We start from the raw sequence: 72,089 nt of genomic DNA, 5'->3' as shown, positions 1-72,089 counted from the left end.
CCTTCCCTGATAACAACCAAGATGAAGGAAGGAAGGAGATGAAAGACAAAAAGTTCCCGAGAGCCTCTGAGGCATCTGAGGGTTTTGAGAATCCCGGGTGAGAGGAAGGAAGAAGAGCTTCAGCATTAAATGCCACTTACCTTTGCAGCATTTGCCAGTGTGAAAGCCTCATCAAGGCTGAAGCACTGAACGGAGATTTTGGTTAATCATGGGGGTTGGCAGGGCTGTCATTGGAACTTGAAACTCAGCTGGTTATGAAGGGAAACAAATTAACTCTCCTAAGACAGAGACCCGGCTTCAAATTTATTCAATGCCCGAGTAGACCAAGCGAGGTGCAAGCCGGTGACATTCTGTCTTCCTTCTAAGCAGTTTCCAGAGAGGCCAAGGTGAGCACCTCTTCTGGGGTCTGTTTGTTGCCCTCTCTTCAGCCCCCTCCATGAGTTATCTTTGCTTTTTCTTGTATTTACAATCACATTGTATTATTGTTTTTTGTTTTCAAAACATTTGTTTTAAAGTTTCTTTGATGGCTATTATAGCATTCATTTGAAGGGGTTTTAAACTAATTAATTTTTTGAGTTAAGATATGGCTACACAGCCCACAGTCTGCCTCAAGTTCAAAATCTACCTCAGACCCCTGCATGCTAGGATCACAGGGCTGTTGTAAGCATGTCTGGGTTTAGGGAAATTTGTTTCTGCTGAACTTCACAAAAATGTACCTTTCAGTAGAATGGCAGATCAAACAGACACAGGGCTTTCTTGGAGCTACTTTTTCTCTTCTTCCCAAGATAATTTTTCTTAAATATGTTTCCAGATATTATATGCTCAACATCTTAATTAAACATACTAGTGGTGTATAAATTTTTGATATCATTGCATATTTGTTAGCAAAGCTCTGGGTTCAGTCCTCAGAATCAGAAAAAAAAAATGACAAATTTCTTGTAACTCTCAGCAAGGACCAACATGTTCAACCTTTATCATACCCAGTACATTCTCACAAGCCAGATGGAAGAAGGGGTGGACTGGGCTCTGTTGAGCACTCTCCTGCAAACATTGCTGATGTAATAATCCCATGTCATTCGGGTTTCCTTCTGGATACAACTGCAGAGGATAATGCACATGCAGAGGGTGTTGGCTTATTTATTTTTGTCTCAATTCTCACTTTGAATGTTTATCTGTATTTGAATCTGAATATTTAGGTAGTAACATTAACCATGAATGACACAACTTGCTCAACAATTCCCAGTGTTATGGGGTTGGACTTGCTCAATAATTCATAATATCATGGGGATTAGGTAGTAATTTTGGTTGCTCATAAGCAAGAGGAGGATTTCAAAATGATAAAACAAACAAACAAACAAACAAACAAACCAAAAAATTGCTGACCAATTCTTCCGAAGACCAATGCCAAAACACAAAAATATTTTTTGTCTATTTCCAAGGCCAAATCAATTCTGCATGTTTCATTGTGTACTTATCCTGAACAGCTTCAGTACAATTACATATGCTGATAAATAATATCAGCATATAGGTAGTGAAAGGAGTGGTCCAATGTTCCAGGAACATCCCAGGCCACACATACCTATTCTCTCTCCTGGATTCCAATTGGCTAGCTGATGCTTACAAGTGGGCATCAAGCGGCAGTTCTGAGGGAGGCAGTCTTTTCATCTTTCTGTGTCTGCCTCACATGACACTTCTGAAGGTTCTCTTGCTAATAGTCTTCAACAATCTGTTTAACCAACTTGACCTCTGAAAAGCAGTTGATAACCTTGATCATTTGTTTCTTTTCTTCTATTATTAAATTTTGTAGATTCATTTTATTATTTTATATCATTATATATTACTATATATTTTATGTTATTTTATATATATTATATGTTTAGCTTGTGTGTACCACATGCATGCCTGTTACCCTGGAAACCACACGAGGGCATTGGATCTTCTGGAAGTTGAATTGCAGACAGTTGTGAACCACCTTGTGGGTGCTGGGAATTGAAACTAAATCTTCTGCAAGAACAACAAGTGATCCCAATTGCTGGACAAATTCCTTGGCCCACCTTTTTTCATAAATAAATTGTATATCTATCTATCTTCTATCAATCAATCTATCTATCTATCTATCTATCTATCTATCTATCTATCTATCTATCTATCTACACACTATATATTATAGTCAATGTAAGCAGGCATCTAGAGGGAAGGATCCTTAGACATGATGTCTTAAATGAGGTTACTATTGCTGTGATAAATCACATGACTGGCTGGAGAGATGGCTCAGTGGTTAAGAACATGTACATCATCTCCAGAAGATCCAAGTTCAATTCCCAGTACTGTATCAGGTGGCTAACAACTGCCTATAACTCTAGCTCCAAGCCGAAGTCTCTGTGGGTACTTGCATTTATGTGTACACATAATTAAAAGATAAATATTCTTCTAAAAAGTAAGGCATGGTGGTATATACTTTTAATCCCAGCACTCAGGAGGCAAAGGCAGGTGGATCTTTGTGAGTTCAAGGCCTATCTGGTGTGGTGGTATTGTGTTCCCCAAAATATTGTGTACCTTAATAAACTTATCTGGGGTCAGAGAACAGAAAAGCCACAAGATACTTAGGCTAGAAAATGTTAGTACACACCTTTAATTCTAGCATTCCAGAGACAGAAATCCCTCTGGATCTCTGTGAGTTCAAGGCCGCATTGGAAACAGCCAGGCATGGTGACTCATGCCTTTAATCCCAGAAAGCAGCCTTTAATCCCAGGGAGTGGTGGTAGAAAGCAGAAAGGTTTATAAGGCGTGAGGACCAGAAACTAGAAGCATTTGCCTGGTTAAGCATTTGGCTGGTTAAGCTTTTAGCTGGTTAAGCTTCAGGCTTTCAAGCAACAGTTCAGCTGAGAGCGATTAGGATGAGGACACAGAGGCCTCCAGTCTGAGGAAACAAGACCAGCTGAAGATCCAGCGAGGTGAGATAGCTGTGGCTTGTTCTGATTCTCTGACCTTCCAGCGATCACCCAATAACTGGCCTCAGGTTGGATTTTATTAATAAGACTCTCTAAGATTCCTGCTACAATCTGGTCTACACTGTGAGTTCTAGGAAAGTTAGGACTACATAAAGAAACTCTGTCTCAAAAAATCAAACCTAAGCAAACAAAGAAAAAATACCCATGACCAGAAATAAACTATAGAGAACAGGATTTATTTCAGTTACACATCCACATCACAGTCCATCATTGAAGGAAGTCAGGGCAAGAGTTCAAGTCAGGAATCTAGAAACTGAAGCAAAAGCATGGGCCATGGGAAACTGCTACTTACTACCTTGCTCCTCATGACTTTCTCAGCCTGCTTTCTTACAGGATCTAGGACCACCATCCCAGGGGTGCCACCACCCATAGTGATCTGGGCCCTCAAACTTTAGTCATCAATCAAGAAAATGCCCCCACTGACCAATATGATGGGGGGTATTTCCTTAAATGAGGTTCCCTCTTACAAAATGACTTGAGCTTGTGTTAAGTTGACACAAAACTAGCCAGCGTGCCTACAAATATTCCTTGGACAACTGAAGAAAAACAGTAGCTTTCTAAGCTTGGGAGATGGAGGCTTGAGAAATGTTGCTTTTGCTTTATTGGAAATTAGTACCATAGAGATGAGAATATCGTGGAACCTTTAGAAGCCTAAAGGGTACATCAGTGGGAACAAAACTGAAGACAGTTGTTATGCCTCTACCAGAATCCATTAGTCACTTATGGTTCAGTAGTAAGGGCTAGGGTCCCACAGCCTGGCCTCCATCCACATCTGGCTATTAAAGAGCTTCCATAGACCTACAGCTGTAAGTTCATGATTACGTTGGTTATGTCCTATGTCGAGGATAGAATTTTATCGTCCTTCTCATCTTTTGGACCTTACATTATTTCCATTCCCTCTTCCACACATTTCTCTGGGCCTTAGATGAGTAGTATAAATCACCCCTTCAAGGCTGAACCCTCATCTATCACTTACTCTCAGTATCTTTGGCAGCCATGAGTTTCTTCATTCACTGTAGTTCACTGCAAATAGCTTTTTGATCAGGGTTGAGAGTTACTTTTGTGTAAGGCTGTAGGCATAGATACTTACAGGACAGTTGGACATTCTGTCTATTTGACTAACCATCAGTAGTAGTACTTTCCCTCATAGAGTCCATTACCTCCTTGAGGCATGGATTTATTTATTTATTTATTTATTTATTTATTTATTTATTTATTTATTTATTTATTTATTTATGCTTTGTTTTGTTTTTAAACCAGACTTCACTTTAACCATTGTTTTTTTGTTTTTATTTTTTTTTAAGTTTCTGGTGGCTCCTGTTATTTCTTGGTTGTGATAACAAAACTCTAAATTCTATGTCCATCTTTACATAGCTCTAGGTCTTCATATCATCTGTTCTTTGAAAAATGTTTACATTATTTTGTGCGTGTAGTGTGGGGAGGATGGGGGTCATAGGACAAGTATTGTTAGAAGACAATTTGAGGGAGTTTGATTTCTCCTTCTGTCATGTGGGTACCAGGGATTGGACTCATGAGGTCACATATTGGATTTAGGGTGATTTATAATTCTGGAGAATGATTTCTTATCTTGAAGTATGTATGTTAACTATATTTAAATGAAGCCTCATTGCAGGTATCAAGGATTTGGACCAGGATTTGTTTTAGACACAGTTCACCCCTCTGCACTTTTTAGGTTGTGAGTGTTCTCCCAAGTCTGCTATGAACCCTCTGTATATCCCCAAAAGACAAAATTATTTTAACATGTTTTTAACTGTCTTTGTAGTTATCCCTAGATTAACTGGGGTCAGAGGTTGGATGTTTACATCCCTACTTATGACATGGTGCCTGGAATATAGAAGAAAACTGATAAAAATTATTAAAAAATAAATTTCAGCCAGGATGTCGAAACACTGGGGAGGCTAATATAAGGATATATGGACAAATATTCTGTTAAAGTTAACTATGATTTTACCTAGCTATCTTATGAGCCTAGATTAACATTAATGAAAAAAATCATTCCTTTGCATATAAACTCCCCCAAATCAATATGCAAATATATTGCCAAACTAATCTTTATGGAAGAAAGTAGAGCATGAACTGATCTCTGCTAGTAAAAGAGGATGGTAAGTTATTAGCTGTTAGCCATGAAGCAAGAGAAAGAAAATGAAAAATGTAACTGAGAGAGTGGGCAGGAAAGAGATTGGCAGACCAGAGAGTGAGTAAGAAGAGAGGCACTGGGAAATGAAATCCCATATTTGCATATGGATAAAGATCTTTTTAACTGTACATTCTAGTTGCTGTCCAGTCACCCTGCCTATTTAAAGTAAAAAGTTTTGCAAAATCCTTTTCATACTTGGTGCTTTGGGAAATGAAATGTGAGCTAAGCCATGCACATCTGTGACATAATTATGTAGCAAGTTGATAGCAGCCTTTGTGAACAACATAAAAGGGAATCCAGGATGCACTCAATTTGAGCAGGCATCCAGAATGAAGGAACCACGAGACTCTCAGACCCACAAATACTCCCTGGAGTATGGGAGGAAAAAAATCCTATAACATTGTAAATATATGAAATAGAGTCTTGAGACATCTTACTTTTGCGTTAATGGGAATTTAGATAATGGAGATTAACCACTAAAGACTTAAGAGATGGTTGAATTGCGCGCGCGCGCGCGCGCGCGCGCGCGCGCACACACACACACACACACACACACACACACACACACACACAAACACACACACTCACACACACACTCCAACAACACGTTTTTATCTTTGTTTTTTAAACAGCCTAAGATGTATTCAGGGAAAAGTGCAATGAATGCTTTGTCATTATAGGCATACAATCATGACTAAAAAATAATTGATAGGGACATGGTGTGGGGGTGTGGTAAAACGATATTCTGGGTATATGACCAAAAAGTGAGATGGCAGAGCCTGCCACTAGGGTATCCATATATCAGCTGCTCTTTGGGGAGTGTTGACCTTATTAAAGGGAACCCAAACAATTCCTTTAGAGGATACATGAAGAAAATAATCAGATGGCTTCACACGTTCTTATTTTTGCCTTTTTCCTCCTCCCTCTTTTCAGTATGAAACACAAGACAATTAAACACAGAAAACACAGAATAACTCATCTGACTGCTGCTCACAACTGCCTCATCTGTAAGTTTCTCCCTAATCAGTCTATGACTGAGTTAGTCCTGGAATGGTCTGCCACTTTTTTTTTTCTTTTGGCTGAGTTTTATACTCTACCGATAGACACTTCTGGCTGGGTGTTTTCCCAACTCAAAGATGTTTACTTTCTTCTCAGTGCTAGAGATTGAACATAGGTTCTCACACTTGCTAGTTAAGTATGTGACTTGAGCCACACTCAACCTAAGTTTATACTGTTGGATTTTGCATATTATAATCTACACTGCAGTTATTCTAAGGTTCTAGGGCTCAGTACAATGCAAAATTACTTTTTAATTTGTGGAGATTTCATTGTTTAGAGGGGTCAACTCTGAAATTAGGTAATTTGTGGGGGAATGGCTTCAAAACTGAGGATGTGCTAGCCTTCTGTGTATTTAAATAAGGTCTGAGTCCATCTTCTGTGTGACCGTAGGTTTTTTCTGTTTATGGTGCATCTGTTCGTAGTGTCCCCCTGGTTCACCTTCTGGAACCTTCAGTGGGTTTGAGTCCTACATGCAAAAATGCCTGGGAGCTATTCCTTCCATCCTGAACAGCATTCTATATTAGCTTTCTCTTAGAGAGATTCACAGTGTTCTACAAATTCTGCCTGGCATTCAAAACAGACTTAAAATAAAGCTCCAGATGGAGACACCTACAGAAATGTACAGAGGGAACAACTAAAGAAAACAAGTAAATGTCATCACCACCTTACATGTTGAAAGTTCTGTAAAATACCGCATTGGTGATTCCAAAGGATTGACATTGAATCTGTAGATTATTCTAGGTAGTATGGACTTTCCAACAATATTAAACTTTCAACCCATAAACATGGAATATCTTTTTACTTATTTGTGCATTTATTCACTGCTTTTTAACCAATTATATATTTTTCATTACATGATTTACCCCCAGTCTTTGGTTAAATTTATTCCCAAGTAATTAATTTTATTTTTTAGCTATTATAAATGGGATTTTTTGAATATATTTTTTAATACTTCATTATTAGTATATAGGATAGTTTATAGAAACATGCTGATTTTCTGTATAATAATTTTGTTGTGATTATTTAGTAGTTGAGAATGAAAATGAGAGAGATGGTTATAGGGAGGAAGGGAGAGAGAGAAAGAGAGAGAGAGACAGAGAGAGAGAGAGAGAGAGAGAGAGAGAGAGAGAGAGAGAGAGGAGTCTTCAGGGTTTCCAGTGTGTGGAAACATGTGCTCTATCACGATAATTTATTCCTCCCTTTATACTTTTCCCTCTTCCTCATTTCTTTCTCCTGCCTGAAAGTTCTAACTAGGACATCTAGCACTATATTGACTGTAACTGGCAAGAACAGCCAGCCTTTTTTCGATATTAGCAAAACAACTTTGAACTTTCCATCATTGAATATGTTAGCTGTGGACTTATCCCATTGGCTTTTGTTGATGGGGAGGCTACAGCACTTACAGACACAGCAGGAGTAAGAAGAGCAGCACCGATGAGTGTGGGAAGGAGAGTTTTGAACTTCTTGTGTTACTTCTCCCCTTAGCACAGGTACCATAGGAAATGCACCCTCCGCCTGGGAGCAGGGATGTCATAACCCTCAGGCTGACGCCATCTCAGTGAAACTCAGCATTGGGCAAGCCTCCAGGCTGATCCTAAAGGCAGAACCTCCGGACACATCTCGCCACCACGCTCAATACTGTAACCTACTCTAACACCAGTCATTGTACAAAACTAACCCAACCAACTAATGCTTGAGACTGGCACTCCCAGACACAGGAACTACACTGTCACCATGACCACAGACTTCATTAAGCCTATGATCCATGCCCAGGTCAGAAAGAGATGTGCCCGGGGCAGGGATGGCATGTTGGCTCAGGATGCTCTGTGCCCAGTGGAAGCAGTATGAGTCAGCAGTTCCCCAGTTCTCAGCAGGTCAGGAAGCAGAGAGATTATGCCGAGAAGAAGCCAGGGACAATGTACCCAAGAATGCACCTCAGTGGTCTACTCTCTCCAGCTGGGTTCCACCAGAGGAAGGTTGTGCTAGATCGTTTTCCATCAACTTGACACAACTAAAGTCATCTGAGAGGAGGGAACCTCAATGGAAAAAATGCCTCCGTAAGATCAAGATGCAGATGAGCCTGTTTTCTTAATTAGTGGTTGATGGGGAAGCCCCCAGCCCATGGTGGGTGGTGGGATCCCTGTGCTGCTGGTCCTGGGTTCTGCAAGAAAGTAGTATGAGCAAGTCATGAGGAGCAAACCATTAAGAAGTACTCCTTCACGGCCTCTGCATCAGCTCCTACCTCTGGATTCTTGCCCTGCATGAGTTCCTATCCTGACATCCTTCAATAATGAACAGTGGTGTGGATGTGTAAGCAGATTCTACAACTAGGCTATTGTGAATATGCAGCAATAAACATAGAAGTTCAGGTATGTCTGTGGAACACTAAACACACACACACACATGCACACACACACACACACACACACACACACACACACACACACACACACAGGAGTGGGGGATGGTATAACTATAAGACAGCTTTATTTTTAGGTTAAAAACTTTTAAAGATTGTTTAGAAGCAGATTGTCCTTTTAATCTGATATATATGTTTTACTTTTATATGTATGTATGCTTCACCTGTGTGTATATGTGTGTGTTCCTAGCACCCACAAAGCCAGAAGAGGGCACCAAATCTCCTGGAAATGGAGTTAAGGACAGTTGTGAGCTACCACAGGAGTGCTGGGGATTGAACCTGGGTCCTCTGCAAAAGCAAGGAGTACTCTTAGCTGCTGAGCCCTCTCTCCAATCCTCTCTGTCTTTAGTTTTTTGGAGACCTTCCATACTGACTTCCATAGTGGTTGTACTAGTTTGTGCCTCTGCCAGCTGTGTGTTAGGGTTCCTGTTTCCCGGCATCTTCACTAGTATTCTTTATTTGTTTTCTGATGGTGGCCATTTTGAACTGGATTAGGTGTAATCTTAGTTGATAAGGATATTGAATGTTTTTTTTTTCCAAATAGTTGTTGACTTCTTATATTTCTTCTGAGAACTTTCTGTTCAACAATTTTTGGTAACTTCTTTTAAAAATTAATTTATATTTTACATTTCAAATTAAAATATAATTATACCACTTCCCTTTCCTCCTTCCAGACTCTCCCAGTTCCCACTATAGCCTGTTTTTCCTTGATTATTGTTACACATGTATTCTTTCAAGCTGTGTAAACCAGTTTTCCCTTTCCATGTTCTAAATTTTTTCTACTTAAGGATACTCATCCTTTTCTGCTTTTCAATCAAGTTGTTTCCCACCTTGAACTAGAACTTACTCGGTTTTCAACTACTGTCTAACTTATACTCTACAGAGAGACAGACACTCCTGGTTTATGTACAACCAGTTGCCAGCCTTCGGAATATATGAAGCAAACCTCATGGGATGTTTGCCTGGACGTGAAGAGAAGCAGTGGAGGAGGAATAAATGGGCTGGAGTGGGGTGGGATGGGGGGGCTGGAGGGGAGGGGAGGTGGTGGGGATGAACTGGGAAATGGGGAAGAAGGGGAAACTTTGGTTGGTTGGGCTGTAAAAACAAAAAGAATAAACAGCAACAACAACAATATATGAAGCCTGACATAATTATCACCCACGATGTACCCAAGTACCCCTAAGTTATATCATCTGAGCCATAAATACTTTCCTATCTTTAGCTGAGAATGTGAGGCTTCAGAATAATAAGTCTACAATTCTCCACGTCTACAACAAACTCCCCAAGAGCAAAACCAGCCTAGGCTGGTATGCTGACCTTTTTTTCTATGGCAGCTTTCATGAAGGAATGCAAAGTATTTTATGATGATGAATTGTGGTAATTAGACTTGGCACTTTGGACAAATACTGTTGAGCTTATTTTTATGAAGGGATAAAATGTTGAGCCCTGAGCTTGGGTAATTCATCCAACACTTACAATAAACTGGCCTTAGGACCTTCTGTGGAGTCGGTCTTCTGACCTCTATTTTTCCTACATTTTTTTGAGAGTTAAAACCGCTTTCCCTTTTTTGAGACCTTTTTTTTCATTGGCAGATTGATAGTGCCGAGTTGGATGACCGGGAAGTCATAGATAGAAGTCTTGGCTCTCTGTTGCCTCCTAGGTGCAGCTGAGTGAGGGCTGTAAATAGCTTATGGGTCTGCCGGTCGGTCACTCAGCCTGCAGCCAGTTCCTCTACCCTGCAAGTGGCTTACAAAACATGTTTGCAGCTCATTTGTTCCTGTTCTCAAGGAGACAGCCCAATTTTTCTTCTCTCTCTTTTGGGTGAAGTACATTATAGCGGAGGCGCTACTTCAAAGGCAGCAGTTGGATCAGACGACGCTGAAAAAATCCCTAGTCACCTGTCATAAATCTAAAACTTGTGAGTACAGTCAATATTTTTCAAATGCTAAAGATAGAAAATGTGGAAAATTAAAAAAAAATTTCATAATGTAGTCCCTAAGGAAGAGTCTTGTTTTCTCTGAGATGTAGAATCCTTATCTTAACAAGGAGGACTCAAGGAGCGGGTCTATGGAAGCTATCCAGACCAAAGACTCAGATAAGCATTTCTGGGTTGCACATGTGGGTAGACACCTTTGTTATTTTCAGATCTGTTGGCATATGGAATCCTTCTAAGAGCTCAGTGCACCAAGGATTCTGTTCTTGTCTTGTTTTCGCCAGACTGTAGCTATTTCAACCTAATAACTCTAAAGAAAATCCCTCTTTACTTTTAAATAAAGACAACATTCCTCTCAACAAGAGCAAAGTATATAGGAGTTAAAGAAATCACTGCAGAAGTGATTTTTTTTTTTTAAATTCAGGATAACCAAATCAGCTTTGTATAAAAAGCAACTAGCAGCCTTGGTCAAAATACAGATTATTTTGTTCCAATATCTGATATTCCAATTTAGTGATTAAACCAATATCTGATATTGGATTAATCCATGTAGGTAGGTTTGGAACTTGTCACCTTGAAGAATGTGGAAATGGAATTATACTAGTAATGCGTATATATGCTTGGAAAATATAATTTTATTTATACATCATTTCACTGTTGGCTACTTATCAGTGTGTTCACTAAATCTCTTTAAATTTTTGCTGTATGTTAGAATTACAGTGGCATGACAGATGTTATATAACTACACATCACTGTGTGTTAGGGGTTCATGATCATATATTAGAGAAACACACAATTATGGGGCAAGAAGAGGAGCAACTTTTCACAGCTTTCCCCTGACCTCCACATGGACACTATGGCATGCACATACCCCTCACAATAAATACATGAATAGAGTTACAAAAAGTTAAAATAGGCAATCATAGTATGGGCTGTTAAAAGCAATATGTAAACATATACAGAGAACAATGGTATCTCTGGCAACAGCCTGGAGTATATTCATTCCTTCACCCTTCTATACATTTCACAGGTATTCTCCTGCTTTTTCAAGTACTAAATATTTGTTCAGCAAGCACTGGTCAAGGTCCTGGATATATCTCAGTGAACAACAACAACAAAAAAAACAGTTTAGGTTCTTTAATAAAAGGAAATGATAGACAAAAGTAAATAAATAAGATGCATATGATCATTATAAGAGGTGTAAAGGAATTTATCAGAGTGCTGTGCTATGAGAAAGAACAATAATGTATATGTTCAGCTGGAATTGCCAACTCAGCCCCAGTTTGTTGTCTCCAAACCCCACCCTTTCAGAGAACCACCAAAAAAACCCAGTTCCAAATTCTCAGTGATGGTAGGAAGCTCCAGAATTGGGCACAAACCCAGCTTGTAAAGGATGAGTCATTGTCCCACACCCACAGGGTATTTAAGCCCCATCCTTTAGAATGGCCATGTGATTTCTCTCCTATCCCCCGCCCCCCAGTCTCTGGGGGCTGGACAGTCACCTGGGAGTGCTTTGCTCAAAAATGCCTGGTCTTTTACCTTTTAGTTCAGCTTGATCTGGCTTATGTGTCAGTGGATAAACCTAATATTGGGGCACAGAAAACCTATTAGTAGAAACTACAGGATATCAGAGCATCAAGGAACATCTTTTCAAGAATATCCTTTTGGCCAATTTCCAGAGTCATCAAAGAGCTTTCTAAGAACAGAGAAGACTTGTACAAAGGTCCTGAGGTATGAAGAGTTTGACAAGTTCAAGCCATAGAAAGGGATATGGTATATGTAAATCAGAGTAAGAAAGAGTCAGAGAAGCAGTAGATAAGTATTTAAGTTTATGTTTTCAGTCTTAATCAGAGAAACCTCTCTTTCCAGTGAATAATGATGAATGCAGAGACTTGTGGCTACATAAGATACTTACTGATGCCAGTATCCCCAAGTATGAATGACTTGAATATTTGAATTCTCAGCCTCAACATGGATGAATGAATGAGTTCTCAGCCTCAAAAAAGACATTCATACCATGTGCTTTAAGGCTCTGGGAATACTGCCGAAGGGGTGATGGAGAGAATGTAAAAACCTGAAGATGGAGAGAAGGGCCACGAAATGCCACCTTTGTGAGTAAGACAAACACACTACAATCATGAACTGAGAGCAGCTCCAGGTGCTTGCTCTGGGGCTGGCTGAGACTGGACAGCTCAAGAGTTGGGCAAGAATAAGGAAGCAGCTCATAAGGGTCCTACCTCTCACTGAAGAACTGTTTGCTACTAATATATCTAGGGAGAAAGGGAGTCATTACCTTCCATTGCGTACCCACTCATGACCTCTCCAGACACCAATGGATAGTCCTGATTCGGTCTCAGAGATGGCGCTGGTCACAAGAAATGGGTCATAGAAGAAAATCAAGTCATGTGTCTGGAAAAGTGACTGGTAGAGATGCAAGAGAGATAAGCAAGAATAGGAGGGAGAAAATTATTGAAAGACATTGTATGGATATATAAAATTGCCAAAGAAAAAAATAATCAATAACTAAAAAAAATAGAAACAAAAATAGAAGTGAACAGGTGGATAATTCAGAAATGTAATAAAAGAAGTGAACTTGGTCTTCAACAGATGATGGTCTCCATCAGTTACTATTGGTATCTTTAGAAGTTCTTTGTCCTTTTCTCCTAAACCTGAAACTGCATGGTAGCCTGTGGTTTGCCTCATTTTGGCAGTGGCACACAAGAAGATTTACCTAACTCAACTACTCCTGGACAGTTCCCCCACATTCTGGAGACTCTGAGAAGGTTGTTTCCATATGCAAGTCAGGTAATTACCCATCTAAGTGCCGGATGTGTGAAGATGGACATGTCACTAGCCAGTTTTCCCTCAGGGTCTTTTTTTTTTTTTTTTTTACAAAGCAAAGCTCTCCCTTTGGTTTATAAACTCATGTGGAGTTGAAGGCAAAGAGTCTGGTGCTTCTGACTCATCTGCATTTAACTCATTACCATGTTATTCTTTTACAGTGGGTAGAAGTAAAGAAATCTCTTGGGACTTATTTATTTAAACAAAAACCCTATTTAACTTTAAAAGCCCCTTTTAACTTTTTTTTGTCTTAAAAGCAGGAAATTTTGATTTCATAAACACAAATAAATGAAAAAGCCTAAGCCCAGAGTTCAGTTGGCAGCATAATGGTTTGTGATGCTTGTATAAGTCTTAAATGAACCAAATAGACTTCACAGATCCACGACATAAGAAAACCAGCCTTGATCCCACAAGCAAATGGATATCACTTTTGTAAACTGGAGCACATCCCAGTGACACTGTTTGTCCTCTGTGTTTCCTCTCTGTGTCTCAATGCTAGGCTGTTATACTTTAGAGATTCCTGAAGTATCTGACCTGTAAAGGAAGACAGTCAAGTCACGATTTTAGTCACACTGACATGGGCTGAATAGACTTTGTAAAGGGTCATTTCATTGGTTAAAGCGTTTTGGGTTGCAAGAACTAAGCTTATAAAAAAATCTTTATTGGTTTATGTGACTCCAAACCTCACAGGTAGGTTGAAATGCAAGAATAAGAGACATCGAGGCTCAAACAAGAGTCTCAAATTTAGAGATGCTAACAGCATTGCTGAATGCCCTCCTGTGATGGCAAAATGGTTCAAGTAACTTCAGGCCAGATGCTGCCAGGTTCCAGTGAGGGACTACAAGGACATGCGCCATGGTAATCTCTCTGTAATTTGAGAATCTCCAGATCTCAGACCCGGCCAGGGGACATTCCTAAACCAAGCACTATACTGAAAGCTTGTATCCTCAGCCATGTTCTGCATAGGTGGATTCAGTGAGCCTTACTTCACTCATCAGAAAGGAGATAGAGAAGGGACAGTAGATAGGAAACTCAAGGCATTGTTTCTAGAAGAAGAGATTTATTACCCAAATATTTGTTGGGTAATAAGTTATCCAACAAAACGTAATGAAAACATCCATCCTTAAATAGTCATAAATAATTAAATAGTTATATAAATGTCCATATTGTACCCATTCATCTGATGTTTGAATATTGATGGAGAAAGTGGGACAACCATTTGGATTGAAGTCCCCACTTGGTCATAAATTATCAAGTCGATACAGCCAAGTTCTTTTTACTTCTCTGTGCCTCGGTATCCTTATTTCTAAAAGGAAGGGCTTGAACTCAATGTTCCCTCCAAGTTTTTCCCCCTCGGCTGGCTCTGAAATGGTAATGATCCCCAGCTTGCCAAAGGGGACTAGGAAGATTCTCCTGGCCTAGGATTTCATGGAAAAGAAAACGGAAGCGGGCCCAGGTGCAGGACAGAAGAGGGAGCCAGCAGCCCCTGGGCCATAAAGTGAAGGAAGCAAGCAGGATGCTCAGGGGAACGAGGTCAACTTCAGGACAGGACATCTTCATGAGCCAAGGAGCACCCTCCAGGCTCCTTGGGGCTTGGTGGAATGAGCGCACTGGAGCAGTGGCGAGAGTTGCCATAGAGAGGGACAAATAGACTGTTGTTTGGTCCAGTAACTCGAATTCTGCCAGAAGGTTTCTCACACTCAAAATAAATATTATATATGGCTTCCATCAGTGATGCTTAATCCAGAAAGAAAAACATATACAGTGTACTTTCTGAGGTGTTAGAAATATAATAATTTGGGGGCTTGAGAGATGGCATTGTGCTTAGGAGCACTCACTGCTCTTCCAGAGAATCTGACTTTGATTCCCAGTACCCATGTTAAGAGGCTCACAACTGATTGTGCCTCCAGTTTCAGGGGACCCGATACCCTCTTCTGGCTTTCTCAGACATCATCTTCTGACCTCCCTGAATATATACACCTCCACACGTGTAGCATACACTCAGACAGACACATTTACAAATACAAATAAAACATCACTACAAAAAAGAAAATACACTAATTTGACATGCCCATATTCTAATGTAGAATCCTTGAAATAATATGTATTTTTGGAATTGAAATTTTGTGTGGATGCTAAAAAGCAGGCATGTATCACATATGAGCATGCTGTGCATAATATGCATATATACATATATATATATATATAATTATTTCTCCAGTAAAATGTGCAATTGCTTATCTCATTGAGAGATAAAGATTTCACGTAGCAATATCTATGGGCCTTACATACCCCAGGTAACTGACATCACATCAGGTAAGGTAAGACAGGAGAGAGATCGAATCTGGAAGTCTTTGAACAAATAACTGCTTTCCTCTATTATGTCAAGATACACCGATTTCGGCACCCCATCTTTTCCCTCTGTGTGGCTTGATGGTGCTGAAAATGAGCAGGTTCTGTCCCTTCTGGCATACTGCCTGTGTTCCCATCTCACGTCTTAGCCTCCCACTGAATGGCTCCCATCAGTCTGTGAATGATTCTCCAGCATTTGGTGCACGAGCATTCTCCCTGGCTTTTTACTAATTTTTTTTTTAAAATTTTATTTTATTTTATTTTACAATACAATTCAGTTCTACATATCAGCCATGGATTCCTTTGTTCTCCCACCTCCCGCCCTCCTCCCCTTCCCCCCAGCCTATCCCTATTCCCACCTCATCCAGGGCAAAGCCTCCCCCGAGGACTGAGATCAACCTGGTAGACTCAGCCCAGGCAGGTCCAGTCCCCTCCACCCAGGCCGAGCCAAGCAACCCTGTATAAGCCCCAGGTTTCAAACAGCCAACTCATGCAATGAGCACAGGACCCGGTCCCACTGCCTGGATGCCTCCCAAACAGATCAAGCCAATCAACTGTCTCACCCATTCAGAGGTCCTGATCCAGTTGGTGACCCCTCAGCCATTGGTTCATAGTTCATGTGTTTCCATTCGTTTGGCCATTTGTCCCTGTGCTTTATCCAACCTTGATCTCAACAATTAACCCTCCTCTTTCTGGCTAATTGGACTCCCGGACCTCCACCCGGGGCCTAGTCATGGATCTCTTGGTAAATGAAGACCACATGAGAATAGGAAGAAGCAAAGTGCTAGAGAGGCCCACAGAAATCCACAAAAATACTCCCACAATAGACTGCTGGCAATGGTCGAGAGACAGCCCGAACTGACCTACTCTGGTGATGGGATGGCCAAACACCCTAATTGTCGTGCTAGAAACCCCATCCAATGACTGAGGGAACTGGATGCAGAGATCCGCTTTTTACTAATTTTACTCAAGCCATGTTAACTCTCTTTGCATGGTCTTTCTTTTCTTTCTTTTTTTTTTTTTTTTTACTAATTTTACTCAAGCCATGTTGACTCTCTTTGCATGGTCTTTCTTTTTTTTTTTTTTTGTTGGTCTATTGTTCATCTATCTTCTCTGTATTGGTGTTCATTTTCTCTTGCTGTGTCTATTTTCATTGGTGAGTTAATGGATTGCCTACTGAGTTTACTGGTGTTCTATTAATATAACAAAATACCTGATATTGTCAACTTAAAAAGAACTTATTTTGGTACACAATTTGAGAGATTTTTGGTGAATGGTTGGGGTTATTTGACCTGTTCCTGTTGATCTTTCCTCTATTGGCACTTAATATAGGAAATCTATGGTGGCTGGGAAGCAAGTGGGGGATTAAGGTCCCCAAACTCCCTTTAAAGGCATGTCCCCAATAACTACAGTTCCTTCCACTCTACCCCATATTTTACCAGCTCCAAATAGCACCACAAGCTGAGGACTAAATCTTCAATGTATGGGTCTTTTGGAGACACTCAAAATCCAAACTATGGCCTCTTTCTAGTTGTCTTCTCATATCCCCAGCTTGCATTTCTGACTCGTACAAATATGATCAGGATCTTCAGCTGTACTAATGAGTTTAAATCTAATTTATTATTTCTTCCCTCTTCCTGCCCTTCCACCCTCTTATCCACCACCCCAGATACAGAAACACACAGATACAGGCACAGACAGAAAAACAGATGGACAGAAAGACAGACAGCCACATAAGCACATGAGCACACAGTTACTTACTAATAAACATCTATCCAAGTACTCAAGAGAGACTCCTGCATTCAGGTCTACAATTATACTTAGTTTTATCTTTCCTATACACTTCTCTTCTTTATCATTTACTTTACCATTATCTTAATTTGTTACTGGTTTGTCTACCCTCACCACTCAGCAGCCTCCTAACTCCCTTCCCTGGACTCAATACCCTCTCTATCATCCATTCTTGCCATTGCTGTTCATGTCGCTCTCAAGATGTGATCAAGCCAGTGCTCAGCTGCAGTGTGTGATGCCCTGCTCCTCAGGACTGAGGTGATGCTATGCTTCAGGCTACCATGCTCCAAATTTCTCCTTCTCCTTCCCACTATGTAGGCCAGTCACAGGAGCCATTTATGGTTCTCCAAACTCAAGCCTCACTTTCCCTGTTCTTTTTACAGCTGTTATTCTCATTTTCTAAAATACTCATCCTCTCAAATAATTAATTCCCATGTATGATTCAAATTCTGCTTAGACAGCTGCTCCTCCAGGAAGCTTTTCTGATCATGCCCAGTTAATTAAGAACAAACCAAACCTCCTCAGTAAGTTCTAGCTCAATCTGCAGGAGCAGTACCTCCTCCACATACCCACACAACTGTGTTTATGATACTACTATTTCACAGTTTATAACATCCATTTTCTTTTACTAGATTATAGATTGGTGTGCAAAGGCCAGGAAGTTCATTTCCTCATTGCTGAGACCTGTCATTTTTCTCATTAAACTTGGGTTGAATAATGGAACAAATAAGCCTGTACATGTGCCTGCACACAAGTACACAGACCACTCACATATTAAGCCTTCGCTAAAACATTCAATATGGTTTTAAAATTTTTTTTCCTTTTAGAAATGTTTTTAAAGATTAATTTATTTATTATCTCTACAGTGTTCTGCCTGCATGTTGCCTGCATGCCAGAAGAGGGCACCAGATCTCATTATAGATAGTTGTGAGTCACCATGTGGTTGCTGAGAATTGAACTCAGCACGTCTGGAAGAGCAGTCAGTGCTCTTAACCTCAGAGCCATCTCTCCAGACGCATTCAATGTGTTTGGACTGGACGATTCATTCTAGAAAATGATGTTTTAATTTTTCATAATTCAAATGACTAGTTACTGTTCAGGATAGGTGGGTTATGCTGTTGTGACAATTCCTAATCTCAGATGTCATGTAGCCTCATCTTATTACATGGCCCCCAGCAGGGCAAACCTAGCTTGTGTCTAGAATTATGAAACATCTGTAATATTTGCCTATCAGCGGGGTTTTAGAAATGAAGAGTTTATACACACACACACACACACACACACACACACACACACACACACACACACAGGGATTCACATCAATGAGAAAAAGTACAGTTTAATCTTCCTCATATGTTGAGTTTCAAAAAAAATTCTGCATCAGTGTGACTTATTTTCCTGTGTCAGCATTGTGAAGCCTTAATTCTTTGAATCTTTTAATGATTTTATAAGATGATTGAATTAATACATTTGTTGGGTAAGATGTGCAGATGCAATGCATGCATACAGTGTGCTGTGACCAGGAGAGTAGGTGTCTCCATTCCCTACCGCAGCTTTGAAGTTGATCAATGTGTAGTAATTGTTCTCATTAAATGAGTATGGTGTGATATTTGAGCACATGAATAGCGAGCATTGATAAACCAGGGCAAAGAATAAGGTTCTCCATCTCCTCTTTATTTTGTGTTTGGATACTTGAGCCATTCTTTTCTAGTTATTCTTAAGATGCATAATAGATTTTCGGAAATATAGTCACCCCACTGAGTGTTGTTCCTATGTCCTGTGATTTTGGTACCTGCTATTCAGTCTCTGTATCCTTCCAATCAACTTCTGAGCCTTTCAATCTTAACTTCCAGTCCCCCACTCCACCCCACCCCCGCCACGCCCCGCAGCTAGCCCCTCCCCTATCTTCACAGGACTCCTTCCCACCTCTGCCTTCTCTCATTCCCGTACCATCCCCTCCTTTAGTCTGGATGGTGGCAAAGCTTGCTGCTGCTCTGTTTTTCTCCTTCCTGCACTTGATACATGGCACCTGGAAGAGTCCCACTGAGATTATTCTTTGGGTTATCACACATCTCAAAAAGCTCACAGAATTAAAGAAGAGACCTATAGCTTATCACCCAGTGCCTGCTACACAATGTTTCCCAACTCCGTTGTGACATTATTTTCTTACTATCTTCTCGTGAAAGCCTTTGGATCGTGCATTAGATGCTCCAGGAGCTTTTTCTTTCTTATCTCTGCTCATATAATGTGGACAACCACTATTTCTGAGGGTTGTTTAATGACCGAATGAAGCAATATTTGAAAAGCCCCTGTCACATAGACACGACACCCAGCCTGCCCTTAGTGTTATTGTGTTGTACTGGTAAGAACACAAATCACACGTTTCTGACACTTTTCTTTGCATTTCATATTGTCAGCAGCATCCACACAATATGCCCGTGTCGTCGTTCATTCCCTAGGACTTGTTGAGAAGAGAGAGTTTAATAACAGGTATACATACACACGCTGAGTACTGGGATGTTCAATGAATAGCCAGAGCTCGGTTACTTGCAATGAATGCCTCCAGTTCTTATCATTCATATGGTGACAGGCCCTTAGAGTCTTTAGTTTTGCTAAGTTTTACTGTGATAGTCAACTATGAAGCAGCTTCTCCGAGGGCCTATTAGCCAAAAGATGGAAGAACCTGCCTTAGGAGCTGCCAGGCTCTCCTCACGGGACTACTGCAGTCTACCTTTTCCTCACAAGAATTGTCAAGACCTTTGGTTACCACTTGGTGAGGCGGTCAGAATCAGTTTAAATCTGTCGCGTTTCTAAAACTAAGAATGGCCGAAGGTATCACACCACATTCTGGCACACTTGCTGAGGACAAGGGTCTCACATTTGCCTCTCTTTTATAAATGCACTCAGACTTAATAGCTTGTAATGGGCCTATAAAAACGATGTTAGGTTGTATAAAGAAATGAACTAGGAAGTTCTAAAAACCTGGCTCTGAGGCTTAGTTAGCATCTCAGTACATTGTAAATAATATCTGCCTCCTTTAATGACTGTTGCAAATAGCATATGTTTGCAATAAAGTTTGTATTTAAACTGAAAATTTCACTTCTGCAGATATTTTGCACATATGTAATGCAATATGCAATATTCCTGAAGACAAACTTTTAGCATATTTGTAGTATTAATTTACTGAAAATCTTCTCTTTAAAACATTTTAAAATTAGATTTTATTTGTTTTGTGTGCAGATGTGTGTGTGTGTGTGTGTGTGTGTGTGTGTGTGTGTGTGTGTGCATATGTGGGCCACAGGACTTTTGCATAGTTCAGAGAACAACTTGGAGGAATTGGGTCTTGGGGAGTGAACTCAGTTTGTCAGGCTTGATGGCAAGCACCTGTCCTCTCTGAGCCTTCTTGCTGGCCCAAAATATTATTTAAGAACCACATTAGGTCCCTTTCTAAGACACCACTCAGCTCCAACTGTTGCCTAAGTTAATTTTTTAAAATTTACTTTTTTTTCCTTCTTATTATTATTGGAGTTAGCCTTCCAAACATGGAGGGGGCCGTGTGGAAGTGCTGTGTTGCTTTTATTGAGGACTCTTTATTCACCCTAGATAGGGAAGGCATTGACAGACCAAAGAGATGGCCCTACTCAAATCTAGCTTTGTGACTCAGTGAGTTTAACTGGGATTTTTCAAGGATAATGGGTGGCTATGCCACCAGGAAGAGTTGACTGCTTTAGTTAACTGTTTTCACATCCTTTGGGAGGGCCAGAGCCTCGTGTGCCTGGTAAGTGGCTTTGGGAGCCCTCTCCTGCTTCCAAAAGGGAATGTTAGTGGGTCCGATTGTAAGAGCTTATCTATGGGTGATCACAACTGCTCTAACATGCAGGTTTGGGGAGGGGTGCTTGGGCACAGACCTCATTCAGTAACATGAAGACCTGAATTTGGATGGCCAGTACCTATGAAAAAGGCCAAGGGACGTGGGGCATGTCTCTAATTCCAGTGGGATAGGGGAGATAAAAGCCCAGGGGGCTGGCTGTCCAGCTAGTCTAGCCAAGCAATGAGCTCCAGGTTTGATGAGAGACTCAGTTTCAAAAAACAAAGTTGAGGCTGGGTGATGGTGGCTCACACCTTTGATCCTGCACTTGGGAGGCAGAGGCAGGTGGATCTCTGAGTTCAAGGCCAGCCTGGTCTACAAAGTGAGTTTCAGGACGGCCAAGGCTACACAGAGAAACCCTGTGTCAACCCCACCCCAACAAACAAACAAGGTTGAGAAAGACAAAGGAAAATCTGATATTAACCCCTGGCCTCCTTGAGCACACATGTGTATACACAGAAGCGTACACATGTACATAACACACACACACACACACACACACACACACACACACACACACACACACACAACAAAGCAGAAGAAAAGCAAAACAAAATGTGGCAAACACCCATGTTTTACATGGAAGACAGAGCTCCTCAAGAAGAAGAAAGAGAGTTTATAGGAAAGAGGGAATTCGACGTGTACTGCAGTTTTAGGGGAGAATGAGAGGAAAATTTGACTTTTCCACCTTAGAAACCAGAACTCTCTGGGCAATGTTAGCATCAGTCGAACAAGGCAAGGCCCAGATATCTTTGGAGGGAGTCACTGTTTAAGCCAGGCTGGTTGGCTCAATCACAGAGTCAAACAGCTGTGGTTCTTACAGCCCATTCAGATCAGGGCAAGACTCATTATCTAAGACTGCAGAGAAAACAGAACTAAAAATTAGAAGATCTGTCCCAAATCACATCCCTGAGCCAAAATGGAATGTGTTCTAGCTGACACCCGAATCCATGTTCCTTTTCCGGCCCGGACAGACAGAACTACCCCGAGAAGAGCCGATTTTAGTGACAAAGAGAAAGGATGTTTACTCTGGAGCGCAGTGCCTCTTCTTCTGCATGTACTCCTTTTGTGGAATGCCTTTCCGAGTGTGTTGTTAGTAATTTGAGCACTGAAGGTTCTCAGCAAAGTGGAGAAGAGTAGTAGAAGGAGACGACTTGCTTTGCAGAGGGGGCCCAGCGTATGCTTTCCAAATGGTATCTGGGGTCACAGTGAATGATACTGGAAGGTGTTGCTAACTCTTCATGGTGACGTGTGGCATGTCCAAGAGCATAGGAAACGCTGGTGTCTTCAGCCTCCAAACCTCTGCCTCCACCCTTACCACTCCCCTTCACTGTGCTGTGAAAACGGGCGTTCTAACTGCAGTCCTGTTACCCGTCACTTTTCAGCCTTAAGCTCTGGTTAGTGCCCTAAGCGGGGCCAAGGTTCTTGGCTCTCACTCAGAGCAGCATGTTACACACTGCCTTAAAGTTTGGATTTTCATGTTACCCCGAGGAAAGAGACTCAGAATGGAAAATATTGCTGAAGTTTCCCACCCTTGAGCAGCTGCCTAGGAAATCTCTAAAACGTGTCCTGAGCGCCCTCTTCTGGCTGTAGGGAAGCATAGCTTAAGGAACAGTCATCTATGGAGACTTAGCTGTTTGTTCTTTGACCGATCTGAATAGAAATGGAAATTATCCGGTGACTGAAAGAGACAAACAGTGAGGCCTAAGAAGAATTCTCACCTGTGGCTTTGCCATGCAGACATAAACCCTGCCTAATGGGTTCCATGAGAAAGTATTCTCGTGTTGGCCTGTCTTGTTTGGGGACATTTCGTCAGTGGGCTTGATCAACTAACCACAGACAGTTACTATGAGTGACCAGAACTCATTTAAGTTTATGTAGAGTTGACCAGGCTTCATAAATTGTAAAAACAAAACCCAGTGGAAGTTTAGGATGCAATGTCACATTTTAAAGAATTCATTTATTCCCTTGGTAGCTCACGGACCATTAGAGTACTTCAAGGAAGAATGCAGAGCTTATCGGCTGGGCTATGAGAACAGAGGTAGACAGACATCCAGGGAAAGTCCTCTTTTTCATTGTTAAACACTCTGCCATTCCTTAATCAGATTCATGGTTTGTGAAGATCAGAAAATCTGTCTGCTTATCTACTTGCCACTGGTTCAGAACTGCTACTTTTCAAAGGCTATGGGTACCACTGCTTGCTGGCTCTGGCACGCTTCATGAGATTGACATGGCTATATTCCTAGTTGACTTGGGGAGAAAAGGATTTATTTCATCTTATACTTCCACATCACCATCTATCATTGAAGGAAGTCAGGGCAGGAACCTGGAGGCAGGAACTGAAGCAGAAACCACGGAGGAATGCTGCTTACTGGATTGCTCTTCATGGTTTGTTCAGTCTGCTTTCTTGCATAACTCAAGACCATTTGCCCAGGGCTGGCACCACCCAAAGCAGACTGGGCTCTCCCATGTCAATCACTAATCAAGAACCTGTCCCATAATTACTTTACATGACTCTCCTAGCTTCTGTGAGACTTGTTTCCACATTGGCCAAACGATGACCATGACAGAATATCCTTGTAATTATGAAGATTACATTTGATGTATGCAAAATTCTTCAATTAGTGACTTTCACAAAAATGTATGCTCAATAAATGCTATCTGCTAATGTTATTCTGCAGCCAAAAGAGGGGGATCACTCACTTGTTCAAAGTTCTATTCAGTAAAGGAAACACAGAATTGCCTTTTGCAGTCAACATGTATAACAGACAGTAGAAGTATAGTGATTTAAAAATATATTCTGATCTTCTTAATTCTTCTCAGTATCCACACAACATATGAATGTAGATTTGCTTTGTAAAACAGGTTAAATTCTTTTTTAGGTTTTATTATTTTTTCATGTAACTATACCCTTTTTTCATGTAACTATACCCATAATATGATATATTATGTATATATATATATATATATATATATATATATATATATGTGTGTGTGTGTGTGTGTGTGTGTGTGTGTGTGTGTGTGTGTGTGTGTAGCTGGAGTTTTCTCCAGTCCTGCCCAGGCCTGCAGCCGCCCAGACCGAAATAAACACACAGATGCTTATATTAATTAAAACTATTTGGCCTAATGGCTCAGGCTTCTTGCTAGCTAGATCTTACACTTAAATTAACTCATTTCTATAAATCTATACCTTGCCACGTGGCTCGTGGCTTACCGGTATCTTTACATCTTGTTTCCTCTGTGTCTGGCTGGCGACTCCTGACACAGACTTCTTGTTCCCAGAATTCTCCTCTCCCTTTGTCCCACCTATACTTTCTGCCTGGCTACCGGCCAATCAGCACTTTATTTATTAACCAATCAGAGCAACACATTCACAGCATACAGAGCGATATCCACAGCGCGTGCGCGCACACACACACACACACACACACACACACACACACACACACACACACAAGGCCTGATAATTGCAGCAGGGAAATTACCCCACGTATAAAACAACCTATCTTTACCTATTTTGAAATATATAATTTATTATTGTTAACTGTAGACTCCCACTGTGCATGAGAACATCGCAACTTTGGTTGTGCCCAGCTTTATACCCACTGACTACCTTCTCCCAATCTTCCCTCTGCCTTCCCTGCCTCTGGTAAGCACTATTCTACTCTCTGAAGTAAATTCTTTATTTAAATGCCTTCAGATCAAGTCTCTAACAGACAGCTCGAAATGTCAGAACTGATTTGAATTTTATAGGTTAATGGGAAATTTTGAGGAAGGCATAATAAAAACCCCTATGATGGATATGGGAAGAAAGCTTCATTATTCAAACTGAAGGAAAAACATGAATTCAAAGTAGTCCAGCAATAATTAATACCGCAGCAGCTTCCCTCACTTCAGAAAGCCATTCTACATTTGCTTCCTTTCATCTTTCATCAATCCAGCGGTTGTGACTACAGAAGACTGTGCACTTGATTATGCCACATGTGAGATGAGCAAAAATTGAAAAGTAAGAGGGACTTCAGGCTTTTCATTTCAGAAAAGGATCCACTGTAAGCCAGAGAGTTGTCATATTTGAATGTCAGTTCACAGAATGTCGTCACTCAGGGGATTATGGGAGTGAGATGGAGGCTCTTACACAAAGCACAATTCCTTAGCCTGACCTGGATGGTTAGCCTCTACTAATCATGGCAGCCTGAGACCTATAGGCAAAAAAGTACCTTCTCCTCTATGCATCAGTGGAGCAGAACTACTGCTTCTCTGAGTGCCTTCTCTTCTGCTGAGTCTTTACAAGTGATGGTATCCCTCACCTTATAACTGCTCCCCTTTTCCTGACAGATTTTTCAGATCTCCCATTTATCACTTCTACCAAGAAGCATTCTGATCCTCTTCCTTTTCAGACTAGATTAGTTACCTTTACCAGTAGCTTCACAGCATCTCTCCAAGATTAACGAGTTCTGTGCTATTGCATGGTTTCTTTTATGCCTCTCTCATCATAGAAAGCTGCTTCATGGATGTTTTCTCCACCACCATACTCCACCTCTTGGACAGCGCCTGACCTACAATGGTTGTCATTAGTTGTTCTCAGTGATTAAGACTTCCTCTGTTTCACTGGAAATCATCCAAAGCTTCCAGTTCCAAGTTGATACAGCACCTTCCTGGTCAAGCCACTCTTTGGGCATTATCTAAAAAATGCCAAAGCTCTGAAGATTGTTAAGTCACTTAACAAAGCAGAACTCTTTCCTTTTTAGAATTTTCACTTAGGGAGAGAGTAGAAAGTAAGCTGCCATCCAAGAATGCCAAGGACTGCTGGTCACCACTAGAAGCTATGGAGATGCAAGGAAAGATGCTGCAGGTGTCAGAGGGAGCCTGGCTCCTCTGAGCCATGATTTTCGATTTCCGCCACACAGAATTGTGTTTGTGCTGTTTTAACCACAACTTTGTAGTAGTCTGTTACTATAGCTTTAGAACATGGCTATAATGCTCACAACCTAATCCTGTTCATCTTCCAAACCATCTCCTCTCACAGAGCAGTAAGTACTTTCTTCACCTTTGATCTTAATCTTGGTTCTCTTCTTTTGCTCACGCCGTGCAGCCAATCCATTAATTTATTTTATTGGCTTTACTTTTACCTTTGCCCCACTTCCACTGATGCCACAGTGGAGGAACGCATCACATCCAGCTCCTGGGTGATTTCCATAGTCTCTAGGAGAATCTTGCTTTTTGCCATTTACTTTCTATAGCAGTCAACCTCTCTCTCTCTCTCTCTCTCTCTCTCTCTCTCTCTCTCTCTCTCTCTCTCACACACACACACACACACACACACATACACACACACATATTGGGGGTTGAACCCAGGGCCTTACACATACTAGGTAGTCACTCTACCCCTGAGCCACTGAGTATATTCCCTGCCCAATATTATCTTATTAGTAAGTCAGACCACATCATTCCTCAATGGCTTCCCTGCCAATACAGAAAGAGTTCTTGAATTCAATGAGAATTTATTTCTAGGAGCTGAACTCCCACACTAGTTTTTAACCTTAGCTCACTCAGTCTTTATACTCCTGACTCCCTGGATACAACACCTTTTCTTGCTGAAGCTTGGTCACACCAGGTGGTTTCTATACAGTCCTTCATAAGATGTCCTGTACACCTTTACTCCAGACCAGGTTATGACCCTCTCCTTCAGCTCAAGGATTCTTATTCCTTATTCTGTATTCTCTTTCCTCAGAGATTAGTGAAAACTCCTATACTCTTTACTTATTTTGATTTTTATCCTTAGCACTCATGAACATTTACCTCTTCATACACAATAGCCATCTCTCAGTATCAATGGCAAATGGCCCCTGGACATTCTGTGGAAACAAATCTTTGGATGCTTAAGTCTTGAATATAAAATAGTGGTATTTGCATATAACCTATACCCATCTTCCCATATGCCATAAATCATCTCAACATTACTTATGCATTAAATGCTATGTGAATAGTTGCTGTGCCATATGGCATAAAGAATAATAGCAAGGATAAGTTTGCACATGTTTAATTCAGACTTAATTGATTTCCTTAATATTTTCTATTCATAGTCAGTCGAACCTGAAGATATACAGGGTCTCAATCTACAGAAGGACAACTGTGTTTTGCATGTATTTGGTGCCTCCTTGCCCTTAAATGAAAGCCCCATAAGATGGGCACATAATTTTCTTCACGTCTAGCACACATAGGGCATATATAAGAGTTCAGTAAATATTTGTTGAATCTGTGTATGAATGGGAGTACTAAGTCTTCTGAGTTTTTCATTGAAAACAAATGAAAAAAATATAGTTCCAAATAAATGTCTGAATTCTGCAATTAAAAAGCAAGTATACTCAATTCAGCAACTAATTTGCATCCCCCAATAATCTGAGTTGAACTTGTTTAGCAATTTAATTTCCTATTTACCTGAAATGAACAATAGATTCAAAAGTAGAAGAGCCAGAAGCAGGAACAGGATTTCTAGATATTTGAGGCTTCAGTGTTCACTCTTGTGGTAGTTTGAATGAAAATGGCCTCATAGGCTTATAAGGAGTGGCACTATTCGGGGATGTAGTTTGGTTGGAGTAGGTGTGGCCTCATTTGAGGAAGTGTGTCACTGGGGGTGAGCTTTGAGGTTTCAAGTGCTCAAACCAGGCCCAATGTCACTCTCTCTTCCTACTCCCCATGGATCCAGATATAGAACTCTCAGCTGCCTCTCCAGGACCATATCTGCCTGTATGCTGCCATGTTGACATGATAAGTCAGCTCCAGTGAAATGTTTTCCATTATATTAGTTGCTATGGTCATGGTGTCTCTTTACAGCAATAGAAATCCTGACTAAGACAACTACTAAGACATCAAATGAACATACAGTATAAGTAAACAGGAATGATTGAAGATCATGGGCTAGCTTGAGTAGAGCCATCCATGCTAATTTGTGGGAATCCCTGACAATATTCCTGTACTCTGTTTTAGCTTAGCTATCTGATTTACTTTTCTATATTGGAAAGTCAAATCCACTCAAATCCCTTCAGACAAAAGATGAAGAAGAAGAGGAGGAGGAGGAAGAGGAGGAGAAGGAGAAGGAGGAAGAGGAGGAGGAGGAGGAAGAAGAAGGAGGAAGAGGAGGAGGAGGAGGAGGAGGAGGAGGAGGAGGAGGAAGAAGAAGAAGAAGAAGAAGAAGAAGAAGAAGAATAAGAAGAATAAGAATAATAATAAGAAGAAGATTCTCAACATGTGGGTTGTGACCCCATTAGGGTTTACATATCAGATACTTACATTATGATCCCTAACAGTAGCAAAATAACAGTTATGAAGTAGCAACAAAATAATTTTATGGTTGGGGAATCACCACAACATGAAGAACTGTATTAAAGGGTAGCAGCATTAGGAAGGTTGGGAACGGCTCTAGATAAAATGATATTTCTTTGGTTAATGGTAAGTGTTGTGTTTTAAAAATGTCATGGCAGCAGCCTTGGTGGGTAGAGCCAAGGGGCATAGTGGAAGGTCACTCACACCATGTAGACAACGCTCACATGCAGAGTTTTATTAAAGGGGGGGAAGGGAGAAGGGAAGAGTGCGAAAGCAGATGGGGGCTGAGAAGAGAAAAAGGAGAGGAAGAGAAGACAGAAAGAGATGGGAAAGTGGGGAGAGAGGAGGTGCAGACTAGACCTCATGGGGATAGAGAGAGAGAAAGATGAGTGGAGCCCACCTCTTACAGGCTTAGTGCATGCACAAATGGGCTGTGTAGAATGACATTGTCAGGACCCTGAGCCAACCAAGGTGTTGCCTGTGCCGTGGCCAGGTCCCCCAGGGGCGGGACTGAATGCTAACACTCCTCCCTTTTGGTCATTATAAAAAGGGTGAGTTGTGGATGGCAAGCAGGGTGGGAATGAGGGGTGCCAAATTCTGAAGACTTCTTCCTGCTGACTTGGGATGAAGAGGGGAGGGGGAGGTTAGGAGTTGGGGTCACGCACAGCGGGAGGTGTGAGTGAAGGAGCATTCAGTTAGCTGCCATCATGGAGACCTCAGGCACCTGTTCCTTGAGGGAGCTGAGAAGGAAGATTGCTAGGAGAAAAAATAGATTTCCATCAGTGGCCCTGCAAATGGTGCTAATCATGGGGAAAGTGATAACTGCCAGAAAGAATGGAACACAGAAGTACCCTGGTTGTACAGAAGAGGCAAGGGTGAGTGAGTGAGGCATGAGAGCAGATATGCCCTTCATTGGGACATCCTGGAATACAAGGTTCCAGTTACTGGGTAGGTGCCCACTTGAGCCTGGAGAGGTGATACCAGTGGTGAAGTTGCGGGAGCTTGGGGCATGCCAAGTTGAGGGATGATGTGTTCTTCAGGAGTACCTGAGCCATCACATCTGCTGTGTCTCTGGAGGTGGGAAACACATCTATCCATCCCGAAAAGGGTCAACAAGTTAGGGGATAATGGAGTTTTTATGAGTTGGCATGTGGGTGAAGCTAACCTGCCAGTATCTGCCCAGTTAACATCCTCAGAGCTGGTACAGGGGCTGATGTATCTGGAGGACATCCTGCACTTGGAGTCTGGCAGGAGGGCTGGACCTGTGCAGGAACCTGCAAGTGTCTGTAAAACAACTGGAACAGATTCATATCTTGGTGTCATAGCAAAAGGCTGGGATGCTTCCATACCTTCTCTAATGTGGAGAGTGGGGGGAGAGCTGTTAATTGGTAAATCTAAAGGTCCCTGGCCATCAAAAATCATCAGATCTGAGAAGGATAAGTAAATGAGCAGAAGAGTCACCAAACAGCATCAGAGATCTGAGAAGGATAAATTTTACCTGCATTAGTGATTGAAAGTGACAGAGACATACTTGCTGGCTATCTAGACAGCCACCCCAGAGTCCTCCCTAGTCAATGAAGGCAGAGATCTCAGTTTTTGGCTGCCAGGCCTCAGAAGATCTAACAGTTGTGGGGTAAGAACTTGTGGGGAGGACCAGCCTACCTTGTCTGGGCAAAAATGAGGCAATGGATTCCCCAGAGTCCTGTTGTTCACGGTCTGAAGAAGGCCCTGGCAGCAGTCGAGGCAAAAGGCAGTTTTGCTCAGTGACTGGCATTGTCATTCTGGAGCAAGTTACGGGTAGAGGTTTTTCTGTGCCCATCCATCTTCTTTGGAGGAAATAAGGGTGCTGCCAGGAGCTGGTGTGTCTCTCTATCACAAAAAGCTTTTCAATTAAACATTTTAAATGCCATATTCTGCAGATCTCTGAGCATCTGAGGACTGTCTGTCTATTAGGTACGAATGACTATCAACTTGTGTTCCCTAACGGTCTTCAATGTTAGCAGCTTTCATAAGATGAAGAAAAGGGGCTTGTGAATTGGGGTGTGGCCCAATTCTGAGAAAAGGACCCTCTCAGGGGACCAGAAACTCCATTATAGTATATATATATATATATATATATATATATATATATATATATATATATATATATCTTGTTTATGAAATACCTGATTTAATCAAATCTATGCCATCATTTATTTACATTCTCTAGAAGCTTGGTGTTGAACACTTGGCAAAGACATGGGTGTAAATTTCTAAGTTAGCTTTTGTTAATCTGAATAGATCATTATAACTTTAAATTTCTATTAACATATAGAGTATATTATAAACCAGAGTTGAATCAAATATAGCTCTGCATTTCTATCATCATACATAAAGCCAATACCAATCCAAAATATTTGAGGCTTATTGCTTCCTTACTTTAGAAGGAGATAAAATGAACAGAGAGGTCATTAGGACTAAATGTATTTTTTTAACCTTAGTATTGGCTTGCTGTGATCATATAGTGGTTAGTACTCTGCATTGTGGCTGCAGCAACCTCAGTTCAAACCCGAGTCATGACACCAACGTTCTATTTTAAAAATGGAGTGGCAGCCTTGGCGGGTGGAGCCAAGGGGCATGGTGGAAAGTCACTCACACCATGCAGATGGTGCTCATGTGGAGAGTTTTATTAAGTGAGGGAAAGGAGAAGGGAAGAGAGAGAAAATGGGCAGAGGCTAAGGAGAGAAAGAGAAGAGGAAGAGAAGACAAGAGAAAGAGATGGGAAAGGAGGGAGAGAGAAGGTGCAGACTTGACTTCATAGGGATAGAAAGAGAGAGAGAAAGAGAAAGATGGGTGGAGCCCACCTCTTAAAGTGGGCTTAGTGCATGCACAAATGGGCTATGTAGGATGATGCTGGCAGGGCACTGAGTTGGCCAAGGTGTTGTCTGTGTATTGGCCAGTACCCCAAGGGGTGGGTCTGACTGTTAACAGTAAGCACACTTAATTTTTTTTGGTATTATTAATGAGACAAGATAAAATTTAAAAAGCTCAAATATCTTATTGGATAAATATAACCATTGTAAGAGATGCTAATGACGTGAGAGGGAGAACTCCTACGAGTGTCATGATCCAGACCTTGGAAGGGACAGAGGGAAGGATACACTGAGTGACAAACCAAAGCTGGTGACCAGTTTAATTGATGTCCTAGAGAAGGATAATGGGAAACTGAGGATCAACCGTGAAAACCAAATGTGTCAGCCTGTTTTGTAAAGAGGATCCTGGCTTTTGGAGTACAAAAGCCACACAGGTAGGAAACAAATCCAAGATCCCACAAGTTTATTGATGCTTAAAAAATGGTATGTGTTACTAAAGAAAATATGTAACCCTAAACTCAGTGCCCTAGTGGAGCCCTGAGACATGGGATGGGGCATTTGAATGATGGGGTTCAGTGATTATCATGAACTATAATTCTGTTTACCCTCCAAATGTTTTGAAGAACGTCCCAAATCCTTACTCTACAGTAACTCGCATTTTATAAGTTCACCTGTAATATAGGAGGTTCCAATATAATCACTTTCCTTAAAAAATGTGGTCCTTGATCCCACTGTTGTCAAATGATATCTCATTGTGGCTTTGGTTTGATTACTGATGGCTATAGATTCTGACATCTAGTCATGTGACTTGTTGACTGGCATTCTTGGCTCTGCTTTGGAGTAGTTTCATATAAATCCTTTGACTGTTTTAAATTGAGTTGTCTATGATTCTGGGCATCAAAACCAGAGCTATGCATGCAAGGCAAAGACTCTACCAACTGAGCTACATCCCCATCCCCCAGGTTGGCCTAAATTAGTTTAGTGAAAACCATTTTCTTATTTAAGACAAAAATAGTCTAAGAGGGGATATGATTTTGTGGTTAAACATTTTGCTAAATACTTTTTTAAGGGGAAAGGAAGTCAAAACATGAAAGAATGGAGGCATACAGAGAAATTAAGAGCTTAGACTTTTGAGATAAACTTCAAGGCTCTAAACCTAGCTTTCTCATGATAAGTGGAGGATCCTGGTTGTCTTCCTAAATGTTTCAGTTCCCTAATATTTAAAATAACAGTATCCAGGTCTTCCAGTAGTTATGATAAGGATTAGGTGGGATAATATTTTTTAAATGCTTCAAAAACATCACCTGACATAGACACACAGGCCAGATGCCTTCTTAATAAAGTGGGGTGCACTTCTCATTTTAATTTCCCTCTAATGTTACTTCCCCAAGTTTTATCTCCTCATGTTCACCCCAGAAAAAGATTTACTGACATTTTCTGAAAAACTCCTTTTTACACAGAACTACCTGAAACACAGCTCATTCATGGGTCTGGAACTTCAATCTAGTTTCTACCAAACAGTTAACGGATGTCAAAAGAGAAAAAGTGACCCACAAGATTATCAAATGAACACTTTATTAGAGTCATAACACTTATAAAATAAATTTATCAGATTTTAAAGATCAACCAACACTTTCTCGTTTTTTTACAGCTAAGACATGTAAAGAGATTCTTCAACGCCATTGTCTTTGTTCAAGTGCTTGTCAGTCAGCTCACAAATCTAAAATGCAATCCATCTATAGATCTAAGTGTTCACAGTTAGTGAGCTTTGGGTTTGGGTCTTACTAATCTAGAAGCAATCCATTTACAAAGGTACCGATACATCTGAATGAATTCATTTAAGTTAATACCACACAAAGCATGGCCTGTTACACCTTGGGGAAAAAAATCTCAACTAAATTCTGGTGTACTACGTTTTAGTGATTCCAAGTACAACATATATTATATCTTTATGGCACATTTATGACTTTGTAATATATAATTCATAATACAGGTTTTTGGTGTCTGGTCTGGAGCTGGAAAAAACGAAGGAAGCAGGACATTATAGAAGAGGTAAGACTTGTAAGGTTGTGAGACTGATTCCTTCAAGCTACATACAGAAACATGTCTCTTCTTTAGCTGTATCACAAAGCGAGTCCCCAATATCTTCTTCTTCTAGGAGGGTATTAGATAAACAGCACTTGGCCACTGGTTATGCTATTGAGCATTGATTATGTTGTTCATTCACGTTTTTCTCTCTGTTCCATGGAATCCAATACTCCAACTGCATGGCACTCTTAGGTGATGTGTCAGCTAGAAAGCAATCCTCAAGCCTCCTTATCCAGAGGCAGCCCCACTAAAGCAACAGGCAAGTAGCTTGTACGAGAATATGGTGGGAACTGTGGCCTAGCTCTAATTTATTCTCTATTTAAGCCACTTGTGGTATGTTGCCAAGCCCATGATGTCAACAGGTGGATTAGGATTGTGTTCTGTACTATTAAGCCAGAGCTAGCTTTTGTGTTAAACTGACTTTGTTTGTCTGACATCAATGGAAATACAACATAGATATCTGGGCTATTATCAAAGCATGTAAGAATCTATAGCTTTATGTTATAGTTAACATTCTACTCAAATTTAACTCAGAAAATAATGCAAAAACAATCAGAAGTAAAAATTCAACTCTTCAGAGAGCTATTTGGTAAGGCTTTACATACATAAATATTTATATATTCATGCACAGGGCAAACATCCACATTCCATGGCATAAATAAACCAAAGTAAGACATCAGTGCGAGATACCAGTTCCAGTAGTGATTAATTGCCTCTGGGGATCTTGTCTTAAGCACTCTCATGTGAGATCTGGCTGAGCTCTTAGGAAATCATTAGTTTGGAGTTTATTTCATACCTTATTTTTTTCTACACCCAAGGCTCTGTTGGGGTTTGCTTGAGAAGCTATATGCCCTTCCAAAGGTAAGAATTGGACTGTTAACAAAAGGCAATGTGATTATTGCATAACAAAATAAAATATATTATGTGGCTTGTCTAATGAGGTTGATAAACTTTCATGATTAGTTCAATATACAGCAGTAGTTGACAGAATTGTGGTCTGTGGACCAAATCCAGTCTTGCTCCCTTTTTGTAAATAAAGCTTTATTAGGATATATACATACTCATTTATTTACATGCCGTCTATAGCTGCTTTTATGTTACTACAGGATAGAACAATTGCCACAGAAACCATATGCCCTACATATGTGCTACTGACCCTTTGTAAAAAAATGTGTATCATTCTCTGTTTTATATTAAAGATAGAATTGAATGAGAAGCTTGCTTGGGATATATTGTTTTAGTTATTTACTATTATTAAGGTTCTGGTGACTTAAGAAACAAAAGGAATACTATTGTTCTGTGAACAGTGTCTGTATATTTTAAGAATATGCAGGGGAAATGTATTTAAAAAAGAAAAGAAAGATGAAAATGAAAGAATACTTCTCTAATGTCAGAATAAAATTAAAGCCCTACCAACGTAATGAACCACAGCTTTCACTTAGGTTCTCCCTGTACAAAGCAAATGATGCTTGGAATGTTATATTGGGACAAATGGTACCCAAGTGATCAGACATACAAAGCAGACAAATGAAACTAGCACACAACTGTCAGTTTCCAAGGAGTGTTATGGTCGCCATCTTCGCAAAGCCAGACCCAAACTGCAACCATAACAAGCTGTCGTCATAAAGGTAAAAACCTAAGAAAAGAAAAAGAAAAAAAAACTGCTATCAGATTCACAATATGGACTTTTAGAAAATGTATCCCAAAGAGACCACTGAATGAACACTCACCAACTGACTTAAAGATGCTCCAATACAGAAGAATATTTCACACTGATCTATGTTTTGATGATTTTGTTTTATCCCCTCATAGAACTGAGCTTCCCTTTGTACCCTACAGCCCTTAATTTTCAAATCTGCAGTCAGCCTAACATCATTTGCTCACATATCAGGCTCACTTGATAAGTATTGTTGAAACCCCAGGCACTGTATTAAGAAACTTAGTCTGAGTTATCTAATCATCCAATAGTTTCACAGCTAAGAAGACAGTCACTAGCAAACCCCGGAGACACATTCAATCATTTCTGTGAGTTTTCGAACTCAGTATACAAAACCCACAGGAATGAATCAGGAGTCTGGCTCTTTGTCATGTGGGGGCCAGTCCTCGCACAGAAGCCCAAGCCCTGCTCTGAGCTGCTTCCTCGGTGTCACTGAGGGCTTCATTAACCCCAACTGTGCATACATCATTGCACTTAGTGTGGATAAGCAAATAGTCCACCTTGTTCTCACGTGACACTTAGAGGCTTGTGATGGAAAGGAGATTACAAGACAATCCATTTCAGAATGATAAAATGTCACTATCTCGGGTAGAGACTCTTTTTTTTTTTTTTTTTTTTTTTTTTTTTTTTTTTTGGTTTTTCGAGACAGGGTTTCTCTGTGTAGCTTTGCGCCTTTCCTGGAACTCACTTGGTAGTCCAGGCTGGCCTCGAACTCACAGAGATCCGCCTGGCTCTGCCTCCCGAGTGCTGGGATTAAAGGCGTGCGCCACCACCGCCCGGCTCGGGTAGAGACTCTTAACCAGAAAACTGCCACCTGAGAAAGGGGGGCAGATCCCGCCACAGGAATTTGTCACAGTTAATTAACCCTTCCCATTCTGCTTGTCTCTGTAATGGATTTCTAATGTAGACAATGTCCTCTGAGTGAGAATAATTGCTTTAGGAGAAGCAATTATCAGTGAGAAGGAAAGTCCCTCATTCTCAACTATACGGAGTGAAAAGGAAAAGCCAGAGTTTTAACCCAGTGTCACCCATGAATGACAGATCAAGTTTAGCTGCTGAGAACTCAGGAGCTAGAGTCCTGACTGGACCAGAGTGGGTGGATAAAATGGAATGTCACAAAAGACTGGAAGCATTGGTCCACACATGGAGGCGGCTGCACTCTAGCAGAGGGAGGAAGAGACAGGTCTCCAGAAGAGGCACGTCCAGAAAAGAACACTCCAGAGAACTCTAAAAGTTGGGCCCTTTAGGGGGTAAGGGCTAAAGAGGAAAAGACACTAGGTTCACTAATGCATTAAAACTATTAAATATCAATCAAGACATTTCATTTCAGAAAGCAATTTCATTTCGTGATAGTTTTAAAAATTATCAACGAAAAGAAAAAAACAGTATTTTTTTTGCATTATTCAATACAAAGTGTCGAGTTCACTACAGTGTATGAAGGAAAGAGGAAAAATGGTTTAAAGTCCCCATGGAAGGCTTCCTCCTGTATCCCATCTGTTATAATGGCTGGTGAATTTGTCTTCCCATTCACTGACACTGACCCCAAAAATAATAATTGAAACTTATTCATGTCAGCCCCACTCCCCAAAACTCCCTTCTACATGGCAGGCCCAAGGTAAATATGCAACCAATAAACCCAATTAAAAATGGGTACAAAGGAGAAAAGAGCAAGGCTAGAAACAGACCTCCCTTACTGGGTCTGAAAATTCAGAAAGGGAGAAGACATCAGTGAATTCTTACAAAGTCAAGTACTGTCGACTCATTATCATCTCAGAGAATGTCAACATCTTTGGGTTGCAGTTGAGTCACACCATACAATGCAGGGGATGACAGTACTTTGCACATAGGATCACTGGACAGATAAATAGCTATTACACGTTTAATTTTTTTGTTTGTTTTTCGAGGTAGGATTTCTCTGTGTAGCTTTGGTTGTCCCATAACTATCTCTGTAGACCAAGCTGGCCTCAAACTCACAGAGCTCCACCTGCCTCTGCCTCCTGAGTGCTGGGATGGAAGGTGTGCATCGGCACTGCCTGGCTTACATGTTTAATTCTAAAGGCCACTATTATAAGAGTACTGCTGCCCGAGGACTCTCCCGGATGCTTGGCCATGGAAGGACAGCGCTTTCCTCAGGGAGCACTTACTGTGGCGGCCACGTTGATGTTGTACTGGTTATCATCCAGGAGCGGATGCACAATCATGGTGGTGTTGCATTGCAGGTCGTGCAGGGAGGTGGCTGCAGCTTCCAGTAAGAAGGCTCCAAAGTAGAAGACAAACACTACAAAGTGGTAGACAAAATCCTGAAAGAGGCAAAAAAAAAAAAAAAAAAAAAAAAAAAAAAGGCATTTGTAGGTAAGAATTGTAAGATGTTTTCCTGTTTTTTATTTTCAATTGAAGTTTTAGGTAGGAAAGCTCAGAACGTGTAATCAAATTGTCTTAAGTAGATTCGTTGTTGATTTTGAGTGCTTTAGCAAATCCAGGCCATTAGAATCTAAATGAGCCCACCCCTAACTGTGGAGGGACGCCAACTGTTAGCTGCTGGGAGAGGGAGGGATAAGTTGAGCATGCACCAAAGGAAGACCACATGTTCAAAAACATTTGTGGGACACAAGCTGATCTTGAAGCATGTTTTAAAAAAGGAGCCCTCCAAAGGCTATGTAGAGAAACCCTGTCTCAAAAAACCAAAAATAAAAGGAGCTACAGAGTGGGTGCTTGGGTGACTATGACCAAAACATGCCATATGAGAAGCTGCAAACTCTCAAAGAACAAAAAATATCAGCTGGGGCTGGATAGATGGCTCAGAGGTTAAGAGCACTGACTGTTCTTTCAGAGGACCAGGGTTCAATTCCCAGCACCCACATGGCAGCTCACAACTGTCTGTAATGTCAGATTCAGGGGACCCGACACCCATGGCAAAAACACCAATGCACATAAAATAAACAAATTAAAAAAATATTGGCTGATCTATTTTATTTGGTTCAATAGCAAACTTTCTTGTATATTGAGTTTTATAATAAAATATATCACTTTAGATTAATATACAGAGATATCAATATTAATTAAAATAAGATAAAAGGTCTTTAAATTTAAAACTAAGGTAAACGCCATCTTTAAAGTTCAAGTAAAATTATATTTAAGTTATATCCTTTTAAGAATTTCATATAATTAATACATATTTTATTTTTAGTATTTTCTATTACAACTATAATTACATATTATCCTGTATTCTGCAAGATAGACTTAGTGATAGAATTCAATGGCATACAACCTTACATTTCATTAAAAACAAAGAAAATATAGTTCTGAAAAACAGTAATTGTTTAGGTTATTTTGTGCATTCCTGGGATTAATGTGAAGCATAATCTTTCATAATCCAGTTTCACTTGAATTGGTATATCATCCACATGCTATTTTGTATTTACAGCTGCCACATTGCAGTGACTTAGTCTGCATAACTTCTCATCCTTACAGTTATCAGTTATCATTTGTTATCTGCTTTACAAACAAAATTTTGTCTTTCTTTTCACACAAAGGTTAACTTTTGGGAGTAAGGTCAGCACCATGCTTCTCTGCTTCCAAAGTCAACTTTGTTTCATTAAAAAAGTTAAAATTATGAATAATCTTAACTGACAATTTGAAATTATCTATTTATTGTGTATATGTTTTTAAATATGCATACATTATGAAATAGCTAAGTTGAACTACTTAACAAATGTATTTTTTCACATACTCACCTTTTTAATGGTGAGAGCAATCAAAAGCTACTCATCAATTTTCCAGTACACATTGCCTTTAACTAGAGTCTATACTACAGAGCCTTTGGAGGTACACTTTCTTGCTGGGATACACTCTTTGGCAAATGCCTTTCCAACCCCCTCTCTCCAACAACCCTTATAACGACCACTTTGCTCTCTACTTCCGTGAGTTCATCTTTTTCACTTACACCTATAGATGAAATTATATTGTGTATGTCATTATATTGTGGTGTCCAGCTCATTCATATAACAAAACCTCCATGTCCACCTATCTGACTCTAAATACTTCTGACCATAAATAAAGGATTTTCTCCATTTCTAAAAAGCCAAATAGCATTGGGTATACACACTACATTCTACCCACTACAGACTGATGAAGATGAAAGCTGGTTCCATATGATGGCTAGTATAAATAATTCTGCAAAGAACATGTGGGCTCAGGCAGCTCTCTGAAACACTGATCTCATTATCTTTGGGTATACACATAGTGAGATTCATGGCTCATATGGTATTTTTATTGTTAAGTTTTAGAGGAGATTTCATACCATATTCCACAGTAATGGTACTAATTTATATTCCTACCAACAGTGTTTGAGAGATCTCTTCAAAGTCTACTTTCCCCCTCTCAAATAGTATTACTAACAAAATTACAAAAGGGAGTGTTGTACTGCCTCAGTAAATGACCATTCAATAGTGTTGTTCATAGAATTGTTCTTATTATGCCCACACTGTTCTTCTAGGTCAAATTTAACCAGGGTGAGACACGTAAGGTATAATGTAAAAATGCTTTTCTGAAACACCTGTCATTGCTAATTGAGCCACATAGTTACTGACCACATCTCTAAGCCATAACCAATGCTCAGATACATGGGGTCATGTGGTTACTCAATAAATGTTCACTGACAAAGATCAATATCCAAATTGGAACGTCAGTGTATTCATGAATTAAATGTATCTGATTGGGTTATTAATTATTAATAGCTGTAAAAATTGAGAAAGTCTATTGAGATTGATTAGCCACTCATTTCATTTACTAAAGATTCTCAGAAATGTTTTATTTTATCTTAAAAGGCCAAGCTAGGGGCTGGGAAGACAGCTCAGTCAGTAAAGTCCTTGCCACACAAACCTGAGAACTTGAATTCTAACCCTGACTCTCATGTTAAAAAGCCTGGAATGGTGGCATGCTGTTTTAATCTCACCAATGGGGAGGTGGACACAGACAGCAGATCCCTGGAGTTTGATGAACAGCTAGTCTAGATGAGTTCCAGATCCCAGTGAAGGATTCTGTCTCCAAAACACCCAAGGCCCTACAGACATGTGCAAAGACATGAACATGCATACATAGCTACACATACCCCTGGCACCTTTCACACAGAAAGGCAAGGATAAAGTTGAGTGCTAGGACTTACAATCGTTGGAAATTAATGCTTGTCTTTTGCACGACCCCATGCTCTCAGTTCCTGTGATTGGACTTTGGTTCTTAGGGGACTTTGTTTCTTGGGTTTCAATTGACTTGGGACATATTTATGTGTCTGAGCCAGAGACACATTCTTCTTGGGTGGTTCTCAGGGAGTCGCAGTACATTTGGACTGGGCCTAGTCACTGTGCCCAACACAGGATCTCAGTAGGCAGGCTGCGCTGTGGAGCTTCTCATGGACTTGGCCAACACCACAACACATATGAGACTTGGCTTATTTAGTTTACCTCCTTCTGCATTATCTAATACAGGTCTTTCTTCTTTCCTCCCCATAAAAGACACACACACACACACACACACACACACACACACACACACACACACACACCCACAATGAAAAACCCAAAAAATAAAACAAACAAACAAAACCAAAAAACCAGCAAAAAAGCCAACCAACCAACAACAACAAAATCTCCTTTTCTTGATCCTTCTTAGAGCCTGTTATTTGAGATTACTTCAGTTTTTTTGATGTTGCTACTTCTTGATCATTATGCACAGGCCAGTGCATCCTGACGACTAGAGAGCTACACGTTGACACTGGCCACCCTGGTTGTGTTATTCCAATTCCAATTATACATGGGAGCCACAGGAAAGGTCTTCCGCAGGCTCACTCATGGTTTGGAACACTTGCCCTGCACTGGAGGTTCTCAAATTCTGGAATGCAGCAGAACCATGTAAAGAACTTGCTCAAGCACAGACGAATAAGCTCCATCCCCCAGCTTTGGAGTCAGCAGTATGGGGAGGGTCGGCTGAGACTATTTCTGACAGGAGTCCATGCAATGCTGCTGCCTTGGTTGGGGACTACCTTTTAAACCACCATCCTTGACAGTGCTTCATCAAGGTAGGTCCAGTCCTGTTCTGAGTCCTCTTCACATGCTCTTTCTCCTAACACATCCTGCCAGCACTGACACACCCAGAGCTCTGCCTCTCCACATTTTTATCAGACAACTCCAACCTCAAACATTGCTTGGAATTTTTTTTCAACCCACACAACCATTTTCAAAATTCTAATCTTGAACCAGTGCTCCACTCTTTCGCTCATGACTGAACATTCACTGAATAGGAAGGAAGGAAGGAAGGAAAGAAGGAAGGAAGGAAGGAAGGAAGGAGGAAGGAAGGAAGGAGGATGAAAGAAAGAAAGGAAGAAAGGAAAGCGAGAGAAAGGCAGGGGATGGATGGAGGGAGAAAGGGAGGGAGGAAGGAGAGCAAAAGGAAGAAAGGGAGGAAGAAAGGAAGGGAGGGAGGAAGGGAGGAAGGAAGGAAGAAAAGAAGAAAGAAGGAGAGGAAAGAAAAGAAAACCATTGTACCACTGATGGGGAGACCTGGTTATATATGTGGTTATATATATGGTTTTATATATGGTTATAACCCTGGTTATACGGCAGCACAGAGAAGCGAAGACAGCCACTAAAGCTTGAGCTTTAGTACTGGTAGTGCACACTCTAACCAGCACCCAGAGGCTGAGCAAGGCGGATCACCAATTTGGGCTACAGTCTGCTCTCTCTATATGTAGTGAGACTGTCTCAAAGGAGGAAAAACAATCTGCGTCAAAGTGGCACGGAATATAGCTCAGGACATTTAAATTATTAAGTGATGCTCATAGCAGGAATCTGGTTAAATGTATGGCCACTAGACTCGTGGAAAGTAAAGGCAGACTTATTTAATTGGATGAGATTTAAAAGTCTATTTCTTCTAAGCAGTATTCTTCCTTAGCATATTTACTCTAAAAAGCAAGGGGCATAAATATAGTATTTCTTCCTTAAAGTTATACCAAAGTGGTGTTATTCTTACATATGGGGAAAGGAGAAAGCCACACCCCCATAGCTATTTCAAAATCAAAACCGACTTCCTATTGGGGCAGGTGGTACAGCCCTGTGATCCTAACCGCTTGGGAGGCAGAGGCAAAAGCGGGTTCAATGCTTGCCTGGGCAAGCAAGGCCCCGCCTCAGGAGGAGGAGTGAAAAAGGGCTGGAGATGTAACTTAGGGATGGAAAGTTTGCCTAGCATGCAGAAGGCCTGAGGGTCAATCTCCAGCACCACACAAATTCAACAAGGTTCTCGCCTTTCTTCAGATTATAATGGAGAAACAGTACTGTATTCAACATTTTCATCATATCAATTATACCCCATGTAGGAAGCCTGTGAAAAAATTTCAAACGTATCTTGTACTATGAATGTGGATTTGATCACAATTAATAAAAACTAGAAAAAGTGCTGGGGAAATGGCTTAGGAGTTTGAAGAGCTTGCTGGGTAAGCAAAAGAACAAGTGTTTGGGTTCCCAAGATCCTACTTAAATGCCAGTTGGGTGTGGTGGCCCCACCCATAATCCCAGTTCCAGAAGGTGGATGTCTAGGGATTCGTAGAGCAAGCTGGCACCCAGACCTGCCTTTCAGTCAGTGAGCCCTGGTATGAATGAGACCCTGCCTCAAAGAATAATGTGGAAGAGTTATCGAGGATGATTCCTGGCATCAACCTTGGGTTCACAGGCATAGGCACATATATGCATGTGGACCCACACGTGTCCATACATCCATACCGTGTGCACATACAATGAATATGGAAAAAATGAAAAAAAAACTGTCAACACTAGTATTCTACAACAAATACTTGTAGAGAGTATATTATTTCTAAAATATACTCCTATTTCTCTCAATCGGAGCACAGGGGTAGCATTAAATTATTCACAGGGGAAAAATTAGTCTTTTTTTTTCTTTTAGCAGTTAATGTCTAACAATTCCAGAATGCAACAATTAGAACTTGTACCAATCTGAGGATAACTCCATGATGTGCATGACTCAAAAACTATCCTGGCCTGGGAGTGCCCAGGGAGCCTTACAACCCACGTCAAGCTAGGTACACGATCAGAACATGGATCCACATGAAGAAAGCCTTATAAAACAAGGAAAGGAAATCGGGCGGTGGTGGTGCATGCCTTTAATCCCAGCACTCGGGAGGCAGAGCCAGGCGGATCTCTGTGAGTTCGAGGCCAGCCTGGTCTCCAAAGCGAGTTCCAGGAAAGGCGCAAAGCTACACAGAGAAACCCTGTCTCGAAAAACCAAAAAAAAAAAAAAAAAAAAAAAAAAAGGAAATCTATTCTAAACCTAAACAGCATTTACTAAACTCTATGACGGCAGGAAGGAGCTGGCTCTTGGGAGGTCTGCCCACCATGTAATGAACCTGTGCCATGGCAACCACAATATCACATGCTGTGTACAGCTATTCCATGGTAGACAACATTAACTTGAAACTATGACATCTGAAATGTTCCAAATGTTGAAAGATTTTGAGTAGTAAATTTTGTGCAAATATTTCAAATATTAAAACATCTACAAATTTGAGACACTTTTGTTTCTAAGCACTTCCTCAGCCTGTGCCTATTTCTTTTCCTTAACTGACAAATGGACAAATGACACAGGATGATCTTCCCAGATAATCTATGGGACAAATCATGAAAGGTCTCTTTTTTTTTTTTTTTTTTTTTGGAGACAGGGTCTTACTTTGTTAGCCCAAAGTGGCCTTGGACTTGAGTCCTTCCTGCCTCATGCTACGGAGTGCTGAGTTACGGATTCGCACCCTTAGGCCCTGCCTTCCAACAGTCACTTTGATATAGTGGTACAAAGAAAAGAACGAGAACACTTATGGCTTATTGTTTGATCATCACACATAATGCTACAAGCAGCGGGGTGGGGGGAGATGCAAAGTTGGGAAAACCAATAAGGTCATTTTAGTACCAAAAACACGATTCACTACAAGCAGGGGTTGGGGGAGCGTGGGATACAGTATAGAATCTGTCTCACAAGACCAGGAATGACATCCAAAAAGTATTTAAGCATTTAAAACGTACATATATCAATCAATTAGAAAGAATACTGGATGCTGCAGGATTGAACACTTCAGTTGTTAGGCAATCAATTGGGAGATTCAGGAGTCCTAGCAGAAGGGTTTGGAGGTGTGTGATACAGCTCTTCGCAAGAGCCAGCAACATGGGCTGTGACTATAAAGAATCCTGAAGTACCAGTATGGGCAGAGTGGGACAAACTCACCTCAGAACATCTTTGAGTCTGATATTTAAAGACCTGCTTTCCTTTGATAACTTTGGGGATCAACTGATTCCTTGGGCAGACCTTCTTATGAGAAAGCCAGGCATTCAGAAAGAGGAGATGAATATTCTAATTGGGGACCTTGGATCTTTATCACATGGTGGAGTAACAAATATTGAAATTAGGGAAAATGCAGGAAGACACTATCTCTGCAACCTCCTAGAACCAGAACATCAAAGTTCTGAATTACAAGCCTCAGTGTCTTGAAGGAATTAGAAAGATGGTTGCTTGGTGATTATAACCCAGACACAAAGCTAGGCATGATGAAACTCATTGTCCCCATTATTCTTTAACGGCATCTGGTCAGGCACTTATTATTACCGCTGTAAACATTTGTAATTATAGCTCTCCTTATGCTTTGTGAATAAAACATTTCCCTTTAACGTTTGTCCTAAAGTTGCTATTTACTCAAGAGGAATATATAAAGATCAAATGACAGTCTACTTAAGTTTCAAAACACCCAAGTATAATTCAGAACCTGAAGGGGGTTCCTTATGAGCGTCGATACAGCCCTGTCCACCATAGATTGTAATCATCCCCACTGGCCTTTTCTAATTTGTCCCAGATAATGAAGGATGACCACTGGCTTTGAAGTGAGTCTCTATACAACACATGGGAAAATATGGTCAGTCAGTCGCAGTGAATGGTATCTTATTGTAAACATCAAGTTTAATACTGTGTTGTCAATTTACCTTCAAGACTCACTGTTTTAATTCATTTTGGAGAAGAACTGATTATCAAAATTCTCTTTCAAAACATTAGGAAAACAATATGGAGCTATACTTGTTTTCTGAAAAACTTGGACAGTCCTCCTTCATCTACGTTTGTACATTTCCTAGTCCACCCTCCTGTGTCTGCCCTGTGTCTGTTAGTCCCTAGTCTGCCCTCTGTGTCTGTCAGTCCCTACTCTGCCCTTCTGTGTCTGTCAGTCCCTGTGTGTGAATTCAATCAATCACGCATTGAAAATATTCAGGAAAAAATGTGTCTGTACTAAACATGTACATATGTTCTTCTCTTGTCTTCACTTTTCCAAACAATACAGTACAAAAACTATGTGCAGAGACTGGAGAGATGGCTCAGTGGTTAAGAGCACTTGTTGCTCTGGCAGAGGACCTGGGTTCGATTCCCAGCACCTACATCATGGTTCTTAACCATCTTCTGACCTCTAGGAACACCAGGAATGCACACAGTAGTACACAGACACACAATGCAGTTAAGACACTCACACATAAAATAAGATGGATAAGTCTTTAAAAAAAAACCAGACTATGAGCACAGCATTTACATTGTTTTATGTGTTCTAAGTAACCTGAAAATGACTTAAACTGTATAGTACAATGCATGTAGGTAATATGGAAATTAAATCTGCATATTTAATTAAATATATCTACTTACATATATTCAAACATATACGACTTGAGAATCTATAGATGCTAGTACTCCAGGTTTGAGGGTATGTCCTGCAATCAATGCCCCTATTACTAAGGTATGACTAAACCCATTTAACCATCAGAAGAAGAAATGAATGGAAATTTTTAAGACACCAGTGAGTCAGTTCCAAAGACATCTGTTCTATTGTTCAATTATAATGCAACTCATTTGTTGCATGATATGAAATCCTTTTTCAATAAAAATGATCTAAATCACAAAAGTAATAGTGTGATTTTCAGATCTATCAATGTGGAAATTTTACAAACTGAGGTTCCATCGTCCTCCAAAACCACACCTGGGCACCACAGTGAGCCTCTCATGCTGCCCTATTTTCTCTTTTTTGTAGCAACAAAAAGAACAGAGACTCGGGTATTTCTGAACACAATGTGATATTTGCAAGTTTCTTACATTTCCTTGCAATGGACTTACAATAAAAAATCTCTTACCAGGAAGTTCCAGTTGGCATCAATCTGAGTCACCATACCAGAGAGGAACAAGCCCAGGAAGAGAAGGGAGAAGAAGAAAGCTGTCACAGACACAAACATGACCCATCCTTGGAGCAGAGGTAGAGGAACATTGGAGGAAGCCACCAAAATCCAGACAAGGCCCCCAAGCACCTGAAAGAAAAACAATAACAACACAGGGTAGCAGCTTTGCTTTAGAGCACTTTCGTGCCACTGAGTTAAACACATTTGCATCAACTTGCTCTCCCACTTCTCACCCTAGGCCCCTGTACTCATCCCTGCTACCCCATTTATCATTGTTTCCATATTATTACACAAGATGTGTTCTTCCCGCTCAAGACCAGCTCTACCAAGAGCTTGGGTCAACTCTGTACCTGGATTTTCATGTTGGATTCTCTTCCTCATCCAAGTCTTATCTAGTCATCTATATACACCTGCAGGGTTCCTCAGCCATATGTACACACCTGCAGGGTTCCCAAGCCATCCGCACACAATACAGGGTTTTCCAGGCATCTGCACACACCTGCAGGGTTCCTCAGCTATCTTCACACACCTGCAGCATTCTCCAGCCACATACATCCAGCTGCAGGATTTCCCGGCCATTCTCATACACCTGCAGTATCCTCCAGCTATCCTCACATACCTGCAGTATCCTCCAGCCATCCTCACACACCTGCAGTATCCTCCAGCCATCCTCACACACCTGCAGTATCCTCCAGCCATCCTTACACACCTGCAGTATCCTCCAGCCATCCTCATACACCTGCAGCATCCTCCAGCCATCCTCATTCACCTGCAGCATCCTCCAGCCATCCTCACTCACCTGCAGCATCCTCCAGCCATCCTCACATACCTGCAGTATCCTCCAGCCATCCTCACACACCTGCAGCATCCTCCAGCTATCCTCACACACCTGCAGTATCCTCCAGCCATCCTCACTCACCTGCAGCATCCTCCAGCCATCCTCATACACCTGCAGTATCCTCCAGCCATCCTCACACACCTGCAGTATCCTCCAGCCATCCTCACTCACCTGCAGTATCCTCCAGCCATCCTCACACACCTGCGGTATACTCCAGCCATCCTCACACACCTGCAGTATCCTCCAGCCATCCTCACACACCTGCGGTATACTCCAGCCATCCTCACACACCTGCAGTATCCTCCAGCCATCCTCACTCACCTGCAGCATCCTCCAGCCATCCTCATACACCTGCAGTATCCTCCAGCCATCCTCACACACCTGCGGTATACTCCAGCTATCCTCACACACCTGCAGTATCCTCCAGCCATCCTCACACCTGCAGCATCCTCCAGCCATCCTCACACACCTGCAGCATCCTCCAGCCATCCTCACACACCTGCAGCATCCTCCAGCCATCTTCATACACCTGCAGTATCCTCCAGCCATCCTCATACACCTGCGGTATTCTCCAGCCATCCTCACACACCTGCAGTATCCTCCAGCCATCCTCACTCACCTGCAGTATACTCCAGCCATCCTCATACACCTGCAGTATTCTCCAGCCATCCTCACACACCTGCAGTATCCTCCAGCCATCCTCACACACCTGCGGTATACTCCAGCCATCCTCATACACCTGCAGTATTCTCCAGCCATCCTCACACACCTGCAGTATCCTCCAGACATCCTCACACACCTGCAGTATCCTCCAGCCATCCTCATACACCTGCAGTATTCTCCAGCCATCCTCACACACCTGCAGCATCCTCCAGCCATCCTTACACACCTGCAGCATCCTCCAGCCATCCTCACACACCTGCAGCATCCTCCAGCCATCTTCACACACCTGCGGTATACTCCAGCCATCCTTACACACCTGCAGTATCCTCCAGCCATCCTCACACACCTGCGGTATCCTCCAGCCATCCTCACACACCTGCAGCATCCTCCAGCCATCCTCACACACCTGCGGTATACTCCAGCCATCCTCACACACCTGCAGTATCCTCCAGCCATCCTCACTCACCTGCAGCATCCTCCAGCCATCCTCATACACCTGCAGTATCCTCCAGCCATCCTCACACACCTGCGGTATACTCCAGCTATCCTCACACACCTGCAGTATCCTCCAGCCATCCTCACACCTGCAGCATCCTCCAGCCATCCTCACACACCTGCAGCATCCTCCAGCCATCCTCACACACCTGCAGCATCCTCCAGCCATCTTCATACACCTGCAGTATCCTCCAGCCATCCTCATACACCTGCGGTATTCTCCAGCCATCCTCACACACCTGCAGTATCCTCCAGCCATCCTTACACACCTGCAGTATCCTCCAGCCATCCTCACACACCTGCAGCATCCTCCAGTCATCCTCATACACCTGCAGTATCCTCCAGCCATCCTCACACACCTGCAGCATCCTCCAGACATCCTCACACACCTGCAGTATCCTCCAGCCATCCTCACACACCTGCAGTATCCTCCAGCCATCCTTACACACCTGCAGTATCCTCCAGCCATCCTCACACACCTGCGGTATAATCCAGCCATCCTCACACACCTGCAGCATCCTCCAGCCATCCTCACTCACCTGCAGCATCCTCCAGCTATCCTCATACACCTGCAGTATCCTCCAGCCATCCTCACACACCTGCAGTATTCTCCAGCCATCCTCACTCACCTGCAGCATCCTCCAGCCATCCTTATATACCTGCAGTATTCTTCACCCACACATACATATCTGCCATGTTCTCCAGACATTTACTCACACCCGCGGTATCCTCCAGCCATTAACATATACCCTCCAGTAATCCTGCTGCCTCTTTAACTACCACCCTGTTGATGGGTTTTCATTCCAGTCAACATCATACACACTGCCTGGTCTTCATTTCCTCTCTTTCTGCTCTCATTGCTTGCTAGGGAGTTTCTGAGAGAAGAACAGCTGTAACACTCTAATTCCCCATGTACGGTGCACATTGTTCTGTCTTCACCACAGTCTACTTGTACTTTGGACATCAGTTCCTACCCATACAAGCATAGCTTCAACTACCGTTCAAGAGAGTAAGCAATATCAAGGCACCAGCATTTATGATGTACCATGCTCTGGAAATCAAATTTGTACCTTAGATTCATGTCATAGTCGATAACTATCCACGCACTGTGCTAGGTGCTATGAATAGAATCAAGCTGCACTGGCCTCTGTCATCACGAAACCCAGTCTATTATAGGAGACGGACAGCTAAGCAAGTGATGAAAATACTGCTAAACCAATTCCAGAGCTGGGGGTGAAACTGGGTTCTATATTCCCACAAAGTAAACATTCCAGATATAGATCTGAAGTCAGGAAACTTATCCCAGAAGTCATAAGCCCCAGGACTGGGCTGGGATGATTTAGAAAAAAATCTAAGCAGGAGATGACTCTGTAGTGATCAGGTAGGAGACAGGATAGCACCTAGCACAGGTAAAGAACACAGATCAGCAGGATGTGAGCACCTGAGCCAAGTGGTAATAGGTTTGAGGATCTTGAAGACAGTCAAGGAGATTCAGTTCATGCAACCGCAGTGGTGGCCATGCTCAACTTGAACAGAAAGTAGCAACTTCAAGATCTACACTTAGAAGTTTTTCTGGCTAGAATGTGAGAATGGACTGGAGAGGGAAGGATGCCAGGACTCAAGGCTACAGCACAGCATCATGACGGTATGGGGAACAAAGAGAGGTAACGGGTCAGATAGAAATTCATAAGTAGATGATGACTGTACTTGATCGCCCAGGACATGTCAGGTAAGGGGAGTAAGGGCAATCCCCTGATTTCTGGCACAGGGAACTAGGATGGCATGAGAACGCAAGCACAGGAGGAGAAACAGGGGCAAAGGTAAACAGTTTTCTCCATCTTACCATGAAAGCAAGAAAAGTAGCATGGCCTTTGCAGGACACAGTAGTAGCCTTTCGTGATCTGACCAGTCCATTTTATCCTTTCCTTATGCCACCAAGCCCTTCACATTTTTTTTTATTATGGAAAAAAAATCCACAGCTCAAAAACAAAGCTCTTTCACGTCTGAGTGGCTGGCATTACTGGCCCAGGACGTCACTGGAGTATGCTTGAGTCATTAACTCATATCTAATCTTGAACCTAAAAAAAACCATCTCTGCCAAGTTCTACCCACTCTCAGCTACCCTCTCGCGACACCCTCCCCAGGAGGGATTTGTTATGTATTGGACACACAGGGGAACTGAATACCTTGGCTTTGCTCTGTCTTCACTAACACACCTTCTTGGCAGTATACTACTTATATTTCTGCAGTCAAGTCATTTATTAATTCCATGGTTATGCTTTCCTATCAGTTAGAGACTATGCTAGATTTGGCATCACAAAAACTTTGCTCACATCCTTGCCTCAAAGATGCCTCAGGCAGGTAGGAGCACCCCCACCCCCTGCCCAACACAGGATGTTCTCAGTATTTGTTTAGTGAACAAACAGAGTAGTGCTTATATGAGAGCTGTTTGAGCTCCAAACCTGAAAGGCCAACAGGCATCGACATGTGGCTTCATATATACTTAGGTAATATCCAAGTTGAACAAATCACAAAAGATAAAAAAAACAGTCAAGTTTTAAGACAAAGGGCTCAGCCATATATATATATATATATATATATATATATATATATATTGGTTTTTCGAGACAGGGTTTCTCTGTGTAGCTTTGCGCCTCTCCTGGAACTCACTTGGTAGACCAGGCTGGCCTCAAACTCACAGAGATCCTCCTGGCTCTGCCTCCCGAGTACTGGGATTAAAGGCGTGCGCCACCACCGCCCGGCTCAGCCATATATTTTGATGGACTTAGAAAAAACACTCTGTAAACATAATACATTACTGCTTGTGTAATGATAGTTCAAGTATTCACTTAATAAACTTAATAGTTGTGGTATTATATCTCAATTCCTGTTGGTTTCAAATAAAAAATTAACAACCCCCAATGTTTTATACAATAAATTTAAGTAATGAATATTAATGCGTGTTAATTTAAAACTGCTGCTTTATCAGTGATCATGAGAGAATAAATTTGTTCCTCATATTATCTCCTCTCTTATATCATTTAATGCATATTTGAAGGCAGTAAGAATGTCTCTAATACATCAATCTTTTCTTGCTTGCTTGGGTCTTCTTTCTAGTAGCCTTTTCTTATTCGCTACCTACAAATAACTTATATTACCTTAAATACAGCTTATGAATTGTAAATCATTACTAATCAATTAATTCAAGCATCATTTATTGAGCAACTCTGTGCAAGGGTAATGAAAAATAAAGAACACTTGGTCATCATTCATTAGAACAGGCAAATTGAACAGACAAGCACAGTCATATTACTCAGGCATTGTGGTAAGTTCACATCTCTAAATAATCCTTTGGAATAAAAGTAGGATTTAATAAACCCGAATTCAGAAAGACGGGCCCTGAACCTACTGCTAGACAACGAGCAAGAACATTCAAGAAGAAAAGCAAACAGGTGAGATCCCAGCTTTCAGAGCTCTCACTAAAGGAGAAATACACACCATTAAATCTGATTCGGGAACAGATTGTGGCAAGTGCTATAAAAAGAGCTGAGCACAGTGAGTTCCGTGGGGTGGGAGAGGGGAACAGTAATGTAACAGGAGGGATCCCGAAAGGTGGGCAGCAAGGCAGATTTGAAGTCAGGCTTAGGCAGGGCAGCTAACATGTACAAGAAAGAGTACGGGTTAACCGCTCTGTCAAACTCAAAATTATAGCCTTTCCCGCACCTGGAGCTTGGAAAAGGAAACTCGGTACTTAGAGAAGAAGTGATCTGATTGGCCTCATCTGTGGTGTGTGGGTGGCATGGCAACGGGAGGGAGAGGAGGGAATGAGTGCTGGTTCTTTCTTTCTCAATTAACCCCACCCACACACCAACCCTAGGCATCATGTGTTTGTTCTGCTCATGGGCTAGCTTTGAATGACAGTGGATGAGTGAAATTCAGCTCCCATTTAAGTGAATGAGCGGATGGCACAATTAAACTCATGTTAGATAGCCATTTTCCCCACTTCAAGAGTATCACTGATTGGCACCTACAAAGCCCTGGGTTCGACACCCCCCCCCCCCCCCACTTCTCACATATACAAAAAGAATAGCTTGCTGCTGTAGGGTTCACTCTGGCTTTGACTTAAGCATCTCTTCCCTTCTTCACCGTTTCCTTTCGATGAAAGTTACCTTTCCTTCTAAGTGTCTTAACCTGGCTTCAACATTCATAAAAGGGCTTCAGGTGAGACTGCCTGCGCTTGGAATACTGGATTCCAATTCTGGGCTTCAGTAAGCTTGGAACATTTCCCAAATAAGTGATAATCACCAGTGCCCTTGTTTAGTGGAGAGAGTCATTCATGCTCTTAGGAGTGAGCAGCGGACCACTGAAACAGTTAAAATCTGAGGGAGACGAACTGATAAAGTATCCTGGCAACAACAAGTGTGCATACTGCAAAGAAAGGTATTAAAAATGCCACGGTGCACCCACATTCTCATCTTGGATCTGAGTCCACATTCTGACCTCATGTCTACCTCTGTCCGCTGGGGCTCCCTGGTGTTCTGAAAAGCATGATAATTATGTGTAAAATGTGCTTCCACTTAAAATTTCTGTAAGGAACTACATCAGGGCTCACAGATTTCAAGCCTCAAACTCTAACAAAAGGCTTCTCCACACCCAGGTAACATAAAGCAGAAAACCTTCTAGAAGCATTCATCAGCTTCCTTGTAGTTGGCTGTCCTCATCTTCTTGGCCCAACTTTATAGGTACCTGGCACAGGTGCTCAATTACGTTCTGAGGTGAAGTTACTAATTTGTTACTTGTTATGCTTTGAATGTGCAATGTTCTGCAGGCTGTCTTGGGTGGATGTGGAATCTTTTAGAGGTGGAGCCTAGCTGGAAGAAGTGGGTCACTACAGGTCATGCTATGAGGGTCATACCCTAGTCCCCTTTCTGACTTGTGCTCTCTTTCTATTACCTGGTTAGAAGAGATATGAGGAACCCCTGTTATACACGTCCATGGCCGTGAACTCCACTATGCTTTCCCTGGCATGATGAACTGTACCCTCTCAAACTGTGCCAAAGTAAATTCTCCCTCCTTTAAGTTTCATTAGTGAGGTATTCTATTATCACTGCTATGGGAAAAGAAATTAATACACTACTCATTTCTAAAACAGCAGACATTTCGGTGGTTGAAAATGTTTGTCTATTACAGTTGGTCTATGTAAACTAGAAGGTTATGGCTTGACTAGAGCCCTCCTCCCATAAGAAAACCAAGGGGGTGGATATTCAGCTACAGATCACAGCACCCTGAAGCCTCACAGTTGAAGTTGAAGCATGTTTTCCCTAGAAACCATCAGCTGGTAAAACACACACAGCCCCACAAGAAAACATGGTCCTGGCAAGGACACAACATTTGTGATTCTGGCAGTGTGGATTACAGACATCTCAGCCCATCTCCTATTTGGATGGTTCTCCTACACTCCCAACGAAGTCATTTTAACAAATATCTCTTTTCTTTTCAAAAGACACTGATTTCCTGATGAGCTTTTTTTTAAGCACATGCTCTGACATTTTAACTAATAACTTTCCAACCTACTTGATAGCTCCATTTTTGCATACATACTATTGTCTTAAGTAAATGGGCTAATTTCTATGACAACTGACTTTCACCAATACTGGGAAGGAGAAAAGAGAAGAAGACACCAATCTTTTTTCTTTTAATTTTTTTTTATTTATTGTACATACCAACCACAGATCCCCCTCTCATCCCTCCTCCTGCTCCTTCCCCCCTCCTGCCTCTGTCCCCCACCCCTCCTTCCCTCCTCCTCTCCTCCAACAGGGTAAGTTCTCCCATGGGCAGACAGCTAAGCCTGGTACATTCAGTTGAGGCAGGACCAAGGCCCTCCCCACTTTATCAGAGGAGAACATCAATCTTAAGAGACAAATTACCAGACATAATATCTCTCAGAGAAAACTACTTAATTATTTAGAATTTTCTGTGTTGTCCGATTATTAACATAACTGGCCATGCCATCTCTCTTCTGTAGGAAGACTGAACCAACAAGCTTGGGGGTGGGAAATAACAGTCTCCAAGTGTGACTTACAGAGCTTGAATATGAAGTCAAAGGCAATACAATAACAGAAATATTAGCTAACATTTATTGGGTTTTTATGGCCAAGTCTTTTCTAAGAATTTTATTTTTATCAACTTAATCCTCACAAAGCCTGAGAGATATTATGAGCCCTCTCTTACAGGGAAGTTAGTTGAGGGGCAGAACTCTTAGTAACTTTGCCAAAGTCACACAGTTAACAAATGTTAGACGTGGGATTTGGACTTGGCACTGGGTTCCAGAGCATATGCTTTTTCTGTAGCTGGAAGTTTCTCCAGTCCCACCCAAGCAACGATGCAGAAAAACTTCGGGTGACTGTCCAGGCAGCCAGCTGTCTCTATCATTTCTAGAATTATGGAAGTTGCTTGCAATGTACTTCCTGTTTACTCAGGTAATATTACATCCTTCTGGGGTCTTTGATGGAGTTGAAGACTAGATAGTTATAATTTTCCTTAGTCATGATAAAAGATAAATTAGATATAAAACTTTAGACTCACAAAAAGAGGATAGATTATAGAATATTTTCTAATTTTGCCAAATATAGACTAGCTATTATAATGGTAATTCTTGCTTGATAACTGTTCTATTATATGTAATTTTAATGTGTTAAAGTTAAAACCTTTCTTTTTTATTAGACAGAAAAAGGGAAGTGCTGTGGGATGTCTTTCTGTATGCTGTGAATATGTGTTGCTCTGATTGGTTGATAAATAAAGCTGCATTGGTCTATGGCAGGGTAGGATGGAGCCAGGCGTGAAAATCCAGGAGAGATAGTGGAAGGAGAAAGGAGAGTAAGGGGAGATACCAAACCACCATCCAAGGAACAACATGTAACGGGACGCAGGTAACACCATGGAACACGTGGCGATTATTGATTAATAGAAATGGGTTAATTTAAGATGAAGGCACTAGGTAGCAAAAAGCCCGCATAGGCCATACAGTTGGTAATTAATATAAGCCTCTGAATGATTATTTTATAAATAGCTGTGGGAACTCAGGGCTGGGCAAGATCGGAGAAACTTCCAGCTGCTTTTCTACCTCTTTAAAGTGTGTAGTGTTCATTCTAGACTTAGATTTCTATCAGCTTTCCAAATGACTGCCTCAAGTCATGGAAAACTGGCCAAATGGTAACATAGTGAAGTTTCATCCAGAACTTCTGAACCCCTCACCTACTTGTTAAATGCTTCTGTTTTGGGGGTGCTTATTTACTGGGTACCTGTTCAACATTATAGTTATAAAAGATGTTTAATATACCCAGAATTTATCACCTACATATGAGAGAATCTATAATTAATTCCATGTTACATACAATTTATATTCTGAAAGGTTTTTTTTGTTTAGTTTTTTAAAACTAGAAACATACTTATGTTAAGAGATACAATCTTTGGCTGGTAGACACCTTGACAAGACAGACCATAAAATGCAAGTTCATTTATAATGTAGCTGTGCCAGGTGGTAGTCATACTAGAGATTCTAGGTCCTACCCACCTCAAACTTCCTTTTTTCTGGAAATGCTTCTTTTCCAATCCCTTTTCTCTGCACTCCAGCCTATCATCTCATCCTCTACACACGAAGAACTAGGCTCACTTGTCCATACATCTGCCTAGCATACAACAAAGTGCTGTACAGCTGACCTATGGCAGCACATCTTCCAGAATTCTCTGGCTGGAATCCATCCTCGGTGTTCCTGTGGTTACTGATGCATATATCCTTTTGACCATTTACAACACCTAGATTGAAATCATAGATTCGCATGCCTATCACTCACTGGGCTGTGAAGTCAGAAATGGTGACATTTCCTTAAATGTTTCTGAACACTGGGAACCCAGGGGTGTACTTTCTACATAAGGTGTTCAGATGTGTCCTGCTACAAAGCAACAGAAACCAATCAGTGAGCAATGAATGGCTCGAAAGAAAGTGCTAGAAGTGTAACTTCACATCCCAGGGATGCATGGCTGTCTGAAGTCCAGACCATTTCCTGGTACGTGACGGATGTCAAAAACAGGTAAGGAGACTACCAAGTAGAAGCATGTCCTCCCCAATTTTCTGGTGACTGTAGCAATGAGCACCACCTACTACTATAAGATCTTTGGATGCTGGGGGAGAAGGTAATGGAAAAGCAGTCATCTCTTGCAAACATACCTCACCAGCACCAATTTTCACTCTTCTTTTTCCCCATTTGCCCACACACCCTATTAGTACTGAAACAGTACTTTTGACCAGGCTAGCCTCTGGGCACCTGCCATCTTGCTCACTAACTGTGCTGACATCCATCCAGATTGTTTCTAGATTAAGCCAGGTACAGGCTACAGGCTATAGATCACACTAATCTAGAAGTTCAAGCAAGTAAGATTTGTTTTGTTTGAATTAGGGAAGAATGAATTCTGGGAAGCAACAGTAGAAAAGGCTATGTAGACTTTGTCTATGAACACAGTCTGTTAATTGCAAAATAAATTTGACTTTCTACTTTGCATTTGACTTCCATTTGTCAGTGCTACAAAATTATACCTTCACCTCATCTGACTCAAACTTCTTTGTCAGTTTTCTAAATAGCTAATGCAAACCCTAAAATAGAAAGCAAATAGTGTAGAAGAGAAACGAAGTTCTGGCCTCTTTGCATTTGTATTTATCAATCCCCTTGGTTTCTGAAATGTCCTTTCCATGTATGTAAGTGACTCCCTATCATGTAGATTAAAAATGCCTATATGCCAATGTCCTGGCAAGAACTGGACAGACCACTACCTCCTTCCTTTCTTTTGACTGTCTTCCTTCTGAATGTCCTCAAACACAAGTCAAGAATGCCAGACAGGGTTGCTATGAAAGGAGCCAATCCTCTTCTATAAAACAAGCTCATGAGGAATTCAGGTCACACTGTGTAACTGGGAAAAATATTAGCATTTGCAGTGGTGAAGAGCATCTCTGCTCCCAAACTGCTTCTCTCCACTTGCCAGTTCTTCTAGAACATTCTTACACACCGTTAGTATTATAAGCCAATAGCATAGCATTTGCTGACTTCTGCATGTGTGTCCTCCAGAGTACACTGGCCTGATACCAGTTCTTCATCACTGTAGGCCCTTTTAATTCAGTCCCACGCCAGCAGATACGTCAAGTCCACAGCTCTTACTGCCAGGCACATTTTTATACAGCAGCATAAACCAAATCTCTTCCCCTTGACCTTTCCCTTTACAGCTCGAGGTCAATCCTTTCAGAACGTTGGTTCAAAGTCTTTACATTTATTTCATATTTCCTACAGGGCTGTGAGTCAGGGAACATGAATGCTGAACAGTGAACTCTGGCAGGGGCACTGGCTTACATTCCCCTACAGGAAGTTAAAGGCTCTTTTCCTGTGATTAGAGATTGTTAACCCATAGGCACAGAGGGAGAAAAAAAAGTCTTTTGTACAGGCGTACAGGATAAAAACCCATCTAGAGAGGCAAACACATAGGCTGCTAGGCCTTCTCAGTCTATTTCAAACTGTCTCTTTGCAATCAAAATCTATTTTCTGGCCAAGGAAAGAGAGTGCTATATACCAGAACATTTACATGTTAGTCATACTATATTCAAAGACATTGGTTGAAAATAACTGGAAATGACTTCCAGAGTCCCCTGCATGACTGCACTTGCCCCCACCCCCTCCCCTCCTTCCATTAGCCTTGTGCTCCTCTCAGACACATCTTACACTTCAGCCTCGTCTAGTATCACTTGAGAGAGCATCCAAGTTCGTGTATCAGTCGATCGGCGAAGCCTCGGGTTTTTCTCCTTTATTTTCTCTAGCCTTCTTTTCCTTGCTTTTATTTCTGGGTCTCACCACATCTTATCTAAACTCTAGTAATAGTAAGACCCCCTGACACACACACACACACACACACACACACACACACACACACACACACACACACACACACTGATCTCCTGGCCTTCTAACTTTAATCTCTGTGTTTTACAAACCAATTTCAGGAAAGATGTCTAAGACACAAGTCTGACCACCTCTAATGCTGTCCTCGGCAGTGCTCCATGGCGAACATATTCACAGCCTGACCTACTTGTCAGCCAACCACAGCTTCAATTTTGCCAGCGGCATCTTCCTCTTTTTCCCATCTTCTCATCAGTCATGCCAAAATGCTAACAATTGCTAGAGATTTTATGGTATGGACTGATTTCTTTCTTCTTCCTTTTCTAAATCTCTGAGGTTTGTATATGTTCTCTTTTCTACCTGGAATTTTGTCTCATTTACCATTTTAGGCGAACCTCAAATGTTACTACCCCATTAAAGCTCCCTGTCCTAGCTCACTAGGAGCCAAATGTTCTCTTTCTGATAGTATTTTCAGAAGCTGACCTTAGCATTTCACAAAGCTGTAAGTGCTTTTTGACTTTTATATCCTGCAACACTTTTTTTTTTGAGACAAGGTCTACTTAAGTATTCCCTGGCTGTCCTGGAACTCACTGCATAAACCAACCAGCTTCAGATTCACAGAGATCCACCTGCCTCTGCTTTCTGAGTGTAGAAATGAAAGGCATGCAGCCACATGCCTGGCCTACACAACTGCTTTTAAAGGCAAACACTACATATTAGTTATCAGATTCCCAGGGCATAAAGAGAAGGCTCAATAAACAGTATGTTTCTTAATATGTTATTATGTTAAATAAAGGGAAATGATTCTGGCACTGGAACACTACAGTTAGTTGGAAAATGTGTTCTAGAATTCTTCTCATAAAGAGAAATCTAAACAACTAATTTGAAGGTGTTTTCTTAAACATTGAAGCTGTGAGATTCGCTGAATAAATCAACGTTATTGTTTTCCACAATTAATGGTATTGTGTTTGATCTTTCTTAACACATTTTATAAAATAATTTCATTGAGAACAGGACCCTAAATATCTTGTGTAGAGAGTAGAGAAACCCTGATATTATTACAGCTAGGCCTGGACAGAAAATGCTTTGGTTGTATTTCAATTTCATGACAGCTTTTCTTCCCCAAATAGAAGTAACTTTTTGTTTTGTATATCCTGTTAACAAGATTATGTAGGCTTTCGGGTGATGAGGCATCCAAACAGTTTTGTATACAGTCTGTGGTCGATAAATATTCCCTCCGGAAACACTGAGAGGATTTGAAAATGCTAACGTTTTGTTCAGGAGAATCAGTGTGGGCATTGTATGGCGCTGTGCTAGTGTGGACAGCCTTGAGTGTCGGACCCCAGTGTTCCCACTGTTGGAGACAGGGTCTGTTTTCTTGTTCACTGCTGCCTAGGTGAGGTTCTCTGGCCCACGAGGTTCCAGGGATTCTACTGACTTCGCATCCCATCACACACCGGAGTAACTACAAACATAAACTACCATAGAGGGCAGCTTCTCAAGAGTCCTGCGGACTTGAACAGAAGTCCTCATAATTTTGCAACAAGTTCTTTACTCATTGGTCTGTAGTGGGTAACCATTCCAGCTTTGATCTGGAAGTTTCAACCCCCATTGAGGCTTCGGTAACTGTCACGCCTACAAGGCGGGGTCAAGAGAGGACCCTGAAGACCCGAGATTCGGTTTCACTGCCTCTCTTCCTGCTTGGACTGGGATGCTAGAGGTAGACCGAGGAGAGTTCTCCAGAGAACACTGCCGGACTACTCTGTGTCTTTCACAGAACCTGCAACCTACCTATCCCTTCATTTGTAAGTTATGCCATTAAATAAATCTCCCTTTTAACTACGTGGAGTGGCCTTAATAATTTCGCCAATATTGGTCCTTTGTCATGGACCCTGAAAATGATAATTTTTGGTGTTAATGTTTTCAGCCTGAGCTAAAATGCTTGGTTTTGCAATATGAACCTTGTATTAAATTCTATATACAGATAATACGGTAAGGATACATCAGGTAAGGATAGCTGGGGCCAAAACCAAGGGGCTGCCAAGTTAGGAAACCAATGGTAGAATATACCTATCTCAAAAACCCATATCATGAATGCAAAATTGGAATAGTCCCCTATAGCTAAAGTTTTCCTGCCTGGCCCACAGTCAGTACAAATCTCTCTCACCTGCCAGTCCCACAGCCGTCAGACCCAACCAAGTAAAACAGAGACTTATATTGGTTACAAACTGTATGGCCGTGGCAGGCTTCTTGCTAACTGTTCTTACAGCTTAAATTAATCCATTTCCATTAATCTATACCTTGCCACATGGCTCGTGGCTTACCGGCATCTTCACATGCGGCTTGTCATCATGGCGGCTGGCAGTGTCTCTCTGACTCAGCCTTCCACTTCCCAGTTTTTTCTCCTCCTTGTCCCGCCTATACTTCCTGCCTGGCCACTGACCAATCAGTGATTTATTTATTGACCAATCAGCAACACATTTGACATACAGACCATCCCATAGCACTTCCCCTTTTCTTTTCTTAAAAAGGAAGGTTTTAACCTTTACACATCTCCAAAGTCAGCTTGGTATATTTGGGAATTTGGTTGGTCAGTCAACAACACATTTGACATACAGACCATCCCACAACAGTCCCCACTTATGAAACAGATGTTGTGAACTGCCTTACTTGGTTCTGGTGGCAGGCACTATTAACAGAGAGTCATGAGTGCATATAGTACCAGAGACTGGGATTAAATTCCTTGAGCAAAGTTAGTACGAAAACTGAATTCCAAGACCACAGTCTCATTAGCTGAGTCTCCTACTGGTAGACAAAACCATCTTCACTGAACACAGTTCACATAGCTTCCGAGAACAACATGACACAGAAGGAAGACATCTTGGAGATAAATGGATTTCAATGGAAGGTCAAAATTAAAAACGAGTTTAGAGACACCCAGAAACATCAACAGAAGCTAAAATAATTGGTTCCAGGCTAGAGTTCACTTTGTATTTGAGACTGAGCCTAGGGAATCCTCACATTTAATTTACAGGGAGAATAATTTCTGAAGTGGGAGTCTGTGACTTAGGAATCAAAATTCCTAGGGAAATTGTGAAACTTAGGGATGAAGGTGCTTCAGATGAGTGACTTGGCTCTTCTCTGCACTTCATTGGAGTGGGCATTCTAGGCAGAAGACCACCAAGGCTGCCTGCTGGCTGCTTTCTTAATCCTACGATCCAGTATCACGAAGCATTCCAGAAGGATGGAGGCCAAGAAGGAACTGTTGGTTGGGCTCAAAGTGGCTTCTCATTTCCCTGAGGTCACTGGTTTCGTTGGTACATTTTGATCCTCCCCATGGGGAGAGGTAACAGGAGGTTTGGGGAAGAGGTAAAAGATACTGCCGACTTAAACTTGGAAGGATGTTTGGCCATGAAAATAAAAATTAAAAGGTGGGGCTAGAAAGGTAGCCCACTCAATAAAGCCTTTCCACTTTACTCCAAAAGTGCCTGACTTCAACCCCCAGGCCTCACCTAAGAAAGCTGGGTATGGTGATGTGTGATCTCAGGACTAGACAGGCAGGGCCAAGCTGATCCCTGGCCAGCCAGCCTATTCTACTTGGCAAGTTACAGGCCAATAAGAGATCTTTCTCACCCTGATCTCCATGGCCAAAACAGAGTTGACAAGACAGTGAGATGGTTCAGTGGGGAACAGGGCCTAACCTCAGGCCTGTGAATCTGAATTTGACCCCTGAAACCCGCCTGGAAGTAGAGAACTGACTCCTGGAATTCATCCTCTAACCTCTGGACAAGCACTGTGGAGTGAGCATGCCCTCCTCCCCTTCCCTCAATAAACAAGCAAAATATAAAAAAAAGAAATGGTGGACAGTTCCTGAGGAGTGACAGGTTGTCCTCTGGCCTACATATGCACTTGGACATACAGGCATGACACACATACCCCCACATGAACTGCACATGCATGTACACACACACACACACACACACACACACACACACACACACACCAAAGTGCAAGTCCAAATGGCTTCGGGAAGAGATTCTTCTATTTTGATAAGAGTCTGAGCACATGTCAGGGGTAGTAAGTTGCCAGAGAAGAAGAAGTTTGAGAAAGCAGGAAGCAAGCTATCTTTGCTTATTTGAAGTGTGTGGGATACTTCCCCACACTTCCAGGATCTAATCATCTTATCCATCCTAACAAACAAAAACATTCACATTTGTGAGAAAAAAACCTCTTTATTTCTCTGTTCGGCAGAGCCTGGCTCGAAGGCTGTATCAGTGGGTTGCAGCTATTCTGTGTATTAGAATCTCCAGGGAACCTTTAAAAAAAAATTAGCTGACTCTGGGTGCGCCCCTAGAGATTCTGGTTTAATTAGCCTGGGCTGGCAACAGTACTTTTCGAAGCTGCCAAGTTATTAAGTACAGCAAGAGCTGAGAACTAACTACTGTGGTAGATAGGAAAAGGAGATAGGGAGCTAGGAGGAGTTCAATAAGTCACCTCTTTGGTGACTCTTAGTTCACCTTCAGAATTACAGTGTTCCATAAAGTGTGGCCCATCCACAGGTGGGTCCTGAGTCCCATTTCATTTGGTAACAGGTGGGAAAGACTTCTATGCATACATTCCATGTATGTATGTATGTATGTATGTATGTATGTATGTATATATATTCCATGTGTATATGTATGCAAATTATACTGTATAAATATATTTGAATAAATATATAACCAACATATCAAATTTGAGATTAAATGTATACTGATGCTGAGGATGGGGCTAACTTCTAACCAAAGGTTAGGCAGTGAGTCTCTGCATATGGATCTTCGGTAAATTTCAGGATAAGTAGGAAGTAAGTGAAGACGTGGGAAGAACTCCTGAAAGAGGAAGCGAGCATGTGGAACTTGAACACGGCAGGAAAGGAGCCCACAATCTGTGAACTCTTTCTCGCCAAAGCTTCCTGTGTTAAAGGTTGTGTCCGTCCACAGCCAGGAGGCTGGTCCAATGCCATCTCTCCCTGTTCCTCTCCTATGGATGCCTGCGACTCATCTCAGTCTTATTCCTACGCTGCTGAACTGGGCTCGAACCCGAACCCACACCAGGGTCTTCTAGCCTCACAGTGACTCTCTGACCAGAGCTGCCACAGCCTGTGACTCACTTGGGTCTCTTCTTGCAGATTCAAATCTGAGCTAAACCTAAGGTGCCTTGGCCACCTAAGCATAATGGGGCAGAAAACCAATGCTCACAAGGTTTTCAGCTCCACAGCACAAAAGGGAAGCCAGAGTGACCCAGATCCAGGTTATGCAAACTCACAGGAGAGGATGAGTGACATGAAAACCCTAAACGGAGCAAACAAAACCAGCCTGCAGGAAAGGCCCTCCCTGACTTGCTAACATTTCTTTCTATTTGACATTCTCTGGGCATGATGCAACCTTAGTTGCCCAACTTATATTTACACATTCCCCCCTGGTCCACAAGGAGCTTCAAAAGCTCCCAACTCCACAGCATTCCTTTCGTCGTTAAGTTCAAGTGTCTAGTTCAACAAGGTTTGCAGGGCAGGCCTGGGACACCAACTTTACTCGGGTCAAGGAAAGTGTTCAGGGAAGGTTGGGGATTCTCAGGTAAACTGGAAAAGGGCAAGGTGCAAAGGCGAGGGCTGTAGCCGACACCCCGCATTTCCACTTTCCCCTACCGTCCTCACACCCACTTGATTACACACTGCCAACTGCACTTACCATCTCACCTTTCTCCCTGCCCTGTTCTTCCCCAATCCAAAGGGCATTGACGACGGCAAGGGTGAGTCCGGCGAAAACCATACCCAGGTTTCAGCCTGCTTCTCCTCCTTTCCCTGGCGCCTCCCGCCCAGGCTTTCCACATCCTAGCAGCTTCCTGGCCACCCAGTCATCAGTCCACCTTTGCACCACCCAACAAAATGGCAGGTTAGCGACAGGAGGGGCCGAGGGCGCTGGTTCCTCCTCTAGCCAAGCGTAGACCCTGTCCAAAGCCGAGTTCCCCAAGACTTCTCCAAGCGCTACCACCCCTCTCCTGCCCAAGTCCCTAATCTTGGGCCCTTTGCCTGCTCGCTCTCTAAGGGACATTTCCATTCCAGGCCGGGCGAGCAGGTGTCCGCGTAACAGGTGCCAGGCAAGAGGCCCCGGCACAACGTGGAGAGGACCCCGAGACCGTCGGCAGGAAAAAGGCCACTTCTAGAGGAAGGAGGCTGAAGGAGGGCGCCGAGGGGGCCAGACCAGGCTGGGGGCAAGGATGCTGCTGCCTGTCCCTGCTCCCGGGGGGCTAGATCGTGCTCTACGCTACCCCACTTACAATCTCCAGGCAGACGAAGGCTCCCGAGTAGGTCCGCAGGATATCGGGGCCGGCGGGCAGGGTGACCCGGGGCGCCGGGAAGGACACAGCGGGGTTCGGGGGCGGCGGGACTGCCGCTCCGCCGGCCGACATGCTGCCGCTGCTACGTCTCCGCGCACAGCCGCCACCGCCTCCCGCGCGCGTCCCGCCTCCGCCTCCCGGGCTTGGCCGCCGCCGCCGCCGCCGCCGCCGCCGATCCGGTCCGCGGGCTCCGGGCGTGCCGAGCGCGGAGAGGGCGTGGCCACGGGCCCGCTGCCGACAGAGCCCCGCCCCATCACGTGGGCGCAGGTGAGCGCGCCTCCGCCCCGGCACCCGCAAGGGTCACCCGGACAGGTGCGGTGCGCTCCGGCGCCAGATCCGCAGCTCTCCTCGGCTCGTCAGATCACCTGCTGTCCCTGCGCTCAAGGTTCAACGAGTCCCACCGGCCCATCCCACCCCAGTCTCCCAGCCGGTTCTCATCCCCTTTCCCCAGTTGGGCAGGAAGACAGAGGCTGTGACTCAGAAGGCGAACTCCCAGTCGCCAGGCACACCTGGAAAGTGGGGTGCCTGTTTTAAAGGGGAGGCTAATGGGATTTTAAACATGCCACCAGGCACTGGGTCCCCCGGAGAGCTGCTTTGAGTCTTTCCTGCTCTATTCCGGAAAATCCCTCATGAGGATGTCCACCAATGATGGACAGAAAAGTTCAGTGCACAGGAAGCACTCTTTAAACTGTAGGCAGCTTATAGGACGGCAGCTACTCTTCCAATTTTGAGATCTATATTATTGCTCTGTCTACATACGATGTTACTCACATTAGGTTTCCACACAGACACTTCATTTCACCACCAGACACGGACTTTTGCCACTGTCTTCTAACACTTCGCAGATATTTAAAAAACAAAAAACAAAACATTACCTCTGTGCATCCCCATTATATTCTTGGATTACAGTGTCAACGTTCTGTACGTGGGATAAAGGAAGGGACATTTCTCAAAGATCATCTGAAGATAAGTTAAATTACATACATCAGCACACACGTAGATCAAGCGGAAAAAACAATAGCTAACCCGGGCATGGCAGCACATGCCTGGTATACCAGCATGTCATAGGATGAGGCCAGATGATTGCCCTGAGTTTAAAGCCAGCATAGGCTGCATTACCAGTAACAGGACATTTAGGGATACCCAGGAAGACCCTGTCAAGTAACAAGAACAACAATCAAATATATGCAAGTGAGATGTGTGTCTACTATATACATATGTACACACACACACACACACACACACACACACACACACACACACACCAATATCAGACATTCTCCAAACTGAGTCTTGTTCTGTGCTACCAAGTTTAGCTCTTGAACTGTCCATTGCTTCCTGCATGGATTGTCAGCAGGTTTTACTCTATGTCTTTATTATTTTAATGATCGAAACTCATAGGTGTGGTGGTGGCACCAGGGTAAAAGCCACAAAAGAGGGTGTGGATGAAACCTTTTATATGCGTCTCCTGTCACCCACACCTGTTAGTCACTACTTTCTGGCATTTTGTGTGTGCTGTTTGTCTAATAGGAAACCTCAAGTTTCCTGCATTGGTCTGTTTGATCAATGAACTTGTCTGTGCCCAGACCCTGATTGGCAAGAAATTTTTTATTTGCTGCCTAGGAAGCACTTAGATTACGTTCAAATGTGAGGCCACCTCAGAGACTTCGTTATGGAGATGCTCAGTGACAAGATATGGGAAGTATTGTGGTGAATGAACTTGAAATGACCTTGAAGTTTCCAGACCCATTCGTGATTTAAAGTCTCAGGTGTGTTTATTTTAAAGTTGTTAATGAAGAGAAAGCTTGCGACTACATCCTTTCCAGCACATACCTTGCCATGTTGTTTTTTCCTGCCCATATCTACTTTGGTTTCCAGTTTGGTGAGCAGGATGAGAGAGGCTGATGTGCACCTCCCTTCTACTATAGCACATCTGCTCAAAAAATGAATGCTTTTCTGGACTAGGTAGGTTCCCTTCTCATGATTGCTGCCTACATCTACCCTTATCGAGAAGAGTTTCCTCTTCATGATGCCAATACCTCTAGCATCCTTCTCCTCCCCCACTCCCAGTTCCTTTTCCATAAAAATTGACCCTGATTTTTTTTTTTTTTGGTTTTTCGAGACAGGGTTTCTCTGTGTAGCTTTGCGCCTCTCCTGGAACTCACTTGGTAGCCCATGCTGGCCTCGAACTCACAGAGATCCACCTGGCTCTGCCTCCCGAGTGCTGGGATTAAAGGCGTGAGCCACCACCGCCCGGCGACCCTGATTTCTTAATAGTGTCACCCTTCTCTTCCATTTCTGCGACCCCCCCAGCACATCTTACTTTGCTTGAAGATTGTCTCTGACCCCCCCCACTTATTTGACCATTAATGTTTATTTATTTTTTCTTTTTATTTTCATCATTTGCCATTAGCCCTCTTTTAATATTTTGTGGCTGAGTCTTGCTTCACTTGCCCAGGCTGGCCTCAAACCATGTACTGTCGCCTCACCCGCTCGAACAGCTGGAATTGTAGGGATGCTCTTTTCTCACCCCACTCAGTGTTCACTCTGTAACACCTGTGCCGGTCCTGCTTCTCAGCACTCTGCTGTGTTTATAAAGAGCCACTCCATATGGAGCCATTTTGCCACCGGGAATTGGGGAGCACCACGCTTTCTGATGGACTCTCCTATTCCTCTAGGTCTCCTTCCTTACCAATTCCTTGGTTTCCAGCTGTTTCTCCTGACTCTAGTCTCTGATTGGCCCATTTCTGGCATATCCGGCTTCTCTAGCCAGCCTGCGCCTTTAGGAGGGAATTTGATAGCACTTGCATTAGTCACACACGCTGCTCTCTACCTTGTCTTTTTCTTTTCTTTTCTCTTCATTGTTCCGTGTTTCTCAGCCTGTGTTCAGTCCACCTTCTCCCTCTGCCCTCTCTGTTATCATCGCACTTCCCAGGTGTAGCTAGAGAGTTTTCTTTCAGGGTCCCTCAGCCCACTTATAAAATAAACACACAGACGCTTATATTATTTAAACTGTTTGACCTAATGGCTCAGGCTTCTTGTTAACTGTTCTTATATCTTAAATTAACCCATTTCTATTAATCTATACTTTGCCATGTGGCTCGTGGCTTACCGGTACCTTACATCTTCCTTGTCATGGCGGCGGCTTGCAGTGTCTCTCTGCCCTGGCTTTCCACTTCCCAGAATTCTTCTCCTTGTCCCACCTATACTTCCTCTTGCCTGGCTACTGGCCAATCAGTGTTTTATTTATTAACCAATCAGAGCAACACATTTGACATACAGAACATCCCACAGCACCCAGGGTTACTGAAAAGGCATTGGAACCATGACTCCTTGTGGTAGCTAGCCTTTGTTGGGCCTTATGGATTCCTTTATCCCACCCCATTTCTCTTGGTTATTATTCCATAGCTTCCGACTTCTTTCCTGGTCTAGTCCTTGTGCCTAGAACAAGTAAACAGTGTTGAATGGATGAAAGCAAATCAAGACCATTGAGAACTTTGATTTCTCTTATTGTACAAGGAGTTTTGGAACATCTAAAACATTGAAAACACTGCCGTTAATACAGTTATCCAGGACAAACACCTGGGTATTTCTCTTCACAGTTCCTTCTTATGCCAAAGTTTTATTCAGCTACTGTTGTGAAACGGCATGCGAGGGGCCTTGGTGGGTTTGAGCCAAGGAGACATGCCATGCAGGCGACAGCCAAGGGGACATGGTGGAAAGTTACTCACACCACTCAGGCACAGCGTCCACGTGGAAAGTTTTATTATTAAAGGGGGAGGGTAGAGGGAATAGAGAGAACGAGGGAGAGAGAGAGAGAGAAAGAGAGGGAAAGAGAGAGAAAAGGAGAGAAAGGAAAGCTGAGGTGCACCCAGCCTTGTGAAGGGAAAGAGGGAGAGAGGAGGAAGAAGGAGGGGGAGGGGATTTTTTTCCTCTTAAAGGAGGCTTTACATAAGATGACATCAAGATGCTGGGCGGGTCCCCAAGGGATGGGCCTGAATGACAACGGCTACCAGATCTGGATTTTACTCCTGATGATGTATCGATGTCTTCTCGTTCTCACTGTTTCTTTCTGCCTCACAGGACACTACTCCTTCTCACAGTGAGCATCCTGTCCATCTTAGCTTCCTCACTTGTGTGCTGCATTCGGCCATCCAAATGATTTCCAAACACAAAACTGATCACAGTCAATCCTCTACTTATAACCACTCTAGAACCCCATGCTTCTCTCTGGGTCAATTCCAAATGCCGTGGCATGCAAGTGTCTCTGTGACAAGGCTTCTGATGGACGTTCTCAGCTCCCAGCTCTACCAACCCACTTACACTTGTAGTAACTGCCCTGTCCCCAGCCTTCCCACAGTAGAAGATCCTTTCTTTTGTCCTGCTTCTACATTCTATAAACTCTTTCCTAGAAGATCCCTTTGGTGACAGGGGCAGCACTTGCTGGCAGCTTTCCCCTCTCCAAGGTCTTACAGGACCTGTCCCTTTGTGTGTGTTCCCGTAACTTGTTGGGCTTACTCTTACCATTACCTTGCTGAACTAAGGTGCTGTTCACTGTCTCCTATCTCTTCACTAGAGTTGTGTAACAGGATATTAATTTCAAAAGTTCAGTGGGGGGCACCAGGAAATGATGAGTATCAGGTATCAAGGTGACCTGTGTATCAGACCGTCGGAAGTTTAAAGCGGGGTTGATGGCAAGCTCATTAGACAGTCTGTGAACTGCTCACTTCTGCTGGGAATATTTAAATCTCAAGAGTAAGAGGGTTTGAAAAGAGCCCTATTTGGGGAAGAAGTGGAAGTATCATGCTTTCTTTCTCCTCACCACTCTCTCTGTCTAACTACAGGAAGTTGTTAACGTTTAGTCGCCTTGCATAATGCCAGTTCAAGTACAGCCAGCCCACCAAGTGAACTCTGCACTTAAATCTCTCTCTGCTTCTTTGTTTCTACTTTCTTGCTTCCTGTTTCTTTTCATAGGCAAATTTGAAGTCCATCTAAGTTTTTCATTTCTTTCTTTACATTTCCTTCTGAAAATTAATCTTTTACTTTCCCTTTCTCTTTTTTGACTTTACAATTTCTACTTTCTACTCAGTCTTCTGTATAAATGTCTTCTGTTGAAACCTTTCCCTCTGTTTCCAGATTTCTGATTACAGAAGCCAGCGACATCTGATTTCTACTCTAAACAGGAGGGCCAACATTTGCTAAGCTGAAAAAGAGGAACCAACTAAAATCAAAGAGAAAATTATGTGAAACCATGGGTTTTAGGCTTTGTGTGTCACACAATTGTGATTAGATAGGAGAGTAGTGATGGAAGTCCTGTGGTTTTCTGAGGTTGAAGGATTTTCAGAGTGCAGGAGGGAACTGTTCCTAGTAAAGACCTGCAGTCTCCTTGAGTTTAGGTGATGGAAGCTTGGCATTTAAGGGAATAACAGGGCTAGAGTTTGTGGGATATTAAAAATAAAAAGCTGTATACCAGTCAAAACTGGGGACCCACAAAAGGGGGTCCCTGAAGTATCCAGGGGAGTACAGATTAATCATATTAGCACATGAAGATGAAATATCCCTTCAAAGCAGGGCAGAAACACTTCAAAGGAGCAAAAGTTCATACAGGGCCAAGAAAAGTTTATGTTTCCATCTTCTGTAGTGGGTAAATTACCAATGAATGGAGTACTGGGTGGGGTACCCAGAGTTTTATCTCAGTAGTAGAACAAATTCTAAGTTGGGTCCATAACTGATGTAGCCCAACATCACAAATCTTTTTGTTAACTTTTTCTTTCTTTATTTTTTGAGATAAGGTTTTCTAGCTCTGATTAGCTAGAAAACTCATGACATAATCCTCCTGCCTCAGTTTCCCAAGTGCAGGGATTATAAGTATGAGCCAACACACCTGGCACAAATCCTTTAAAAAATGCCTGGAAAGGGATAGCTTACTCAAATGTGGTACAGAACAACACTTAGGAGTTTTATAGAAATGCAAAAATACCCAGCAAACAGCAAGATAAAGTTTACAATGAACATTATTCATTTAAAAATTGCCAGGCATATGAAGAAGCAGGAATAATGAAATATAATGAGGGTATAATTAACCATCATATACAGGTAAAAAAATCAGCATAGATTTTTTTTCCAGTGGGAAGAACATTAGGATAGTTATTATGAACGGATGTCATGTGTTAAAAAAGAAAATGGAACGCATCAAATAGAAAGATTTAACCAAATTGAATTAGATATGAAGACTGTAACTGGACAGATGAAAACTATTCTGCAGAGGATTAACAGCAGGCTAGCTATTGCAGAAGATGAGGTCATTTGACTTGAAGGTGTAGAAGCAGAAACTAATGTTATATACATAGTAACTAAGTGACTGAAAAAATGATTAACATTTCTGTGAAAGGTATAGTTGAAACATTTTAATATATTTGTAATCAGGGTCGCAAAAGAAGATAGGAGAAGAAGGGGAATATTTAAAGAAACAATAGCTGAAAGATATCCAATTTTTAAAGAATTTACACTCACAGATTTTACAAACTCAACAGACTGGAGAAATTGGAAACATGAAGAAATCTAAACCAAGTCACATGCTAATCCACTTGCTTAAAGCAATGATAAAAATCTTTAAAGTAACCAGGAAAGAAATCTCCTTGCATCCAGAAGCAACAAAGTCAAGAACAGCAAAAGATTGTACATAGGTAGCAATTTGAGAAAGAAGAGAGCAGAATGTCATTATTAAACATTGTTCCCCTACAAGTCTATACACTAAAACCAAGTGTTTTCAAAGCTATTTTCATGTATGGAAACAATTGAAAATTATCAAGAACAGGCAATGCACTACAAGAAAGGGTATATGAAATCTTGCAAGTAGAAAAAGTTAAGGCCACCTGAAAATCTAATTCTACACAGAGGAAATGCCTAGAAAGGATGCACACATGAGGGAACACAGGATACCTTGAGTTGTGTGTGTTGGTGGGGCATGTGTGTGTGTGTGTGTGTGTGTGTGTGTGTGTGTGCATGTGTGTGTGTATTCATGTGTAAGTGTATGTGTATATGTGCAGAAATGCCTGTGAAGGCCAGAGTCCGATGTCAAATGTCTTCCGACATTACTTTCTACTTTATTTT

At 42.1% G+C, this 72,089-nt stretch overlaps 1 protein-coding gene across 1 annotated transcript; it reads right to left on the bottom strand.

Annotated features, from left to right (window-relative positions):
- Window positions 1-33,168: 33,168 nt before the first annotated feature.
- Window positions 33,169-65,140, bottom strand: Mal2 (mal, T cell differentiation protein 2). Its single transcript, XM_052747813.1, has 4 exons — window positions 64,917-65,140; window positions 46,626-46,796; window positions 37,560-37,715; window positions 33,169-35,334 (listed from the first exon to the last, which is right to left on the bottom strand). The coding sequence occupies exons 1-4, from the start codon at window positions 65,046-65,048 to the stop codon at window positions 35,263-35,265; spliced, it is 531 nt and encodes a 176-aa protein (XP_052603773.1). The 5' UTR covers window positions 65,049-65,140; the 3' UTR covers window positions 33,169-35,262.
- Between the last annotated feature and the right edge of the window lie 6,949 nt (window positions 65,141-72,089).

Source organism: Peromyscus californicus, unplaced genomic scaffold, assembly GCF_007827085.1.
Source record: "Peromyscus californicus insignis strain IS unplaced genomic scaffold, ASM782708v3 Scaffold_20__1_contigs__length_68692818, whole genome shotgun sequence".
Classification (NCBI taxonomy): Eukaryota; Metazoa; Chordata; class Mammalia; order Rodentia; family Cricetidae; genus Peromyscus; species Peromyscus californicus.
Note: the sequence above shows the minus strand (reverse complement) of the source record. Positions and strands in the feature narration are given on the sequence as shown.

Coding starts and splice junctions, on each gene's coding strand:
- Mal2 (XM_052747813.1), bottom strand. CDS start 65,048: ATGTCGGCCGGCGGAGCGGCAGTCCCGCCGCCCCCGAACCCCGCTGTG. Junction 37,716..46,625: donor ATGCCAACTGGAACTTCCTG/GTAAGAGATTTT, acceptor TGCCTCTTTCAG/GATTTTGTCTACCACTTTGT. Junction 35,335..37,559: donor ACATCAACGTGGCCGCCACA/GTAAGTGCTCCC, acceptor TTCTTTTCTTAG/GTTTTTACCTTTATGACGAC.